Raw genomic sequence first — 72,089 nt, forward strand, 5'->3', positions numbered from 1 at the left:
TTTAGCCTACTGAAACAAATTTCAGACTCCTGGCTGCCAGAGCTTGAAGAGAACAAATATGTGTTATTTTAGAGTGCTAAGTGTATGGTAATTGGTTACAATAGGAATGGAAAACTAAGAAACCCAGAGTCAGTTATTTTTAATGTGTTGCCTCATGTACTTTTCTATTCTCTCATACTTTCTCCCATGTATTTTTTACACTACATATTTGTTGTTGTTTTTATTACTAGGAATCATTTGAAAGTAGTAAACTAGGACATTTTCTACTCTGAAAGAGGAAATAATGAGAAGTATTAACCAGGACTATTCTAGGGAAGCCAGAAGTTTTGTTATTCTAACAGAGCTACTGCTGTGGCCCGTGGAGACTTTGTCTCAGCTATGTGAACCTGTGCTCTCAGAAGTTCTGCTAGCCTTCTGCTTTACCCATCTTCTCGTGGACTCTGCACAATCATGAGTAGGTAGGTAGGTAGGTAGTCCATGAACACAGTCAGGAATTAGCCCAGCCCCCATCTCCAGCCTGATTCTGGGTCTCTGTCATTTTGGCATTCTAATTGCCTGCACAAACTAGCTCCTCACTGCAGACTTTCATGCACACCTTAATACCTGCCCCTCCACTTAACCTAGCCAACTTCTACTCACTCATCAAGCCCCTTAACCTATTCTCCATCCCCCTAGGGGAAGCCTCCTTCCTCTGTACCCCACAAGTTTTCACCATCACCATCACCCTCACACTAGAGTTCTGTTTTATGCATTGTGCACACACAACGCCTTGTGCTTGTATGTGCGTGTTTTATTTTAAACACTTACCGCAACTATAATTAATAATTTGTGTAGGAAGCACACTGGGAAAATAAAAAATTTAAAAATGTCTATCTCTACAAATCTGGAAGTGGAAAGCAGGTCACTGTGAAGTAGATTTTCCTAATTATGGGAAAACATCGTTGGATTTCCTCCTCTTAGCCATACAAAGGTGACACAAGTAACTCCAGATTAGATGAGGGGCAGCTGAATCAATGAATCACCTTTTCATATTTTTTCTATGTTAACAGGGCCATTCTTTCCTTTAGAACCTATAATGCTGGGAAAAGGCAGGGATTTTCCTAAGAAGCACAGAGTCTTTTGGGAGTGAAGGAACTCAGGCCCCTACAACAGTTCCTTCCCACACCATTGAAGTTCAAGACGCTGGAAGGACAGCAGAGTGTTCCAGTTGAGTTCTCCTGGCAGGAAAGAATCCAGACCCAGTGAGGATGGGACACACTGAACCAGCCTGATTTTAAAGATTCGCAGCAATCATTTTGTGTGAAGCTGGAGCCACACCCATGGCCATCTAACTGCATCTGGACTGGTGTTTTGGAGAACAATTAGTGGGCGAGAGTGGGAAATGAGACAGGTGTGCTGAATGCTGGAGTATAACACTCATCACCTGGGAAAGGTGACAATGCTGAATTTGGGATGCCTGTGTGTGTAATTGGAATTGAAAGCTCTGTAATGCAACTGTAGCCCCATCCAGGGAAAGTATTTCAATAGATTTGACCAGATACCTGTGACTATTGATTTTAATATCTGCTCCCCCACTGGACCACAGTATCTTGAGGGTTGTGGCCATACTTACTTATTAGAGGCACCTTCTAGTCCTAGCACTGCCTAGCATGCTGCCCTTGTTTTTTTAAATATATTTTATTGATTATGCTATTACGGTTGTCTCATTTTCCCCCCTCATTCCCCTCCACCCTGCATACCCTCTCTCACCCACCTTCCCCTTTTTATTTCATGTCCATGTGTTATAAGTTCTTTAGCTTCTACATTTTCCATACTATTCTTGCTTCCCCCTGCCTATTTTCCACTTAACAGCTATGCTACTTATTCCCTGTACCTTTTCCCCCTCTTCTCCTCCTCCCCCTTCATTGTTGCTAACCCTTCATGTGATCTCCATTTCTGTGGTTCTGTTTCTGTTCTAGTTGTTTGCTTAGTTTGTTTTTGTTTTTAGGTTCAGATGTTGATAGTTGTGCTTGTCGTCATTTTACTATTCATGGTTTTTGATCATCTTCAATTTCTTAGATAAGTCCCTTTAGCATTTCATATAATAAGGGCTTGGTGATGATGAACTCCTCTAACTTGACCTTATCTGGGAAGCACTTTATCTTCCCTTCCATTCTAAATGAAAGCTTTGCTGGATAGAGTAATCTTGGATGTAGGTCCTTGCCTTTCATGAGTTGGAATACTTCTTTCCAGCCCCTTCTTGCCTGCAAGGTCTCTTTTGAGAAATCATCTGACAGTCTGATGGGAACTCACTTGTAGGTGACTAGCCCCTTATCTCTTGCTGCTTCTAGGATTCTCTCCTTCATTTAAATCTTTTTTTTTAAACATTTTATTTATTTATCTTTAGAGGGGAAGGGAAGGAGCAAGGAAGGAAACATCAATGTATGGTTGCTTCTCGTGCATCCCCTGCAGGGAACTGGCCCCTGCCGGACACTGGCCTGCAACCCAAGCATGTACCCTGACTGGGAATTGAACCGCGATCGTCTGGTTCACAGGCCCGAGCTCATTCCACTGAGCTACACCAGCCAGGGCTTCCTTCATTTAAATCTTGGCTAATGTAATTATGATGTGCCTTGGTGTGTTCCTTATTGGGTTCACCTTCTTTGGGACTCTCTGAGCTTTCTGGATTTCCTGGAAGTCTATTTCCTTTGCCAGACTGGGCAAGTTCTCCTTTAGTATTTTTTCAAATAAGTTTTCCACTCGTGGCTGTTTCTTTTCCCCTTCTGGTACCCCTATAATTTGGATATTGGAACATTTGAAAATGTTCTGGAGGTTCCTAAGCCTCTCCTCATTTTTTTTGAATTCTTGTTTCTTCATTCTTTTCTGTTTGGTTGTTTCTTTCTTCCTTCTGGTCCACTCCCTTGATTTGAGTCCCAGTTTTCTTTCCATCACTATTGTTTCCCTGTTTTGCATTTTTCTTCATTTCACTTAGCATGGCCTTCATTCTTTTCATCTAATTTGTGATCAAATTTAACTAATTATGTGAGCATCCTGATCACCAGTGCTTTGAACTATGCATCTGATAGGTTGGCTATCTCTTTGTCACTTAGTTGTATTTGATGTGGAGCTTTGATCTGTTTTTCCATTTGGGCCATTTTTTGTCTTGTTGTGCTTGTTACATGGGGGGGGGGGGGTGGAACCTTAGGTGTTCACCAAGGTGGGGCAACCCAGTTGCTGGGTTGTGACACTGTATGTGTGGGTAGGGTCTGAGAGGGAACACTGGTGCTTGCTCCACATTCTGTCAAATTTCAGTCCCTTCCGCCACTTCCCCCAAGCAAACTGGGCCTTCTGGTGCTGATTTCCATGTGGGTGGGATTGTGTATGTTCTAGGACCCTGTGGTTTCTCCAGTGAACTCTCCCGTGAGGCTGGGAGTCTCTCCCAGCACCTCAATCCCCACAAGTATTTTCAATCGGTGTTTTGAGGCTTTATTTCCCTGCACTGGGGCCCTGGGTTGCACAGTCTGTCTTGATCCCAAGTTTTGCCTGGTTTATCTGCACGCAAATGTGGGACTACCCAGTTAGCCAGCCACCTTGCCCTGTGTCCTGCTTCCCAATCATTGCCTTGCTGGGTCTGCACATTGCTACCCTGCACACAGGGTCTGCCAGCTGCCTCCTGCACACCTGGGATTTGTCAGCTGCTGCCTTGTTTGTCTGTGCCCGGTGTCACTGCTTTCTTCACAGTGAGCTGACTCCGCCCCTCCTACCATTCTGGATGAATGCGTCTATTTTAACTCCTTGGTTGTCTGGACTTCCATACAGTTCAATTTTCTGTCATTTCTGGCCGTTATTTTGTTTCTAAATTGTTGTCCTTATTTTGATTGTGCAAGGAGGCACAGTGTGTCTACCTACACCTTCGTGTTGACTGGAAGTCATGATGCTTCTGTTTAGTGAATTGATGAAACAACACCAAATTAAACATATCCATACAAATCTCAACATCTAAACAACTAACATCACTAATGCCATTCCATTCAGTCAATATGCAGAAAATCCATCTATCTACCTATCTATTTATCTATCTATCATCTATGTATCATCTATCTATCTGACTTACCCTTCTATCTAGTCTATCTGTCTAACCATCCATCCATCCATCCATCATCTATCATCTGTATATATATGTGTGTGTATGTATGTATGGAAAAGTACATACATGTGTAATATATATTGGTATTTCTAGTATTATTTTGAAATTTAACATATTATATTCAACTGCTTTTCTTCTATCTACTTGACCTGCTCATTGTTTGGTAGGGCCATACTCTTTATTTTTATTTTTAAGTCATAGTACTTTATAACATTTTCAAGTAAGAAAACTTTTCTCTTCGTATAAAAGTGAAAACTCTCAGGCCTCCTCTCTGTTCCCCTCTGCATGACAGTAGCTTCATTCTCAGCGTTCTTTAAGAAAATAGATTCCACTGAGTTAGTTCATTGTTTGGGAACCACTGCTTTATCAGATTCCACAGAAAGGCCGTGTAAAATTCCCTGCCTTTAGACTATCCTCCGCATGAGAAGACTTGGCATCATCTTTCATGGTGTAATGTTGGGTGCTTGGGAAACTCTACCTGCACCCCTTTTGCTATATAATTAGTGAAAAAATCCTTAGCATGAATTCAGTCTCAGTGGTAAACAGCTGCTGTGCCGTTCTGGCATGATAGAGTTGGTAGAAGATGGGCACAGATTGACCTTCTTGCCATGACCCTCTTGCCATGCTTCTAGCAAAGCTCCTAGGAAAGAAGAAATGGGTTGAGAAAGGAAACCTGGGGGTGACAGAAATGGAGTTCCCCAAGTTCATGATTATGTCCAGGGTGAATGGTGTTCCTCCTGCTCTAAATGCTTTATAACTGGCCCACGGTGGAAATTTTCAACAGTAAAATTTCTGTTTAATAAATATATTTTTGGTAAACAACAAATTGAATTCACCAAAAGTTTTTTTTTAACTTTTATGCAGCTTTGCACAATAAGTTCCATTGGGATTTTCCAGGGGTGGGACTGAATTTCTTCTCTTTTATTCCCAAGAATATCTGTGAATTTCTCTAGTTCTTTTGATCAGAAAAATTAAACTTCATGAAGTGATGGGAAGCAAGGGGTTGCCTATGATGAATCTATAGAAGTTTTGGCATGTATATTTAATTTTTAATACTAGGGATTGACTTTTTAGCCAGAGTTTTTATTGGAAAGGACAGAACTCTGTGCTTATTAATTATCTAAGGTCCATGTTCTACCACGGACAGTAGCATTTCATTCTCCAGATGTATCTTTTGGAAACAACAGCTTTTGTCTGGGTGATAGGTTTCATTTTGTTCTAATAGAAAAAGAGGCACATCTATTAGGATGTGGGAAAGACCATGAGGATGTATTACCTCTTCCAGAGGGAAACCTCAAATCAAAAAGACATTCAAACACACAAAACTCAAAGTTGCAGGTGGAGCTGTGAAGACAAGATGCTGCCTTTATTCTGATTTGCACTGTGTACAGGTAGAGAGATTTCTTTGGGGTCTTGGTAATTCCAAGCAATTCTGTTAGACTTCATTTGGTTTCTTAATGACAGGAAAATATTCATGTCTACATCCAAACTCATAAATTAAATCCATAAGATTTTTGAAGCCTGAGAAAAATGCTCCATGAGAATAGTCATATCTCCAACTCTAGAAAAGTAAAAAAATCTCTTTAACTCATTAAAGACAAATGTTGTGCATTATTGGAGGCAAGAGTTTTGGTCCTCTTTACTCCTCTTGGTCTCTGTGAGTCACATACAGCATCCCTCAAATTATGGGGAATCTATATTAATATAGGAGCAAGCAGGGACCTTGGCACCAAACTGGAGTTCAGGCCTAGTGTACTCTTTTTAGCCTGAGAAAACCAAGAGGAATAAACAGGGGATAGCACAATCCCAGTTCTCCCGTGTCTGCCGGAGTAGCAGCAGTTATTTCCCAAATGGGGTGACCATGTGCCAGGCCAGCTTATCCTCAAGGACTCTTTTCTGATCCTAAGTCAGCAATCCCTAAGCTAACCAGTGGCTACAAGGTGCCTTGGCTTTAGAACTCTGACTCAGGGGTAACTGAACAACATGATCTTAGCTCAAGGATTACAAATGGAGACCCACTGAGAGGGACTGGGGAGTTGGGTAAGATGTGAGAAATACATAGAAACACAGAAAAGAACCTTGGGTACAAGAACTCCTGGTTTTGTGTCTGTGGGGTCACTTTTCTGAAAAAAACACTTATTTCTTTTTATTTTTTAAAATTTTATTTATTTACTTTTAGAGATGGAAAGGGAAGGAGAAAGAAGGAACAAAACATCAATGTGTGGTTGCCTCTTGCGTGCCCCCTGATGGGGACATACCCTGCAACCCAGGCATTTGCCCTGGGTGGGAGTTGAGCCAGAGACCCTTTGGTTCACAAGCCAGTGCTCAGTCCACTGAGCCATGCCAGCCAGGGCTCTGCAAACACATTAAAAAATATTTCAGTATGTTCTATTGATCTGTTGTTGCATTATCAATGTATTTCAAAGTTTAGTGTTTGAAATTGATGTGATTTCTGAAAATTCTGAGTCAAGAATTTTGGCAGAGCTCAGAAACTCTATCCCATGTGTAGTAGGCAGGGCTCATTTATTTCCGCATTAGTCTGACTGTTGGGGTGAGCTAGAAAGTCCAAACAGCTTTCACTCATGTATCTGCTACTTGGTGATTGTTTTTCTCCATGTGGCTAACTTGGGCTTCTCACTGCTTGTTGGTTTAGGTGTAGTCAGACCATCTTGCATGGAGATTGGCTTCTAAGCAGCAGGATGAAAAAGGGTTAAAGGCTAGGCTTAGAACTGGCACAACATCACTTCTGTCACATTTTGTTGCTCTAAAGCAAGGTGCAAGACCAGTCAAAATCCAAGGACGAGGAAAAAGGTCCTACCTTTTGGACATGGACTCACTTAGAGGTAAAGAAATTGATGGTGGCCTTGCTGGGAGACTGGCTACCTGCTATGAACTGAATGTTTGTGCCCCTCTGTGCCCCTAAATTTATATGTTAAATTCCTAAACCCCAATGTGGTGGCATTTGGAGATGGGGCTTTGGGAGGCAGTCAGGGTACGAGAGTGAGGTCCTTATAGAAAAAGAAGAGAATCAAGATCTCTCTCTGCAATGTGAGGTTACAGCAAGAGAGTGGCCGTCTGCAAACCAGAAAATGAATTCTCCAGACACTAAATTTGCTAGCACTTCTAGCCTTCAGAACTGAGAAAAAAATGTTTGTTTTCTGCGTCACCCAGTCTATGGTATTGTGTCATAGTAACCCAAATGGGCTAAGACACCGCTACCTCAGTGTATATTTTTACAGTAATAAATCTTACCACCCAAGTTATCCCAAACATATTCTTATTCTTTGAAAACTGACAGAGCCTATATAACCCATCAACTTTTTTAGGTGGTAATTCTTTCTTTATGACAAACCCCTATTAATACATGCAAGGATTTGGGGAAGGGAGTGAAATCCACAAAAAATAGAACATTAGAACATTACTGGCCAGAGGAAGGTCCTGTCCTAATTGGGGATGCTGAGTACAAAGACTTAAAAACCAGCAAGAACTAGTTTTCAAAACAAGGAAGCCTAAAAGTAGAGAAGGAAGCAAAAGGTGAGGGTACTTTAAGAAGAAATTAAACAGATAACTGGTGAAAGGTTTCCGAGAAAGCTGGGAGAATATGACAATGTTTCTTTTGTATGTATTAGGGAAAGCTCCTTTTGAACTTTTGAAGAGATCAAATTATTTAACAGTGGGGAAGTAGGACTGATTTCTTTTGAGGCTGACGGTACAAATTTCATAGACAAAGACAATGCGATGTGAAGGATTGAATGTGGGAGGTGAGGGTGGGTAGGGCAGGGGAGAGTAATGGGGAAATACGGGGACAACTATAATTAAACAACAATAAAAAATAAAAAAAATAAAATAAAGTTTTATAGTTTCAACCAGTCACTTAGTCATCCTTGCATGCCACTAAGGCATGAAGTACCCTCTGTGGCCAGACACTGTTCTTAGCAGAGGGGACTCAGGCTGAATACTATAAGACAGAGAAGAAGATTTACTCTTATAAAGGCTACCTTCAAAGTTCAGAAGGAGGGCACTTTCCTTCTGAGTTGTGGACCTGGCTCAATCAGTGAAAACGCCATGGGCTTCCTCTGCAACCTTCCCTCCCACTTCCTGCAACCTTCCTAGACAGACAACCCACAGGGCACACAGGGCCTGTACCAGGGACAGAGAAAAACAGCTCTGATAACACTTCCTAGCTCCTTCCCCTCTCACCCTGGAATCAGTTATCACCGGCTACCTCCAGGCTGCTTCCAGCTGAAATGCTTGGAGTTGCTCAGTAGGTAAGTTATTCTGGCTTTCCTGATGAGTTAGCTTTTGGTGCACTTTGTTTTTTGTTTGGAAGACCAGATCCTGTCTGGTGGCCATATGTAGCCACCCTGGCTTCCCATAAACCAGCATAATGATAAGGCAGGGCTGGTAATACCATTTTAGTTTTCCATAGACGAGTTAATTTGAATTTGACCTATGTTTTATTCATCTTGTTAAGAAGATGGGACCCTCAAGTCAGTTAATCTACTATTGCATTTTTCTGCCACTCTTATGTGCAGGGAGAGTCTTTTCTGCTCCTGAATCTTTCAACACCTCCCTCTATCCCTGAGGCCTTAATCTGGGGATAGGACTTCAGGCCCTCCACCCTTTCCAGCAATCATTTTTGCTCCTTATGCAAACACAGACACTTTTGTCATTCTAAATACAAACACTTTCAAGAAGGCTGGTAACCGGTTCATCTTGTTCTTTTCTATAGCTGTTTTTATGTGTAGCAGCAATAACAGGATGAACCCACTATATTTAATGCAGGAATATGGTTCTCTTTCTCATAAAAACAACTCAACTTTTGGCCTTGTAGTTTACTCACTGGGGAGCATGATTATTTTTTTATTGCCTTGTAAAATAGCTCGCCTGTCACATTACAGCTTAATTGGAAACACAAAATAATAAATAATTTAGAGTGGGAATATTCCATTTACACAGGGAGGTGAAGAAAACATGGCCCAGATGAGGCCCCTCTGGGGTCACCCAAGGGTTCTAGACCATAGTGCCTTAAATAGTATCTGGTGCCAAGGATGCCTTTGAAACTCTTCTGAGGTGGTTTCTTCCTCTAAGTCCTCAATAAAAACAAATCAATTGGCTTTGTTTTCCTACAAGCAGATTGAAAATTCCTTGTCATCAAACTTATTCAACAGAAAGGATCTTACTATCTTGGGACTTCCATCGTCTTATCTCTAAAATGGGTGATAATAACAGTTTCTACACCACAGGGATACAGAAAGTACTTACATAAGATCATGTGCGTAAAATGCTTATTATAGACCCTGGCACAGAGACAAGACTAAATAAACGACAAGAATAAAGAAAGTTCAGTGCTTTCTGACAAACAGAGCTTTTGAAGTAGAACGGATGCCCTTTTCTGAAAGGACGAGATTGGTCATTTAAAGGGCCAAGCGCTTGGGGAAATGATGCTGGCTCTGGCCTGCAGTGTCTCTGTCATTATGGATGGAATGAGACTTACACACAGACTACCGAGTCTGGTGGAGGAAAAGGGACAGTATGACTTTTTCTCTCAAGGGGGGAGCAAAAGCTTTCGCCCTTGCCCTGAACGGCCTTTATTGGGTTTCTCCGCAGGTTAGGTGAAAGTTCTCATTTTCTATGCACAGGTTCGCTTTAGGTGGTTATCTTTTACAGATGACAAAGGAGCCAATGTCGCTAATCACATCACAAAAAAAGGATATTTGCAAATGAAAAGGGAAAAATAGTTGAACCGGTTACACTCATCCTTGGAAGGTTTAGCATGGATTTTAGAAAGTGACTTTGCAGTAAATGTTTGCTTCAAATCAGGGTGAGGGAGTTTTTAGCAAAAAGCAAGACTCAAAGCGGACTAGGCACAGTGCAGGCCTGATTCCCCACGGGAGAACCTATCCATGGGTATGGGTTTTGTGCATCTCCGAGTGGGAGGTGGGCCCACGCCATGTAGAACGGTCTCCTACAGGAAAGGTAGAAATAAACCGTGGTGGGGTGGGACACCATTTGTGATGTGTCTGCTTGGCTAGGCTGTGGTGCCTAGTTTGCTCAAACGCAGGTCTGAAGGTGGCTGTGAAGCTATTTTTGCATGTGATTAACATTTACAATCAATTGACTTAAAGTGAAGCAGGTTAGCCTCTTAATCTTAAACTCATCTAATCAGCTGAAGAGTCAACATTGAGGTTTCTCAGAGAAGAAGGAATTTTGCTTTCTTCAGGTATGAGAATCCTGTTTGACTTGCCAGTCTACTGGCATGCCCTGTAGACTGTAGACTGGCCAGCAATCCTGATCACATCAGCTGATTTTTTAAAATAACTCTCTCTTTATATATAGACATTTGTCCCCTTGGTTCTGTTTTTCTGGAGAACTCTGAGTAATACACTACTCTTGCTTTACTTGAACTTATTTTTAACCATATCCCATGTAACATATTTATAAAAGAAGATATTGGATTTCAGGGTGTAAATGGATGTGAGGCAGACTTGAATGCTTCCTCTTTCAACCCCTGAGCTGTGTGGTCATGGAGACAGCCCCACACAGATACACTTTGGGAGTCTCTGGGTGTGTAAAGGTGTGGTATCACCTTGTGGCTTCTGGCCCAGCATGTGTTAACTAGACTCCAATTCCTAAAGTTGCAATTGGCTCCCAAGTAGTGTCAGTTTTCAAAATATAAAATTCTGTTTAGTTATAATCTGGACCTATTGTATCTCATCAGGAAATCATTAAGTTGTTGTAGTGGAATACGTGATTTTGTCTATACAAGCAGTTAATCTTTTGAAGTGTAGGGGTGGTTTGGGAGTATGTCAAGCAGCTATTTATATCTGATTAATGGAGGAAGATGAAATCTAGCCATAACTAACTATGTAACTCTAACTTTTCTGGGCCTTATTCTGTCTCGATAATCAGAAAGTTGGAAGTAAATAATCTTTTAAATTCATTCTCAATTTCCACAGAATGAAATATCCCCTGGGATACTGTACTGCCTGGTCCAGTTGCTGTCACATGCCCTTTGCAGCCAAGAGCAACCCCTTTCCCTGTGAGCTTTGATTTACATGGCTAGTTGTGCTGAGCATGGAGGGTGGTTCCAGCCTGGTCGATGTCTCTGCTTGGTCTGAGGAGCAGCAGATGAAGTGGTTTGGCTAGAAATGGTTAGTCTGTCAGAGATGAGGTGAGAAACCAGAAATAGTCCCAAGCCTGGGACTCAGGAAACTGACTCGAAGTTGGACATGGCAAAGCAGAAATTAGAATGACAGCCATGTGCAAGAGAACAATGATTTTTATACATGAGATATCAACATTAGACAAAATTTATGGGCTAGACCTTTATCTGATGCAAGCTGCTCACTGATGCTGTTGTGTTGGAATTCTGTGGCAAGGTACCCCTAGTGAGTGGCTGTTTTGTGCTGGGCACTTCACATATGTTATCTTGTTTAATGTTTACAGCACACCTATGATGTTGCTATTATTTTCCTAATTTTTATAAGAAATGATACTGGGACTCGGATGGTTAAAAAGCTTTCCCAGAATATTTAAACTGGGAAATGGTGGAGCTAAGAAGTGGTGTGGTCTTTCTGACTCCAAAATCCACAGACAATCCATTATATCCTTGTGTTTTGAATGACTGAGTAAAGAATGAATAAATAAATGCATATTGTGACTGGCTTGTTTAATAATTTATAGTAACAAATTATCCTATCCTTTGTATAATTTATTTAGAAATAATTTTCAAAACCATATGTTTAAGGATGGGGAGGAATATTTAACCAATGTGGGTCTTTGGTATTGCAGGCTATCTGAAGGGAGGTAGAATGTACAACAAAGTCTATCCTTTTCAATTTGAGAATTTGGATGAGTAGGTCTTGGAGAGCTGACAAAGAGTGGAAAGGTGGAGGTTTCTTAGACTTCACTGAGCCACCCATACATACTCTAAATTCTTTCCTTTTTTATTAGCCTGGTAATTGATGGCAAAAATCTCTCTCTTCAGCACTGAACTGACATGTTGAATAGATAAGTCCCATCAACTGCATCATTGACTTTATCTCATAGTTAGTCATGCATGTTTATTTTAAGAATAGTTTCTGAAGAACGAATTCATGACCACAGGGTCTGACTCAGGAGTAAGGAGTACAGACAGTGGCCCAGGTGTTGCAATCAGAGGAGTCACTTATCTGGGCCACTGGGAACAAGAAAGGCACTCCCTCCTCCCCACCTACCCCCCACATAAACACTCAAGCACACACACTCCTCTCCTATGGAGGAAGCCTCTTTCTGAGAAATAGAGGTGGGACATTATGTAGGAGAAAGTCATTGCCGAGTTACCCATTTTTACTCAAAACAACAGAATTGTGAGGAGTGATCTGGGTACCTTCCATTTCAGCCCTTATGCTAGCATGAATTGTCTGATCAAATTATATTTTTTAATCACATAGAGAAAGGCCCCAAAAAACTAGCTTCAATGCTGTGTGTAGGGCAGAAGGGCTGGGAGCTTGGAAGGTGGCAAAGACTGCATTGGCCTAGATTCAGTTGATGGGAAAAATCAAATCAGAGGATGAACAGATGTTTTGGTTTTTCCAAATAGGAAATGTGCACATTCAACACTTTGGATATTTGGGGGTGGTGCACAATCGGTCAACTATTTAAAAATTTGAACTTATTGTTGATTAGAAGCAGGAATCCATTGGCAATCTCAGTTTTGAAGAATTTCACTAAAATAATTTAGACTTCAACAAAGTTATAGAGAAACATTTTCTAAATGAAATATGGATCAGACATAGTGTAAAAAATGGCAAATGCATATCTCTTCTCTCCCCTTCTCTTTGATTTGTCTGTAGTGTGGTGTGGTCAGAGGAAGCCTGAGAAAGCAGTCTTGGGTCATGAATTTCCCCAATGCACTTGCTGTGTGGTCTCAAGCAAGTTGTTTCACTTCTCTGAGCCTCAATGCCCTCATCTATAATATGAGGAGACTGGATTGAATAAGCTTTTCATTTCTTTCCAGGACTAAAATTCTGTGATTCTTCCTTCCCTATCTTGTTTGTTATTTTTGCTTTTTCTCTGCTCTCATTTCAATCAGGAAAGGGGAAGAGAAAGAAAGAAAGAAAGAAAGAAAGAAAGAAAGAAAGAAAGAAAGAAAGAAAGAAAGAAAGAAAGAAAGAAAGAAAGAAAAAATGAGACAAATATTTAATAACCACTGACCAAACACCAAACTTTAAAGACTTAGTATTTCATTTAATCCTAATAATAAATTCATGAAACACATTGTATTGTTGTCACCTTTTTATAGGTGTGGACTCAGAGGTTAAAATTTGTCCAAGTTTACACAATTAGTGTGTGGTCAGGCTGATCATGCAAAGCCAAGTCTGGGAGATTTAGAAATGTATGCTTGTTTCCTACATATATTTTTCCCACCATGCTGTGCCATGTCTCAGGATGGGTAGAAAAAGAAAGGGATATTATGAGACTGGGGGGAGGGGAGAAGAGATGTGAGCAGCTAGCTGAAGGGTTAGAGGAGAGGTACATGATATAAATGAATTATATCATATCCAGGGATTGATACCTGGACACAGTGGTCTTAACCTCCTCACCTACTGCCCCAGAGGCCACAACATGTTCCTCATAGCCTCCTCCAGTGACGGTTCTTAACAGGGAGAGGAAAGCACTCTGGAACTAGTGGGATTCATGGGGAGACTGTGGAGCTCCCTAATGTCCTCTTAGTATTTCTGATATTCTCACTGGCAACAGTTCAGAGACATAGACCGAGCAATTGGAGTAGTAGGAGAGGAAAAAAGGCGGGTGTTTATTTCTCTAATCCTCTCTGTAATATGTCCCTGTAACAAGTTCTGATATAAAAGTTGTAAGAACTATTCTAAGAAGCCAAATATTTATGTTACAAAGTTTTAAATCCACCAAACTAGTCAAGTGCAAATTGCATTTTCATCATTTCATTCTATGATCTTTTGTGAAAATGTGCGCATTCAACACTTTGGATATTTTCGGGGGCAGGTTGCAAAATTGGCCAAATATTTTAAAAATTTGAACCAGATTCTGTCAGTTTAAGTAAATCAGTCCCTTGGCTGGGCATTTCTAGCAGGTCTGTAGAATATCTGCAGGAAATGGCATCAGTTGAATCAGGACTTGGCGCTCATCCCTCTGAGTCAATAAGAAGCTGATTTCCCAGGAGGTCAGGGAACAAGTGTTGGAGGTAGAATCTTTTAAATAAGTAGTAAACCTGACCACAAACTCTCAAGGCACCTTATTTTTGAGCAAGGAGGTTAATACCAATGTGTTTCCTCTGTCCCAATTTGGGTCATTATATTTTTAATTATCTCTCAATTATCATCATAGGTTCAACAAGATACACCATCACCCACTTCCTGTCTTAAACTGAAAAGCATTGGTGTGCAGTGTGGTCCTGCCACTAGGAAAAAAGTCTCTGGGTCCTCTCCAAATCTGTCCCTACCCTCTTCTTCATTCCAGGCTACAATCAATTACATTTTCACCTGATGGCGCTCACTTGACTCCTCAATGAAGAAAGACAAATATCAGGGTTTGATCTCCTTCATGAACCCATATGTGCCTTTTGCTGGTTCTTAAAGGGTAGATGACTGCATCTCTGATCAAATGTTCCTCCCCTGCTGAGATTCAGGTTTAAGTTGAGACAGTGCCCTTGGAGTCCCATTACATGCTTGAGGTCAGGCCTTCCTGCTCTTCATATATCCCTTTGAAATGCAGTTCCCCTGGAAAGGGGAGAACCTCTGCTGTCTGTTCACAGGACCAGTTATGGGCTACTGGGAGTAAGGAGAGATAGCTCAAGATCAGGCATTCTGGGAAGGAAAAAGAATGAAGAAGGGAGAGGAAAGACTCCAGGACAAATTTCACCCACATCATTCATTGTGTCCAAAGCCACTGGGCACACTTTCCTGCATGGGAATGTCAGATGTATGTCAGCTTAGAGGCCCTTGGGGAGGCCTGTAGTCAAAGAGATGAGCCTCTGAGCCAACTTTTTCTAACTCTTTGACAATCAGGCCTTCAGCACTATCAACCAGGGTCTCTCACTCTTGGTACTATTAACATTCTGGGTGGGTAATTCTTGGTGGTGGGGGCTGTCCTGGAGATTGTAGGATATTTAGTAGCATCCCTGGCTTCCATCCATGAGATGCCATAAGCACTCTCTTTTCTACTGTAACAACCAAAATTGTCTCCAGATATTGCCAAATGTCTTCTGGGGACCAAATTGCCCTTCTGAGAACCACTGCTCTGGACCTATTCCTTCCTCTCTATAACATGTGAGTGGACTTTTCTTCTTTAAGGGTTTCTGCAAAGCAACGTTAACCATCCAAACCATTTACCAGGGAAACATAAACTACTTGCAGACAAAAGCTATACCAAGACCATGGTGATTGCAGAGCTCTGAGGGGGACTTTTGGGGTTCCTGGAGCAGCCTCTCTTCTCTTATGGCAGAAAGGATCTGTCAAGAAGGACTCTTGAATGCAGGGCCCAGAGGAGCTGATTTTAGGACCTTGATGATGTTCATAAGGTGACTAATGGTCCTGGTTTGCTAAGACTTTCTTTGTGATTACACTGCAAGTCCTGTGTTTTGGGAAACTGCTGAGCATAGGATGAACCTAGATGGTTGGTTACCAGATTATTTCTTTGTTAGGCTATTGTTCAAAATGACTTTGGCAGCTTGGTGGTCATTTCGTGTTTGGGACACAGGCATTCTCCCAATTGCCAACAAGAGAGGAGGGGGCTTGGAGCCATTTTTCTCATTGGGCTTTAGGAAGAAGCAGACATTACAAGCTTGTGGCTATGATTGCTCCTATCCTTTGGCAAATTAGGGAGTTGCTAAGAGGTGAGATTAGGTGAGCTACTAAGTAAGAAAGTGTGGTGGGATGGTTCTTGAGCTTTTGCTGAAGCCAATGTTTGTCCATGTTGAGACCTAGTGTTGTTTCCATGAGCATCCAGGTCTGCCAGCTGCATGTGTGTCAATGTGTGGTCAGCAATGGAAATGTGCTTTGCTAGCTGTCATAGGTGAGGATGCCAGTCTTTGTTGTCATGAGTCTTGTTGAGGCTGTGATTGTAGAGTTCCCTTGGGGCATGTAAGCTGCTGCGAGCCCTTCAGATCTGGGCACCTGCCTGCTGTGTATGACTCAGAATGTTGCCTCTAGAGCCAGGGGTTTACATTCAGTCCCACTTGGAGCATATTTGCCTTTATGGCTTCCCTCCCCAGTTTGTGGTTTTTGTTTGTTTTAAATTTAAGCTTTTCTAAATTCCTTAAGTTTTAAAGGAAGAAGCATACTCATTTTTGAAGGAGAAGCAATTGATTTTTTCCTCCCTTAAATTATGTAGATGGAGATAATGTCTGCACTTGGTTAGTTTCATGTCTACCAAGATGTCATTACTTATAGAAGAGCCTGGGGTTTTCAAGAATAGTAACATGGTAATTTGTCTCTCAAATATTGTTTTACTTATAGCAGCAATAACAGGAAATGTGTACTATTTTTCAGTGTTATAATCTGATTCACCCTTTGATATAAACAGCTTTATCTCATCTCATTGTTTATATCATATTCCTATTCCTCTGGAAAGAACAATATTTTTTCCTCTGAAAAGTAATATATTCTTGTCTAAGAATGGCTTAAATAAGTAACAGATGGTCCTATCTGTGTGTATATCTCCTGCCCCTACTCATTCTCAGTATTTGATCAGATATGAAAATCAGCATTTTTTGAAACATTGCATGCGTCTAAACATACAGGTTGTTTCTAGCTTGGCTTCTACTATTTATGTGATGGTGGTGTTGCTTGAATAGTTCTAGAATATAATACAGGTAATTGAATAAATTTATTTGTGGTTATCAAATGGAATGTGCTTAAACAAATTTCTTTTCTGGTTTGTCACTGGGAATCATCATGAGAAAGAGACTAATTAGCACATTCAGTGTGCCACGTCATCTTGGCTATAAAACAGCTCACTGTACCCCCAGCCCTCACCATGCATCTTATTTATAACTTAGTTCTGATGCTAAAATTTGTTCTGCAACCATAACTGAATCTTCCTCATCAACATGAAGTTTCATTAATTAGTTTGGTGCAGGGAGAAGACGTAAGATTAGAAGCCAGGAGATTTCCACTGTTGCCTTGCTAGCTCAGTGAGTTAAGGCAAGTCAGGGGACCACCTCATGTCTGTTTTTCTATACACAAAATGCAGGTACCTGCCAACAAGGGTTGTATGATTATAACATGAAGTAACAATTATGAAGATATTTTAAAAAGTCAAAAATGCTTTAAACTAAGGTATCAGGTTTCTAGATAGTGAATTTTTATGTTGTAAAATAATAGACTCTTATCTGTAACTCTGTGGCTGACAGGTTAACCTTGTTGTCAAATGACTTTCTTCCAAAGCTATCTTTTCTTTGCAATGAGATCTTTCAGGATAGAAACACAAATATACCTAAGGTCATTTCTGCATACTTCTGTAAATTGTCACCCTGGAGCAGGGATTAGGGCTAATTCATTTATGTGCTTGTACTCCACAATCCTACAGCCTGGTAGGTGCTTAAATGTATATTGAACAAAAATATTAATATTGCTGTAGACAAGCTATTGTGACTTATTTTACAAAAACTTTTAAGTTTTAAAGGTGATACAATTTTGTATTTTCTCTTCATGCATCTTTTCACTATTACAATTCTTTATTTTTTCTTATTTGGATAGAAAGGTGAGGTTATGATACCTCATGTTAACATGTTTTTTGTCTGCTTGTTTTTGTGGTCTGAAAATAACACTTTTTCCATGTCATTACAAAGTTTATACATGATTATCTTTAAAAATTAAAAAAATAAAGACATACAAAAATAAATAAATAGCCACCCAGTACCCCACAGGTATCATAGGGATAGATCTCTAATATATATTAGTAGTATGTTACAAAGCAAGTCACTTAATACTAATTTATAATAGGAATTACATAAGGAAAATATATGTATGTATATATGTATATGGATGTATATATATCTATATATGTTTATATATATAAATAAAAATAAGGCTAGAAAGGACACAATTAAATGAACAGGTTATGTCTGTAGAGAAAGTGAACAGGAGAAATTCAGAGGGAGAAATCTCTGTGACACAAAAATCTTTGGAAATTTTATGAAGGAGGTTGGATTTGAGCTGAACCTTAAAGATAAAGTACAATGTTTTTTTGTGTGTGTGTGTTTTTATTTTTTTAATTGACTTTATTAGGGTGACATTGGTTTGCAAAACCATACAGATTTCAAGCGTACAACTCAATAAAACATCGCCACACTGCGTTGTACACCCACAGGGACACTGCAAAATATATTCTTGGTGAAGAACAGCGTGTGAATAAAGGTGTGGCATGAGCGTTACTGTGATGGTTTTAGGGTGTATGAGAAGTCTTATCTCTCTTTGCTTTGTAGAGAAGTGAGAGAAACACTTGGAAAGCTGGGTTGGAAAACACCAGCTTGGGAGACTGTGGAGGGATGTGAATGCCAGTTTGAGTCATTAAAAACTTTTTAAAGGGCAAATGAAGTAAAAAGTTAAGATTTCTTGAAGACTAGTCAAGTGGTGTTTGGGTGGAATGAATTGAAGGCAGAAGAGGTGAGATGAACTAGAAGACAGCACTGACAATCCAGGCAATGAATGACAGGGACAAAACCAGATGATGTTCTAAAGAACTCATAGAACTTTGTGCCTGATAAGATATGAACATATTGTAGAGGTGATAATAGCTATAAAAGTAAAGATAATAGTTGTAAAGTTTAAAAGCCTAAGTGATGGCATTGAATGATGATACTGTTGACAGAATCAGGGAAAACAAATACTGTATTGTATATTTTTTAAAAAACTTTATCACATTTTTACTGGAAAAAATCTAAATGTCAGAAGTTGGTACACGGCTTAGGTTGTCAAGATTTTAGACTGCTGGTTCTTGGAAGTGTGATATAAAATGCTGTAACGTGGTATGTTGCTGCAAATTAGGTTTATTGATTTGGTATTGTCAAGAGATAAAACACCTAAAAATAGTCAGACTAGTGAAACAGATACCCCACTGATAGGTGAAGGTGCCACTGTGTGACTTTCTAGTACTGAAATCCACAGAAAGATAGCCTTGTTGATACTGGTACAAATGATATCAAAAGCAACTTTTTTTCACCAAGCCTATTGGATAGGATATATATGTCCACTCACCATACCATCCCTGCCCTGCATATTTAAATGCATGTGATTATTCTTAATGACATATGGGGAAGAACGAATGACCCTCTCATTTTTTGTCAGTGGGGTTTCACAGGTATACACTAAGATCTTGATTTACTTTTGACTTAGGAAAAGGGGATAGTAACTTGAGGGCTCAGGACAACAGGGCAGCATCAGGAAGAGTGAATCAGGGATGACCAAGAAGAGCAATCTGGAAATGTATGTATTGGTTTTCTGGCATGCTCATGACTTTTATTGCTCACAGCCCAACATAGTCTTCAGACTAATATGGCTGTCCTTTCACGGCAGGAGTTGTGTTTGAGAAACTGGTTGGAGTTTGTGGTTTTTCATGGTATTTATGTTGCTGTTGCCTCATATTATTCTATCATTTACTTAGCTAGGATTGTGTTGAAAAATATTTTTTACTGATTCAATTAATGTATACTCTAAAAAAGATACAAATTTAATATATTTAACTACCAAGTTTAGCTGTAAAATATCAATAAAACCATATGTTAGCACAGTTATAATCACAATAAGAAGTACTATATTTTTATGATAAGAAGAACTAATGTATTTGTTGTTTTGTCATTTTTGCTTGAACATACTTCTTAGCCCTTTAAAATTATGCATGAAAATTATTAAGAGGCAGATTGATTTCCAACCTTTTGGTATTACAGTATTTCTGGCATCATAAGTAGGACTAGGTGAGGATATCTCCATTTTTTAAGTGAAATTTCTGTTTTTGTTTTTAAATTTTTTAAAAGATTTTATTTATGTTTAAAGAGGGCAAGGGAGGGAGAAAGAAGAGAGAAACATCAATGTGTGGTTGGGTCTCACATGCCCCCTACTGGGGACCTGGCCCACAACCCAGGCATGTGCCCTAGTCTGGGAATCAAACCGGCGACTCTTTGGTTTGCAGGTGGGTGCTCAATCCACTGAGCCACACCAGCCAGGGCTGAAATTGCTATTTGCTTAGTGTTTGTATTATTTTATGAGTCAACAGAAGTGTGTGGTTGTTATTAACCAGTTCTGATATTTCATTTATACGCAATGGTCATTTTCGGAAGTTTTACCTGAAAAAAAGCCATAACTATTAACTGAAAGACCATATTACAGACATTGGATAAGAAACAAAAATTGGCCTGAGCCATGAGCTCTCTGAGGTGCTCTGACAGACTGGCTGGGTCCCCTTTTCTCTCAGTCTGAGGAAAGGCAAATCTTCAGCTGCCTCTAGAGAGCTACTCTGCCTCAGCTAGTTCCTTTCAAAGTCCATCTTAGCAGATCTTCTGCCATCCTATTATTTTCCCATGAGCCAAAACTCTTCCTTTGTAGTTTTTTTGCATCTAAATCAAGTTCATTATCAATTGATGGCTTGAGGAAATACCCAGGTTCTCTTTCACTAAAACTGGGCTGTGAACACCATTTCTCCACATGGAGATGGGTATGGGGTGTGCATGGGTGTGGTGCAGCTATGAGAGCGAGCCACTGCTCCGATAGCATGGATGTGTACCCTGGGCATCTGAGAGTGTTGTCCCCTTTATCAGAAATTGCTGTCCATGTTACCCATTCCTCAGCAGCCTGGGAGAGGCCTGAAGGACTTACATGTGAAGGTGGCCCCTCAGCAGACCATGAGCTACATGGTTTGGAAGAGTGAAGAAGAGGTCTCTGAGTGACAGCTCTCACACACTCTCTCTTCTGAGGGCACAGAGTCCTATGCTATTAAGGTAAAGACTATAGACCCTTGTTATCTACTCAATGATATTCTACTGACCAGTTCATTTACTTGTCTGGCCAGAGACATTTAAAGTGTCATAAACACTGATACCTCAAAATTCAGACTACTGGCTAACATGCAAAAGACCTTCGTAAATAAAAACATCTCAAATGTAACAAGCACCAACAGTTACAGAAAAAAGAAAGTATTTCCCCCCCGCCCCATGTTTCAAGGTTGTCATCTACCATTTGAAAGATATTAGGTATTATGCTTTACATGCATTTCAATCTGTTATCACTGTTTATTTCTGGAGAAACATTTAGTCTAAGAGGATTAATAAACATTTTCTTTAATTGCCTATTAAATCATTTAAAAGTATACAGAATTAATATCTAGACTCTGATAGATATTCTTAAAGGATAAACTCAAATTAATCCAATTAATCCAAGATTCAAGCCCAGAGTTATCAGGGCTAATGGAATATGTGTTTGGTATTTATGGTAACCTATCAGTAGGTAGAACCACCATTCAATTCACTAATAGTTCTAGTTTTAAGCTGCAAATTAAATGTGTTCAACAAATTAGGTATACTGCCTTTTCTTTTATTCATATTTCTTTACTGTTGATTACTAAATTTTCATCCTAAGGATCAAAATAATAATATCACTCATTTGCAATGCTTCCTTCCTTTAAATAAACAATTTTCTAATATTACCTCAAACAACTTAAATTTCTTTGCTCTTAGCACTCTTTTCCAAATAAACGCAGGGAAGTCTCCTGCTTCCTTAAGCCCTGAGAAGTGACTGTGTAATCCCTTAGAATGTTCTTTTTGGCCATCACCATACTAGCATCTTACTGTTAATTTTTCCTAAGAAAAACAAGTCTTTCCTCCTGAAATCATGGGACTTTAAAAATAACAACTACAAAGTGTTTTTATGTGGTAAATGCTCATCATAAATTATTTTTTTTCCTGAGTCCTACTGTGTCTCTTCTTAAAGTATGGTGGTGAGGGAGCGTTTGTACTGTGACCCACCCATCCAGGACCCAATCATTTGCACTAAATCAAAACTTCCTGGGGAGATCTTACTAATTTTCTATGAAGTAACTCCTTACTGTGACTGTTCTTAAAAAAAAAAACAAAAAACAAGCCTCTTATGGGAAATACACCCCCGCTGTGCTGAAGCAGGAAGAAAAAGCTAAACTCTGTTTAAAATCTGGACCCTTTGACCCGTGAACTTTCAGTCCCTTTCCTGCAGGCTTCTCCAAAAGCCATAATGACCGAGATCCAACTCCCACTGCAACGCATGAACACAAGCAGATGGTGGCCGACTTTCAAGAAGCTAGACTATGATTATGCTATTACGGAGAAACAAAGAGAAATTCTATTACGATGGTGCCTAAGGAAGTTGTGTATGATGGTGGTCAGTGACTCAACTATTCCCATTTAAATTATTTAGTTCTTTGAAATAGGATGCCTTTAACAAGGATCTACTTGCAAAAAAAAAGCTAGAGAAGGGCTAATACACAAATCCACATATACACCTACACATATCATATAGCCATATGTAAACTGATGTTTTTTAAACTTATTTTCATTTATTGTTTCAGAGGCTATGAAATTCTATACTCAGTGATAAAATGGTCTCCACTGAGTAAAAAGATCTACTGAGTGGGTTTTCTAGAGCAGAGGGAAATGACATTTCTATGTCATTATACTTGACATAGAATACTAGGGCAACAAGTATGCCTTCCTTTAGAACAAGTTTTTGTTTACTTGGCCCATTAATATTATGTCTAATGGTTACCTCAGTTTAATTGGAAAAACATTCACTCTGTTATCTTGGCCTTATACTGAGCCAGAGTCCAGTCTAGGAGTTCCTGGGAGAAGCTGGAGCCTTTGTGGTACAATAACATCCAAACCAGCATTCTGAACAACAATAGTAAGCTAATCAATTTAATTTGCTTATTTTGTGATCCCGGTCCTGAAAACAGTTGTACCCACATCAGAGGACAGATAAGCTCATAACTAGATGGCACAAACCACTGAAATGGTCACTTGCAGTTGCTCTTGGAAACATAACTGGAGATATTATACGTATGATAGCAAACCTTGAAGGCATAAAAAACTGATTAATTTGACTCAATGGAAAATTAAAAGTTTGTGTCAAAAAACTACTACAAAGTCAAAATACAAAAGAAGACCTGGAAACAAATATTGAAACCTCATGGGGAACAATTACTATTTATGGCATACAAAGAAGTTTTAAATGCCTGCAATGAAACATGGCAAAGAAAAATGGACAAATGATATGAGCGGGTATTTCATAGAATAAAAATAAAAATAGCCAATATAAAGTATGCTAAACCTCAGGAAATCCAAAATCCATTCAAAAGAAATATTTTGAGTTGGAAAGACAAATATTAATATTTAAATTAGATTACTCTCTACTAGGAGTTTGGGAGAATAGTTACTCTCATATTATTGATAGATACACAAATTAGTATAAAACTTTTGTAGATCATTTGGAAATACTTATTGTAATTTAAAATGTTATTAACTGAACTATTCTGGCTATTACAATTCTAGTAATGATTATAGAAACTCTTGAATAACTTCATAAACAAGAATATATAAGTTGCATATTGTTTATAGTAAGAAAAAGTTAGAATCAACCCAAATATCTATTGCACAAAAAGTATATGTGTATATTGGTATACTACATAGTTATTGATAAAAGATACAGAGTTTGATATGCTGATATGAAGAGGATTTATGATGAAACAATAAAGATCCCATTTCTATCGAAAACAATAAAGATTCCCTTTTCATGTTGTATTTGTCAAACAGTCTTGGAAAAAAATGCCTGCAGTCTTGTTGTAGTGCTTATCTTGGAGGGGAGAGGAAGGTATAGGGTTGGGATTAAGGGATACTTTAACTTTCTGTTAAAATTATTTATTTTTTTGTTTACACCAAAACATATGACCCTTATAATCAGAAAAAAACAATAAAAAGTAAAAAGGTAAAAAGATGGATGCTTATGGCCAAATATGAATGATCACATTTCAAAGAACCGAATATCAGAAACTAGCTGACTTGAGCAACTGTTCTGGAGGCTGGAAGCCTAAACTCATGGTGTGGGTAGTATCAGTTCTGCTGAGAGTTGTGAGGGAAGAATCTGTTCCAGACCTTTCTCCTTGGCTTGAAGATGGCCATCTTCGTGTTGCCATGGCATTCTCCCTATGTGTACACCTGCATTCAAGTTTACCCTTTTTATAAGGACATCAGTAACATTAGGTCATGACCCACGCTAATGACCTCATCTTAATGAATAATATCTGCAATAACAATTTCTGAAACAGGTCACATTCTGAGGTACTGGAAGTTGGGACACAATATATGAATTTGGAAGGGGGATTTGAATTCGACCCACACACACGCTCACCCTCAGTTTCCCATGGTAAATTCACAAAGTAAACTTGAGAAGTTCTGTGCTGAAGAGACTCAATCACTTTTCCATGTATAGAAGATGGATGCTATTAGATGCTCAGGCAATAGCTATTCTACCTTTCTTCCTTTGGAAGAAAACCACACTTTGGTTCAAGTAGCTAATGTGATTATAAATCCACACTTTGTTTAGCTGGAGGTAACTGATATGATCTAGTTTTGGCCAATAAAATATACATGGGAGTTTTTAATAAAATTATCAGAAAAAATTATTTATAACTTTTGTTATACTAATTAAAGTGAAAGAATCAGCTAGCAAGAGCCATTTGTCCTCTACCTTTTGCTGGGAATGTATCCTGATGCCTGAAAGTGGAATAGCCATCTTTGCCCCTGAGGACAAGAGCTTCCCTGTGAGGATGAGAAGGGAAGGTGCCTGACTCAGTGGTAAGCAGCTGGGCCACCCTGGGGCTGCCTCTAGACTTGGTGTTATAGGAAGGAGCAACCTCCTTTTGCTTACACTCAGGTGGTCAGATCCTGTAGCAAGTTATTTCCCAGAACCTCAGTATCTGTATTTATAAAATATAGGGGAAAATCTACTGTAATTCCTCATAGGGTTAATGTGAGTATAACCCCCTGATGCACATGAAAAGTTAGTAATAATTTTATTTAATTTTTTTTCAATTTCAGTTTACATCCAATATTATTTTGTATTAGTTTGTGGTGTCCATCATAGTGGTTAGATAACCATATACTTTAAAAGATAATACAAATATAAGGGATTATATTCCTCATTTTATAGGCCTTTCAATAAGTAGAAAATCAATAAGTGTATGTGAGTTGAGTTAATATTACTTAGCCTGGTTGGACAAGAGAAAGTTTAGTAAAATATACTAGTTTTTCATTTAGACATATTGATGGAAATTTTATCATGTAGCAAAAATAATATAGAAAGAGGCCAATAAGACAGAAAAAGGCTCCTGCCCTCATGGGTGTTATAGCCCAGAGATGGAGACAGATGTAAATCAATACATTGAATAATAAAACATACATGAAACAATCACTTAACCATGATTATGTGAAATGAATTCTATTTTACAATATCATTTCCCGGAAGACACTCTGTGGAGCTGACTGGTATGCACAGGCCCACAGTCTCTCCAAAGGGCCCAGAGCTCTTTTTTGATAACGTCTTAGGAATACTGAAGACCCAGTGAAGAAGTGATCATAGGAAATCTGGGATGAACCATGAGAATTTATAAATCATGCTTCCCTCTTCAGAAAGGATTCGTATGCTCAGAGAAATTCCTTGAAAAGTAACATTTTTTTAAAACTTAGGTTTATTTTCAAATAGACATAAGCGTATTTGAAAAGCAGATACACCTAGGCCAACTTTTGTTTAACCTCGTGTTCTCCAGATTCTATAAATTTCTTTTTTTAATCTTTTGAGATGTAAGTCCTCGATAAAAACTCTCACATTTCTTCAGCTTGCTGGAAGTTAGTCTTTTTTCCTTGTGAAGGACTAGAATTGAAATGTACGTGATCAGGGATGATGGGATTAAAGAATTTAATGAATTATGGAAGTTTTCCATTAAGGAACAGAACTCACTCTTATAAACCATGAATTAATTTTTATGAGTTAGGTCCAAAGAACTTAAGTAAAACAGCTAATATTTCATGCATAATTTTGCCTCTTTGATAGTGCAGATCTCTGGTGTGTAATATTTAGGTAATGATTATCATAAAATAGATATCTTTTGAGGGCAATTATATGTTCTCAATACTTCTTTATGAGAGAGCTGGGAGGAGGATGTCATTACACTTGACAGTATACTTATCTCACCTAATATTCATGGTATTCTGGTAGTAAAGTGGTTATCTTGCTGTATTTAAGTGTATTTCTGGCAGCACTGAACATGATTCTATGCCACTGAACCTGTTCAGACATGAAAGGTGGTGTAACTCAGCACCTAAAGTATCAGCTGTTTCTAGGCATGTAGAGTTGGTGCTTTTGTTTATAAAAATGGTAGTACAACTTCAGGGTAAATTCTCCTGGGGTGGTGGACTTAGGTGGCTGGCTAGGAAGAAGAGAGCACTAAAGGAGATGCGTTGAAAAAGAAGCAACGATACTTGGGGCTGTGTCTAGGAAGTGACGAATGCATTTGAAGATAAAGGTGAGGATTTGAAGTCTGTTATTTAAAAGAAATAGGGATGAATTGAGAAAGGCCCCTAGGAGAGGCAGTAAGTTAAACAGGACCACAGGTGTTTTTTTTCTTACTTCTATTTTTAAGATGGAGGATATAATATGACTTTGCACTATCATAATGTTTTCAGCTTTTCACAGTCATTTTGGAATATTTTATTTGAACCTCCCAGTATTTTGATGAGAAAAGGAAGGGCTATTGTTCTTTATTTATAGGACTGAAAAGCAAGTGTGTGATCCAGTTAGTAGTACATCATGAAACTGGAACCCAGAACCCTGCAAATACCTCCAAAACCCCAAATCTGACATCCAATAGCAGCACTAGTCCTGGCACATCTCACAGACTCTCAGGATCAGCTCTCAAACTGAGCCCTGGGCTTTGTTGTTTCCAACTTAGCTACCCATGTCTCAAAGCCTCAGGGGTCCATACACAAAAGTTATTGGGTCATCTCATGGCTTGGAAATATTATGGTTTCTACTAATGACCTATCTAGTCAATTATCCAAACGTAAATAAATGAGGACAGAAAAAGAGAAATGAGGGAATTTGCCTTTTGTTTGTTTTGTCTTTTATTTTTTACAATTCAGAAAAGAAAATATGTAAAATGTGGAAGAATAAATACTTGATTATTTTTAGTTTCCCCCGTAGTTCTGGGACAGTGACGTGTAGGAGTACATCTCTGGGGAGAACCATCTTCCCTGATAAACAGTAGAAGCCCTAAGAAAAGAAAGCCCTTCATCCTTCAACATTCATCTTATTCAGCACTTCAACTTGATAGCTGGAGGTGCAGCAGCCATCTTGTGATCCTGAAGCAAGTTGGTAGGAAAAGTCAGAGAAGTTAGGGAGACAGTGCCCAAGCTGCTGAACCAGGGCACTTTGGCCATTGGTCACTGCATGTCTAAACCTGCTTACTGAGGTCACTGTTAATCTGGCATTCCATTCTTAACTGATACATGTGCACAAAGTTATTTCCTAGGCATCTATCATTTTGATAATAAAGTGATGTGCCAGATAAGAAGGAAGAAATATTCAATAAACTGCCTATTTTTCAAAAAGGCACTTTAAATATTTTTATTAGCTCTAAAAAGTTACCCAAACTTCACCTCTTTTTTTCTTCTGTTTTAGAGTCAAACAGATTTAATCATTTCATTAGTACTTGCTTCATGACTGCATTGCCATTAATTGGCGGTATTGTGTCTCATTAACATTTGAACCAAAAAAAGTTCACCTGCTCCCAGAAATTAAAGATGGAGTCTTTCTGTCCTACAGTCTCAGATTAAATCATACCTTTTACTATTCCTTCTGTATGTATGTGTGTATATTTATATATATTCTGTAACCTGAGTTCCTCAAAAGTCTCATGAGTGTGGGAATATTAATGAGATCCCATCAATGGAGAAGATTTGGTTTCATGAACTTGTGCCTCCAGAGGTGGCATAGTGTCCCAGACCCCTCATTCCCAAAGTTCCAACTCCCTGTTACTGGGAGCTTCTGGGAACATTTCACAGGAAATATAGTACAGTCCTTTGGCCCCTTACGCTTCACCTCCACTTGATCAGAATAATGAAAATGCCTGCAATATAATGAAGGTCTGCCTGCTACATGCTCCCAACCTGCAGGAGCCCCCAACATTGCTGGTAACATTACTGGCACAGGCCTGCCTTGGGTTAAAAGTCAACCTTCTGTAAACTTCCTCGGCTGTCTCCAGGTTCCTCATGTGTACTGTGCTCCCTGGGGTCTGGGAGCCACAATTAGGCTGGATTTCAGGCATAAGTTGGGAGATACCCTTGCCACTTGTACTACAACACCAAATCTAAACTTAGGTTGGAACCTACATGCCATTAAAAAAAACAACAAGTATGCAAGTATCAAATGGGAAATCAGGTAAAGACTTAGAATGATTTTTGAAGCAATGGTCCTACATGACCACAACAACACTGGTATTCTGCCCCAGGAGCTAACCCACTCTTCCTCCTTCTTTTGAGTACCCTCCTAGGCTGTGGGGGCAGCAGGTGAGGCCTCTTCTATCCTGAGGATGGGCCCTAGCAGCTTAGGCCCTGCTGGTGAACCATGACCCTTGCATGTGATGGATAATGGCTCAGCCTAATGTGGAAGTGCAGGACAGGGGACCCCAGGGAAGTCAGTTGAGAGCTCTGGGAATATTTCCCTTGCCATCTCAGGAACTTATTTCCTGAGGAAGAGATGGCACTTTCTCCTACAGCATCTTGTGGGGTATGGTTATTCTACCTGGAATAGGGAAGTTTTGGAGCCAGGTGTATTTGACACACGAAGCTGATTCGTTTTCAATATCTCCTCCCCTTTATAAATTTTTTTGCTATAATCATAATCAGTCATATTCAAGGTTTTCACACAGATGAACAGACTTAAAAGTGTTCTTCTCAAGTGTTGTTATTTATGCAATCTCTGAGCTCTCATGGTTTATTTTAAAGCCACTGTGTAAATTCTGGAGTACTTAGTATCTCAGGGACTGGGGACACAAGCTATATCTGAAGTAAGCTCAATTCCAAAGTCTTAGGAAGTCACTTTGAAACTCGTGTGTGGTACTGGTTTCAGGTGTAGCAGGGGCCAAATAAATCATGGAGGTCTCTGATACACTGTTTGCAAAAGAATATGGAGTGACATGTGCTAATTTGAAGCATACATGTATTACTAAAACACAGTTGCTACAGTAATTGTTTAGAGCTTGAGGAACAAAAGATTTTTTCTGGGAGGCATGTTCTCATCACTGACAGTGTGTAGCTTTGCCAGCACATGCTGATAACACAAAGCAGACTGTGAGTTGGTTTTACTATTGTTTTCACATTCTTTACAGACAAGGCTCTGTTTCCTGTGTTGGCTCTGCCCTTGGCCAGTCACTGCTTCAGGGCCTCCTCCCAGTCCCAAGGTCAAAGACAGGTATATCGGGTTTTCCAAGGATTGTGGTGAGCATCTGAAATAATCAGTCTTATCTGGGGCCTTGTCTATGAACGCATATTCTCCTTCTTGGTTCAGCATCACAAAGTCAAGTGTTTTCAGCCCAAATGGTTCTAACTGATGACACCAGGCGTGCTGGTGCTTCCACTTGCCCTTCTCTGCACACTCCGCACCTGTCTGTCCTGTTGGGTGCACAGAGAGATTATGCTTTAGGGACCAAACACCAGACTCTCTTGCCCTCTGGCTTCTGGTGGAGTTGACCCAAGAGAGCACCGGAGGGGTTTTGGATGGTGGGAGTGGGAGGGAGGCATGGCATTCATTCTGTTTGCCTCTCCTGTGCCTTGAAGGGTTCTAGCAGAGGCTGCATCTCTCCACTGCCGCAGCTCCTGCCCCCAGTGGCTCCCCACCCCCACTGCTGCTTTTGCTAAACGCTACTGACTCCCTCCCCCTGTCCCTTTGGGCCTGGGGTAGTGTCCTCCCTGAATTTCATAGTCCCTGGGTGTTTCAGCATCCCTGGATGTTATCCCGAACCCTGCCTATACCTTCCAAATAACCCGTTCATTAAATGTGCCTCAGTCAGACCTTTGTCACCTGTTGCTGGAACACTGCCTGATACTAGATCTTTTATTTCTGGTGTGTTTCAATTCTTTCTTTCTTTTTTAAAACAGAATTTATTTATTTATTTTTAGAGAGAGGGGAAGGGAGGGAGAGTGAGAGGGAGAGAAACATCAGTGTGTGGTTGCCTCCTGCGCCCTCCCAACTGGTGACCCAGCCCACAACCCAAGCATGTGCCCTGACTAGGAACTGAACTGGTGACCCGCCCATTCACAGGCCAGCCCTCAATCCACTGAGCCTCATCAGTCAGGGCCTGTTTAAATTATTTCTTTGTTAACACATCTTATCTCTAATTGTATTCAAAGCTCCTAATTAGAATACTTATAATTTTCTAAGTCTTTGTGAATTTTAACATGATGTCAAATTCCCTGAGAAGTTTAGCTCTTCTCTGGCTTCATTTTAAATTCCCTCTGATAATTTATTGTCCACCTCTACTGTAGGTCTTATGCTTAGGTCACTGTTTCTGAAATGACCCTCTTTTGCAGCCTGCTTCTGAGGTAATTTTGCCTTAGATTTCAGGTCTGTACCTCAATTTAGACAGTTCCCTTCTTGAATCTTAAAACCCTGAGGCCACCTTTGTTCATCCCTTTCTTCCAAGGCCTCAGGGATGGAATAGCCTATTTCTTCCCTTAGCTGCTTCCTTCCTATTCCAGGTCCTCTCTCCACATCTGCAGTGGAAAAGGAGACAGGTTCTCTCCTCCATCTCTGCTCAAAGGTCTTTCACACAAGCACACAAGCTTCTGCATTTGCACCTGATGCCTGCAGGAGAGCAGACAGGGATTAAAAGAAATAATAAACATGGAGGGGGTTAAAGAGACAAGACACCTAGAAACTATTAGTCATAGTTCTTTTGTCTTCTTCCAAATAAAAATAGCTTTGTTTGTCGCTGCTTTGCCTGACTGTGTAACTTGCAGACCTTCCCATGGGAGTACAAGTCTTGGCTGGGAAGGAGACTAAATGGTGAATCAAGCCGTTGAAGCTGTGGCAAGTGGGGTGTGCAAATGGCCAGAGCTGGGGCAATCTCAGCCTTTTTGAAACCATCTCCTTTGTCTTACTGTTAGCAGAATCCTCTGGCTCCACAACCCTGTCAGTGTGGAAAGTACCTCTCTTCTTGGTCTCTAAAATGTTTTTCTGGGGTTTAGCCCGTCTTGGCCTGATTCGGAATGATAGTCAGAACTACTGGCTGTTTGAAAGCTGTATCAGTTTGTTAGGGCAGCTATAGCAAAATACCATGGACTGAGTGGCTTAAGCAACAGAATGCCTTTTCTGGCAATTCTGAAGCACCTTAGCTCAGGCTGCTGTAACAGGAGGATTACACAGTTTAAAGAACAAACATGTTTTCTGATAATCTGCAGGCTGGAAGTGTGAGATCAGAGTGGCAGCATTGTCAGTTTCTTGTTTAGGGCTTTCTTCTTGGTTTAGAGAGATGATCATTTCTTGCTGTTTCCACATACAGAGGGGAGAAAAATTATCTTTTTTTAGTCTCCTTTTATAAGGACATAATCCCACTCAAGGAGGCTCCACCCACTTGACCTATAACCTCTCAAAGTCCCCACCTCCAAATACCATCCCATTGCGGGTTAGAGGCTTCAACATATAAATTACGAAGGGATCCAAATGTTCAGTCCATAACAGGGAGGCTGAAAGTCTGAGGTCAAGGTGCTGGTTGGGTTGTTTTTTATGAGGCCTCTCAAATTTACTCGTAGATGTCTGCCTTCTTCCTATGTGCTCACAGGCCTTTTCTTTGTGTGCATGTTTAGCTCTTGGTGTTATGTAAGATGCAGGCTTAAACCATTACGTTTGCTACCAGAAGACTGGAGGGTCTGAGGATCTGGGTGAGCAGTACGCCCAAGTTCAATAAAAATAACTGATATGAGTTCTACTAGGGGATAAAGATTGTAGTTCCTTCTAGCAAAATCTGTTTGCTGAGATAGATAAGTGTCTGTTACTAGCTTCCCTCTATCACTGTTTTCCCCTGCCTCTTGCTAATCTTAAATAACGAGGAAATCCTTCTTTTTTGTCAGTCTCTAGGTCCCCATTTGCCAGGCTTTTTCTAGGTCAGTGTCTACTGCCTTGCTCTGCTCCAATTCTGCCATTACATTTCTTGCTAGGTGGTAGCTACTAGGTACAATTTCACTTACCGGTGGATTTTGTTTTAAAGAGGCCATTTCCCTTACTAGCAGAATGAGCAGTTTCAACAGCAAATTAAAGGGAAATGCAATTAATTTCAATACAATAAGGCAGATAATATGGTCCATGTCAGTGGTTTTTCAGAAAAGCATTTGGCAGCACAGTGTTTTGTTTTTCTTTTTTCTTTTGCAAAAGAAATTTTACTTGGAACTTCAATATAGAAAACTGAAAGTCGGAGCACCTTTGTTGTTTCCTTTTCATGGGTGCTGGGGCCTGAAGGAGCAGCATACAAAGAGACAGGCCTTGGGGCAGCTCTGCTGAGCCCAAGCCCTCCTGTGAGAGCCACTCAAAGCCCCTGGTGCAAGGTGGTCTATCATGTTCTTGCAGCAGGTTGGCCAGTGCAGGAGATGTTGATGAAGCATAACAGCAGGTCAGTCAGTATTGGAGGAATGGCTAACAATTCATCATGGAATAAGATGATGGGGTTAAGAGCAAGGTTGTGTCTACAAAGTAATAAACTGTCAAAGTAAAACAGATTTAGTAGGGGCAAGAGGAGGGATTTCATTGTGCTGGGGTTATCTTGGTAAAGGAAGGGGGGGCTTTAAACTTTTTTTGTCTTTTACAGGTTATAACACAAAGACATTTTAGGGTCCAAATTATTGCTCTCCTGCTAGTAATTAAATAATTTATTGGTGAAAGATAAGAATTAGTAGTGACTCTAATCTCCAATATGAATCATATGTATTTAAAAATTCTAAGTTGTTAAAAGGCATATTTGTGGAGTGATACTCATAGACACTTTCAATGACATTTTGCATTATATTAGCGTATTAGAGCTGTTTATTTTTAGAGGAGTTTTAGGTTTACAAAGGAAAGTATAAAGAGTCCTTGTATGTCTTCTCATTCTTCCCTCCCCAACCAGTTTTCCCTGTTACAAACATCAAGCATTGGTGTTACAATCCATGGGTCAGTATTGATGTATGACTACTAATTAAAATATATAGTTTCCATAAAGTTCACTCTTTATGGTGTGCATTCTATAGGTTTTAACAAATGCATGATGCCATATATCCACCATTTCAGTGTAATACAGAGTAGTTTCAGTGCCTTAAAATCCTCTGTATTTCACTTATTCATCCTTCACCCCATATCCTTCACCCTGGAAAACACCCATTTTCTTATTATCTCCAAAGTTTCATTATTTCCAGAGAGGGCTATATTTTGAGTCATACAATATGTACACTTTCAGATTGGTTTCTTTTGTGTAGCAATATGCATTTAAGGTTTCTTTGTGTCTTTTCATGCATTGCTACCTCATTTCTTTTCTATTGCTGAATAATATTCCATTGTCTAGATGTACCACAGCTTGTTTATCCACTCACTTATTGAGGGACATTTTGGTTGCTTCCATTATTTTGGCAATTATGAATAAAGCTGCCATAAACACTCATATGTCCAAGCTTTTGTGGACATAAGTTTTTAAATAATTGAGGAAATATCAATGAAGCAACATGCTTGCTGGATTACATGGCAAGAATATGTTTATTTTTGTATGAAACTGCCAGACTGTCTTCTGAAGCTTTTTTTTTCATTTGTTTGACTTTTTGTTATGTTTTATCCTTACTTGCAGCTCTGGTCTCAGTCTTTTTTGTAGTCAGGTGGTTGTAACATTAATGAGTTACCAATTATTTCTTTTGCCTATATTTTGCTTTTTTAAAAGAGAGATCCAGGCCCTGGCCGGTGTAGCTCAGTGGATTCAGCACAGGCCTGCGAACCAGAGGATCAGGATTTGGTTCCCAGTCAGGGCACATGCCTGGGTTGCAGGCTGGTTCCCTGCAGGCCAACTTCCAGCAGGGGATGCACGAAAGGCAGCCATACATTGATGTTTCTCTCCCTCTCTCCTTCCCCCTCTAAAGATAAATAAATAAATAAAATCTTAAAAAAAAGAGAGAGAGAGATCCAAAACAATACTTATAATTTCATTATTATTTAAAAAATGAAATCCAATTTAAGATAATAAAAATCCAAATACAAGAAGTAAAGTTTTTTCATAAATACTAATTTCTTAGATGTATTAATAACCATTAGCTTAACATTTAATTGTTAGCACTGTGTTTCAAGAGTGCTTTTTAGGTTGCTTGTAAGCACCTCCTATTTGTAATTTTTTCCTTTTGTTTTACAAACATAGTTTAAGACAATGATAAGTAAAATTTTCCAGTTGTTGTGTTTATTACTCTTGTCAAAACTAAGCCTGTTGAGTTCCAATTTGGTGGCTGAAACTGAGTCTAGACTTCAGGACTCCAGCTTTGTATTTCAGTATTTTATCAACTAATATCACCCACTTTCCAAAAGGGAAGATATCAAGGTATGTATATATTCTGTTGCAATGCCCTTTTCCAGATCAGAGTAAAGTTCCACTACAGTCTGATAAAGCGTTATCGAAAAGAGGAAAACAGAGCAACCAGGAAATTTGAATGATGAGATTAGTGCATATCTGAGGCCATTTTTTCTGATTAGCTGAGCCTTTGAGAACTCTGTTTTAATGATGGAGGATCACCTCTCCTTGATCAGTGAAAGTGATTTCTGCTCTGCTGCGGAGAAGTACATGCACTGAATGGACCTGCAGGCACCAGGTCTAAGTAATTAATGGACTGGGATCTCAAAAAAAAAAAAAAGAAAACCCATTTACTTCTGGTGATGTGTTAGCTTTTGGAGGTTTTGGGGGACATAACACTGCTCTTTACTAGGGATAGTTAACATATCTAGGGGAGAAAATGAGAGATCTATTTTTCAATGGAAAGTCCAGCTATGCAATCCAGAAAAAATAATTTTTAAAAATCCAATTTATCATTACATCTAATGAGCTAATTTAGTGACTGGCCAGGAAATATGCAATAATAGAATTATGAAATTGGGACTTTTCAATGCCCGAGTTCAAATGACAAAGAAATACAACCATGAAATCCATGGTGAGCTGGAGAAAACAGTCACAGCATGACTTCAGCATCCAGTAAATGGAGCTGGATTAATTTCTTTATGTGTGTATGCATCTTTTGTTTTAAATATTTAGATATTACCTGTGTTTCATATTTTTTGGAATGTAAGTGGGAGAGAAGGCGGTAGTGAGGTTCTCAGGTGAGGTGTTCTTGCTAAAGGCTTGGGTCCATGGAAGGAAAGCCATCTCTTCTCATTTATTTGCCATGACTAAGCCAGTTTGCCAATGATGTGACAGAGTGTGGTAAAAATGGTTTCATGGACATGCTCAGAATTCTGTGTAAAAATCCACAATTATTTTCTAAAAAGTGTTTTTTGAAGAATGTTGGGGAATGGAATTGCATAATTGTTGCCTCAGAAAGCTGAGAAGGAAGTCCCCTGAAATCACTGGTTTACAGTGACAGCTTCTTGGTGAAATTTTTGTTTCAGGGAGGCAAATGCTGACACTTTGATCAAGTGTCTCCTGAGAAGCCCTCTTTTATGTACTTTTCAGACAGCCTGTGGGGTGGAGAGTGGAGGTGACCGAGCATTATGTGTTCAAAGTGGGCATCTCTCGCCTGAGCCCATTAAGTCGAGACTCACACACTCTCACACAAAGGGAAAAGCCTTGCAGGTTCCATCTCCTCTGATACAGATTTTGCCACCATTGTTCCAGGTATTGTCTGAGAGAACTTATTTCCATATGTATAGATCAACGATATGCTTTCTCCTGCCTGTTAAATTGTCACCTAATGTATTTTTAGAAATACATAAAGAAGACAGAAGATGAAGCAGGAAAGAGTGGTAACATTTGAACACTCTCTGACACTTGAGGAATGTTAATTAAAAGATAGCTCATTGCACTTATTTTAATTGCCAAGCAACAGTGGATTTTTTTTCCCTGACAAAAAATTTAATTTAAACTAACTGCTTTTGTGTATAACCTGTTTTCTCCTCCATGACATGTGTGTCTAATGAAGACTTCGGCTTCCTTTAGGTGTGGTCTGTGTAAGGAACGTCCCCTCTCACACAATAATATGCAGTGTCAGTATCTTTCTCTGTGCCTACTCACATCCGGGACGCTGAACATGTGGTTGTCAGAGAAACACAAGGAACATATTATTAGATCGTTGATAATTAGGCATTGCTGGTATGTGCTTAATCAGAAAGTTCTTATCACATGCGCTTCTGCTGGCTAGGAATTGGAAACCCAACAAAGGCAATCCTGATGCGATAACAAAGGAAAGACAAAGGCAGACCAATTCTGCCTTAGGTTTATGTGCAGGCTAATTTTTTTTTTTAATCATGCGATTCTGGCGGTAGGGCGGAATTAAAAAGCCCAGCTCTCCCATGAAGCCTGGAGCCCCTCCTTGATCCGATGGTTTTCCTTGTGTCTGAGTCACTTCACAGCCAGGTGCTGACTAAGGCTGAGGGCTGTGGGAACCTGATTTAATGTGTCTGGCACGGCCTTTTCAGGTAGAGCCCGGATGGCTCCCCCAGGAGCACTCCGGTTCCCTGCGTTTCACATCGACCCCGCCTCCCCAACGCGAAGATAAACCCGGCCCTGGACCTTGGCAGCGAGGCCCGGGCTGCAGGGAAAACGAGCAGGCAGCGTCCGTGGCTGTTTTGACAAACTGTTGTGTGTTTTTTCTGTCCGAGTATCTGGCAGCGCAGGTGAAACAATGTGCTGCTGGTATCTTGGCTCACCACCCGCTCTCAGGCTCTGCAGGGAGTGCCAGGCCAGCCCTGCAAATGTTCCGAGCAAAGCTGTGAAAACAAACGCGGCCGATTAGTTGGACAAGCTCACCAGCTTTTGAGTGCTAACTGCCCTGGCTGCCCTTGCTTCTCAGCCCTTTTCCATTCTTTTATTCAGCCGTGCACTTATCAATTAACACCATGGTGACTATGGTCTTCTTCTTGTGTTATGCTGCATTCAGCAGGATCTCTGCTCTTTGGCCCTGAAATGAACACAGATTGTGAGAATTTTGTCTCTAAACACAATATGTAATCTATTATTTCTTTTTTTTAAAGACAGCTTTCACTATTGTTATTTTTTAAAAATAATTCATGTCCACTCTAGAAATATTAGAGAATGAGGATAACAGAAATGATCTCTGAAATACATATATTTTGTGCCTGACTTAACGGTTCTTGCACATGCCAGTGAGAGTTGCACATTTTCTACATTATACTGTTTAAACTAAAGTTCTTCTGAAATTTTCCTGTGGCATAAGAAGCACCGATTTCTTTTTTTCCTTCTTTTTACAGTATAGATTAGCAAACAATGTCAATACCCTTGAAGTTCCAAATATTTAGGAAGAACTCTTCAAATTGGTTTCACTTTTTTGTGCCTTCTTTCTGGTTTGATGTGAGAGCCAACCTGGAATAAAGAGGACCTGGGTGTCCATTTTGAGGTGAAATCAGAGTGAATTAAAAAGAGTGATTACACCTTTCTTTAATCAAAGGCTCCAGAGATCATGTTTCTTTTAAAAAACATACATCAAGGAAAGGGCTTGGAAAATTACTTTCATATTTTCTTGAGCATTTCAGAGAGACAGCACATTTTGAGTTGTCATTTGCTCTTAAATATCAGACTCTAGTATCATTCTTTTGTCTGCGCCTGTCCTTCAGTGGATCAGAAAGTATGGAGCTTGTGCCCTTGCTTTGTTGTGAACAAGCAGAAGCTGTCAAGTGACTAATGCTCTCGGAATCTCACTGAGGCATTTATTCTGCCTCTGTTGCTATGAGCCCAGTGTTCTCTTTTGTGGCATGTAACAATATAGGTAATATATCTAAAGTGTGACCCTGACCAAAAGGGAGTTAGTCATAGCATCATGATTTTGCTAGAAATAATAGTGTAAAATGATTAAATACACCAATTAACAGGGCTGCCACGTATACTTGGGCTGTTGTGTGGTGCACAATGCCAGGAGATGCATTTTCATTCTGATCTACATGAACAACAACAGTGACTGTGTTTGTAATTAGCCACACGGACTAATTAACTTAAAATAGTGTTAAAACATTAAAAGAATAACACTCAAATTCCCACAGTAAGTGTTGATTCAAACATTTCACAATGAATAGGAGAAAATGCTACACCTTTATGGAACTTATAAAATAAGAGCTTGTTTGAAATTAATTAACTGACATTAACAGTACTTCATGTTGAGATCCTTCTTTACATAATTTAAAAATAATCTATTTTAAAAAGAAAGGCATAATCAGTGGTTCAAAATTTTAGATTTATAAACAGCTTTTAAAAATAAATATTTCCTCTCTGTTTCTAAGAACTTGATTGGCTGAACTCTTCACGGATGCTAGGTCTGGTGCTTTAATTTGGTGGATAATAGAGAAAGAAAGAAAATATATTTTTGTTGCAAATTAAATGTGTTTTTGTTGCTTAACCTGAGACATTTAAGAATTAGTGGAAGCCAGAATCAATTAGTAGTGCCAGATTTCTCTCATTTTTTGGCTTTTGTTTTATCTGTTTGTGCCGTTGTAATTAGAAAATTATACAATGGCAGTATTAGTTTTACCTGGCAAGCTCCATTACTTCTACAACATTGGCATTGTGGAAATGAGATGTTTTTCTCTAGAGAGGGTAAGAATTCTTCTGGTCTAAAAACTATACTACTCTTTTAACCTTTTTCTAACCATTGATTGTTAGAAAATACAGTTCTAGATAATTTTTGAATACTTGAGATTAAGACTAAAATTTCCTGTCTTAGGAAACTACAAAGATTTTGAAATTCAAGTAAGATATAATCCTTTTATTTCTATTTTATATTTGCCAATTTTAAAGAATTAGCTTTAAAGATATAAAGTTAAATATTTTCAATTTCATAATATTTCTTCAGAAATTGTGCAAATGGCTACAGATAATATTTTAAAGTCATTGCAATGCATTGAAAGATTTTTATGTTAGATTTGCTTAGATAAAGATACAAATTTTAAAAATATATGTGTAAGTTAAAAAGAAATCAGCATTATACTCAAACTTGGATTAAGTGCTACCATCAATATTGTTTCAGTGAGACTGACCTAATATATCAATTTTAATGAAGTGTTATTCTTTATAGTTCTGATTTCCTTCAGTCTATGCCTTTACAATTTCTGCAATCTAGACCAAAAGTTGTGTTAAAATAAAAGAAATAAAATCTCCTTTATTTCATTCTTTTAACATGAGATGTTCTATATATCTACTAAGTAATCATATATTGATGACACTAAGTTAATACTGTATGAATGAAAACAACACAGCAGAAGAACACACACATGGTACATGTTAACAAAGTGATTTTAACACCCACTGTTGAATTAGGTGTAGCTTATTATTATCATTATTAAGAATGTGAATATTTACTTATGCGTGTGATAAATGCATGAAACTTAAGTGTATTCAAAGAATAACAAATGGTATTCCATTTGTTAAAATAAATCTGAACATTTTCTTTGGCATAATTTCCTTTTAAGAGGCAAAAGATGTGAGGTTTAATTACATATAACCTCGTATGTGAGGTTTGATTATTCTCCAACAAAAGGGATGAAACACCAACTTTGATAATCTAGATATGAACTTTCCTAGGCCAATTTTTAGGTTATGCTTTCAAATGAATAAAGAATTTGTATCTGAACGTTTTTGATGATAGTCTTTTAATTACTCTCTCATTTTTATTTCTTAATGCTACAGTTTAGGTTAAAACAGAGAAGTAGAATGTGTGCAATCTTTTAATAATCTGTTTAATTAAACAAAAGACATTTTCAAAGAAGGAATGGGAATTAAGAATCCTGTACCATTTAATATTTTGAATGGTGATTCCTGTGTGCAACACCAGCTTGGTCTTTATACGAAAATGCAAAGCTTGTCTGGATTTAAGTGACTTTGATGGGAGGAGATATCATGCATATTTCTGTAGAATAGTCATAATCACCCGTTTTTCGTGGCACAAGTAAAACAGCTTTGGAATGTATTCCATCCTCAGATACTACTTTTGTATGTAAAATGTAATTCATTATTTTCAAATGTACTCATATATTTATTAATTTTACAAAGTAACTTCTTACTCTGGGGCTAGAACAAAATGTCTGGTTATCAATTAGACTAATTTTTACAATAAGAACACTGCATTCTACTACGTTTTACTTGTTTGTAGCATCCCCTGAAAGTCAGCTGTGTGCAAATTTTGTTGCCTTCATATAGTGCAAATAAGATTTAGAGTGTGTTCAAACTCATTGTTTTACCTGACAGTAATAACATGTTAAGGATTTGGGAACAGTTCAGACCTTTTTGCACTCTAAGTTGATTTTCCCTATGATTTAATGAAAATAGCAATGGTGTGGCAAAAATGACTAGATTGCTCCACTAAAAAAAGTGTTTCATTTAAAGTACTTTATTCTTTTAGCTACTAGTAAATTATTAAGCAAATCATGCAGAAATTTTTGTTTGGCTTGGTTTGTTTTGCTTTATTTTTAATAAAAATGAAATTTGTCAGTATAATAGTAAATGTTTTCTCAGATTTTTTCTTGTAGTCATGGCAGGTATTAACATATTTGTTGCAAATATGAACTTTACAAATGTTTCTCAAGTCAGGGTAAATTGAGATGTGTTCACAAATTTGTTTTAAGTGCTTGACATTCTTTAGTTTATTTTTAAATTTTGGATTTATATGTTTCTTCAAGAAACAAATATGCACTCACAGTGTCACTTCTAAGTTATCTGGCAATTATTTTACAGGTCAAAAAAAAAGAAAGAAATTTCCAAGCAGAATATACCATCAACTTTCGAAAAAAATTGTTTCACAAATAATTTTTTTCCCAAAAGTAGAGTTCCAGATTTCAGGAAGCAGTGAGCAATTACAGCTGCAAAAAAAAATTCATCCTGAAATTTCAATCATCTTTCTATGAACATGAACTCAAGAGTAATATGGAGGTCACAACCAGATTCATCGGGCGGTGTTTAGAAGATTGTCTTTGCTGATCAGGGGGCAGTAGTTCTTCATTAAGGTGGATTAATCTATACTCTTGGCTCTCTTCCTTTGTAGTATTAAAAGATTTCCTCCTCTGATTGGCTCAGTTTTAAAAAATACATTTTAATAAATGGTATTTGAATTTGTGTGGCCACATTACTTTCTCAGAAACCTCCCAGTGTCTTTAAGCTTCATCTCCCAAAGTCAGGGTTGGGCTGGTGGCGGGGCAAGGCTGACATAGCCTGTTACATCTCCAGGATGTTTTAGAACATCCAGCCTTTTGAAAAATAAAAGAAGCCTTATTTATAGTTCTGAAAGTGCTAGCTATTTCCTTGTCTCCGCGTGACAAATATTTTATAGGACTTTTCCATTTACAAGTCAAAAGCAGCATTTTTATTTGAGAAACCCAATAAACTCACAGCTGACTACATATTCTCTATGAGTCTGTTTCTCTTTATCCAGTGTTAAATTTTTATGGTCTTGGGTAGTAACTTTAAAGACCTATCATGAAATTGAATTTTGGTCTTTCTGATTTCCTTCTATTGAGAGGGAACTCAAGACATTTGCTTTTTAATGTAGATTTTTTAAAAAGATTCTACGTTTGTCGTAGGTCCTAGAAGTAAGCATGGTCCTACCTCCCTGGCTAGATTGGAGTGCCGTCTCAGATGAGGAAAACACCTATGCTCAGTTTTATGGGGCCTGTGATTTCTAACCTTACAGTTTGATGTTTTGATTTTGAGACTGAAAGGAGACTGGCATTAAAGCTGACTCAGTATAACAGCTCCTCTTTTCCCACTTTCTGAGTTTGTAACAGGCAACTTGTAGATACCTGCGACTCCCTAGCGACCACCCGGCAGAGTTCTGAAGGGGAGCCTTAGAGATGCCTCATTGCGGCTTCCTCAGAAGCTTATCTTCCCTCCCTGTCAGGAGAGCAGTGTCTGGCTTACACAGGGGGATCGCCTGGCCTCGGGCTTTATTTGCTGGTTCTGTCTTTATTTCTTGTACCTAGATATCAGATGCCTTTAAATTGGGTGGGGGTGGGGGGCGAGAAGGACGGGAAAGCTGCAATCTCCTTTGATAAAGGGATTTTGGACTTCAAGCTTTAGTATATATGAGCTAGATAGACATCTGTTAGTGGGAGTTGCCTTGGGGGAGGAGATAATGGGGAAACTCTACATTGAAAGCAAAAGGCCATGTTTGAAGTCAATAAGATAAGTGGAATTTAAGCAGGAAGCTCGGCATCTAAATCAATTTAGTCATATTACTATATTAAATGTCAGTAAGGGTACCGAGCTGCTGCCTCCCTGTGTGTACAGAACAGAACCTGGCTCTATGTATCATCTCTTAGAGATCAAAGCAGACTCCAATACCAACTTATCATGCAAGTACATTTATCATCCTCATGGCTCTGTGTTCCTTCTTGTCCTTCATAATTTTCCAACCTTCAAAGCTGTGTTAGATCTAAAATAGCACTGTAAAAATATTAAACCACTACTTCTCTGGTACCTAGAGTAGGCTTTAGTGGCTGAGATTTTGGGACATGTTGTTGGGCTCTGGAGATACTTGATAGTTTTGTGATCTTGGATAAGATATTTCTCGGAGCCTTTCTTCTCTCTAAAGAAGAGATAATGGTAGTACCTACCTCTTATTGTTGCTTGAGAAACTTACAAATGTTAATTTATGCAAATCACTTAGACCAACATCTGGAACATTGTAGGTACTTTATTACATAAATCATCTTATTTTATTCTTTATCCACCATGTGAGGTTAGAAGCATTCTTATCTTTTGCTTTAGCCCCCTCCCATTCCTTTGAAAGCAAAGCCTGTGGCCAATACATAACCCCAGGGAGCAGGAGTAAAGGAAGAGGGAATGAAACAGAAAAGGAGGGAAGGGCAATGCAAGCATGAATTTTGGTGTTGTCCACCAACAGAGTAGACCCTAGGAGACTCAGAGTGATTACAGGAAACTTTTGAAAAGGCTTAAGAAATGCATCCAAGCACTGTCTACCTGAAGTGTAAAAAAAGAAACTGTTTACACACCAGCTTCCATCCTCCATCAGTCAAGGTTGGTGAGTGAATAGTTAATTGTCCACCCATCCCACTTGTACCTGCTTCAGTGAGATCCCACGGGTACCACACACAGAGGTGTGTGAAGGACAGCCTGGTGAAGGCCTGAAATGAGATGTGACCCTGCTACACCTTCTCAAAGTTGAGAGAAGCTTGGCCCAGCTGTTCTCTTCAGCAGTGGTTGGAGTAAGAGAGGGGTAGAGAATATTTGGAGTCATATATACTTTTCTAATACCTCTCCATTTCACAGATAGGGAAACTGAGTCCTTGTCAGAGAGTAACCTAGTAAGCCAACTAGTTAGTTATTAACTCACAGACCAAACTTTGTGAATCCAGTTTGTCTTTTTCTATTCCACCATGCAATCTCTAATCATGGGCAAATCTCCCCCACTATCCTTACAGATGTATTTATTTCTGCTCAAAAGTGTGAATTTTAGCACACTTTCAGATGACTGAGAAAAATTTTTATATTGGGAAATAATTCAAAATGCAAAAGTTGTAGCATAACATGAACATCTCCAATTTTTGGTAATGAATTTTAATATCACTGTAAAAGTGATATTACATACTAACAGACATGAAAGGAAATTCAATAAAATATGGGAATGTTGCCATTGATAAATTTTTAGACTCAAACTATAATTACTAAAAAAGTTTTTTTTCCTGTTCTGTTTCTTTACTTTTTGCTCTAAATGAGGTGTGTGTTTTCCTGTGTACTAGGGGGTGTGAATATTTCCCAAGGTAACAATACAATTATGATGCTGTTTTCGAATGATTTGAACCAAACCAATTTTCTTTATTATTGAGTCATACTAATATATATAATTTATGATTTTATTTTAATTATATATGTAATGCATCTATGATTATATATGCAATTTTATTAATCTTTAAGAAAGGATATGACTAACAATTGATTAAGCATATTATTTTCCCCAGAAATTTACAAATGAGAAATTTCTATAATTATAAATATCAATGTCTGTAACATAAATCAAAATATAAATCTTGATCAAATTCACTCACTTATTTGTTCTAAAAGTGTATATGCCAAGCTTTGTGCCTGATGCTGAAGACAGAAAGATAAAAAGACATTTCTTGCCCTCCCGAGGTTCACTGAGCCATTCAGAAGCTAAACAATAATTGAGTAGTCATGAGGCTTATCATTTCTTGTTATTATAATAGTCTTTTCCCTGATCTTTCTACCACTCCATTCCTACTTGCCCTTCAACTTCTTCCCCTACCACCAGCTACTGCTACTTCCTTTTATCCTATTTCCCCATAGTATACCACACATCTGGTTGAACCTGCTGCCAGAAATGTATTTTTCTCTCCAAAATTTGTTCATGTTACTTCCTTGCACAGAATTCTTCAATAGCGACTCACTGGATTCAGGGTAAAAGATGTAGTTTTGTTGCAGGGCAGATGGCTGGCTACCTGTGCTGTCACAGGTCTAGCTGTTTGGCACTGAACCTTTTGTAGCTCTTTGTGCTTTCACATTTCTGCTTAAAAGCGTGCCTTAGATTGTGTGTGTATTTACTGACTTGCGGAATTAAGAATTCCTCTTTATCACTGATTTTGGGCAACTTGAATTTAATGTGCCTTTGTGTAGTTTTCTTCATGTTTCTTTTGTTTGGGGCTTATGGAGTTTCTTCAGTATATGAATTTATAGTTTTAATAATATATAGCATAACTTTTCAGAAGTCTCTAATTATTTCTTTTGGCTTTACCTGATGTTAACATAGCCATTCCAGTTTTATTTTGATAAGGTTACTGTGCTCTATCTTTTTCCATCCATTTGTTTTAACCTACCTGTGTTTAATATTTAAAGTTGTATTTGTTAAAGTCAGCATGTACTTGGATATTGTTTCTTAAAATATAGTTTGCCAATTATTGTATTTATTTGTCATGTTTAGATAGTTCTTATTAAACATATTGTTATGATTGGGTTTGAATATGCCCTCTTGCTTTTGTTTTGTATTTGTCTCATCTGCACTTTATTTTCCTTATCCTCATTTCCTGACTTCTTTTGGAACAGTTTAGTGGTTTTGGTGATTTTGTTACATCTCTTTTTTGTCTTATTAGTGATAACTCTTTGTTGTGTTTTTTTTGTGATTAATTTGTGATTTATAGTGTAATTTATCAGCATCTTCATGTACAGTATAAGAACTTTATCACCATATATTGCCATTTAATGCATCTGATTTTGTGCTAGTATAGTTCATTTCATTTCTACATTCATTATAAACCCCTAAATACATTGTTATTATTTTTGCTTTTAAAAGCTTTAAGTACTTTCTCATTTCCATTACAGTAGTCCCTCCTTATTCGAAATTTTACTCTCTACAGTTTCAGTTATCTGTTGTCAACCTTTGTCCAAAAATATTAAAGTAAGAATTCCAGAAATAAACAATTGATAAGTTTTAAATTGTGCACCATTCTGAGTGCCGTGAAATGCTGGGCTGTCTTGCTTTGGGCTGCTTGGGACATGAATCATCCCTTTGTCCTGTGCCTCCACGTTGTATACTCTCCCCACCAGTTGGTCACTTAGTAGCCGTCTTAGTTATCAGATTGACTGTAATAACATTGCAGTGGAGAATAATAACCCTTATTTTACTTAATAATGGCCCCAAAGTGCAAGAGTAGTGATCTGGCAACTTTGATATGTTGAACAGAAATGGTAAAGTGCTTTCTTTAAGTGAAAAGGTGAAAGTTTTCAACTTAATAAGGAAAGAGAAAAAATCAGATGCTGAGGTTGTTAAAATCAATGGTAAGAATGAATCTTTGTCTATGAAATTGTGAGGAAGAAAAAGGAATTCATGTTAGTTTTGTTTTTCCACAGCAAATTGCAAAAGTTATGATCACAGTGCATGATAAAGTACTTAGTTAAACTGGAAAAGGCTTTAAATTTGTGGGTGGTAAATCAGAACAGAAAACACACTCCAATTGATGGTGATAGATTGAGCCAGAAAACTTAGAGCCTAAACATTTTACCAAGATAGTCTCTCAAACAAGTGACACAAAGTCATTTACTGCAAGTAAAGTGTGGTTACACAGATTCAGGAGTAGATTTGGACTGAAAAATATAAAAATTACTGGATAGGTTGTGTTTGCTAATGAAGAAGCTGCTATCATATTTATAGCAGAATTGAATAAGTTGGTTAGAGTTTGGTAGGGTCTTGAAATGTATCTCCCATGGATAAGAAGGGTCTACTGTATTTTAAAGATGCCGCTCTGTTGTCTTACAACTGACATTATTTCCAATGAGAAATATACTATCATTGTTTATCATTGATAAATGATCTTTGTTTCTCATCTTTGTTTCTTTGTACACAATGTGTTTCTTTGGCTGTTTTTAAGAGTTCCTTTTTCTCTGCCTTTGGGCAGTTTGACTTTTTTAATTGTATTTTTTCTATTACCAGTTATCCCTCTTGTACTCTTTTCTACCTCCCTCATGCTCCCCTCATAATTACCACACTGTTGTTTGTGTCCATGAGTTCTTTCTCTTTTTTTTTGACCCCCAACCCCGCCTCCCAGAGCTATTAGCGTGCTCTCTATCTATGAGTCTGTCTCTATTTTGCTTGCTGGTTCAGTTTGTTCATTAAATTCCACATATGAGTGAAATCATATAGTAACTGTCTTTTTTGACTGGCCCATTTACATTGCAGAATTATTTATAATTGCAAAGATTTGGAAGCAGCATGGGTGTGCATCAGTAGATGAGGAAATAAAAACAACTATGGTATATTTACACAACGAAATACTACTCAGCCATAAAAAAGAAGAAAAGTTTACCCTTTGCAACAGCATGGATGGATCTGGAGAAATTTATGTTTGGGCAATTTGATTTTGACATGACCTTGTTTAGTTTTCACTTATGTTTATTTCGCTTGGGGCTTGCTGAATTTTTTCAATGCATGGGTTTATTATTTTCATCAAATTTGAAGAGTTTTTGGCTATTCTTTCCTGAAGTATTTTTTATTCTTCTCCTCTTCTCTTCTCATTATGGGAATTCCAATTACACTTACAATAAGACTTTTGAAAATGTCCTATAGCTCAGTAATGCCCTATCCTGAAGACTATATAGCATCCTTGGTATCCCCAGATATTTCTAGCTCTGTTATCTTAACTCACAGCCATTTCTAGACCCAGCCTGGGTTTTCCTATCTGGTGACTCTCTCTGGAAATTTTCCCTGGGAAGTTAGCTGGAGCAATCATAGGACTCACACCACATTGTATCTTCTGTCATCATTGTCCTTCATTGTCTAATGTCCAATGTCTTGACCATCACTATTTCATAGGTATACTTCTGATTTACTAGCTATTTCAGGTGAGAGGAAAAATTGGTCTCTCTTATTTCTGATTTGAATTTTGATTTTTCCTATACCTATCAAAGTTTTAGGCCATAGTCAGACTTCTAAAATTTTGACAGTTGTAAAGAAAAGCTCAAACCACAGGAGAACAAGTCTAAATTACAATCTTGAAACCAGTTAATAGTTTATATCATTTATTCTTTGGGATATTTTGGATGAGCCAAAGAGAATAATGAAAGCTATGGCTGTAAAATTAAGTAGACATAAGATCAAATTTCAGCCCCAAGATCTCAATTACAGATTTTTAAATGTTTCAATATTCAATGAGGATACAGAAAAAGTTTTTGACCAGAAAGTGATTGGATTGAAACTTTGCTGATGAATATAAAACTAATGCTGAGAGGCATCAGAGCATGATCTTTGGGAATATGGCTTTAGACTTAGTTTTCCTGAATTTGAATCTTTGATCCAGCTTCTAACAGCCATGTGACCTGAACAAAGTAATTTACCTTTTAGGTATCTAAATTTTTTTATGCGTAGAGTTGTTGTGAATATTAACTGGGTCCGTGTTTATAAAATAGTTAATACAAGTGCCTGGTATACAGCTAACAGATAGAGCTGTTGGTAGGGAGTTTTCAGTAAGACTTCCAGATGAGATGCTTAAGGGGGCAAGAGAAACAAGTCCATATCTCAGGAGAGAGAGCTTAGGGTGAGAAACATTGATCTCTGAGAAAACTGCATGAAAATGATGACTAGGAGGATGGGATAGAAAGAGGAGGGCCCAAATATGTGTTGTAGGGACTGAGGCAGAAGAGTTTGGAAGACATAAGGAAATACAACTTAAAGAAAGAGGAAAATCAAGACAGCACAATATTACACTATTCCTGGGAAAAGAGAGTTTTAAGAAGTATGGAGTCTATAGAATCAGGAATAAGAGAAGGCCACTGCATGTGGCTACTGAAGAATTATGGGTGACCTTCAAGAAAATTATTTCAGGCGAGTATTAAGTACCAAAACTGATTAAAATAAACATGTAAGCATGATGAAATTATGAATTTGTGTAGCCTCTTACTTAAAGGAAGATTTTGTAACATAACATAACACTGAAAGTGATTACATAACACTGGGGAAGTAGCTTGAAGAGTGATTTTGGTGACAGCAAAAATTCTCTCTCTGCCTTTCCCTGGCATTACAATTTTATTAGGATATATTGATGACAAAAAGTCCAACAAAACTAATTCAGACATTAGAGCAGGCTGGCAAGGGAAGTTCTTTTTGGCAGCGGTAGTTCTTCAGCATTCTTTGCGTTACCTGACAAGTAGGGCCTCTCAGACTGGGCCATCTGTGTTTTTATTTGCAGTACTTTTTTGCTTATTTACTTAGGCATGAGATTTGCTCAGTGAGCTTGTTAAGATGAAGATTCTGGGACCCTACTTTGGGGATTCTGTTTCAATCGGTCTATGGTGAGGTCCAGAAATTTGAGCATAAAAACATTTATTTAGTTTTTGAATAAGTAGTGGTTCAATGATTCAAAAGACATACAAAGATATAAGCTGAAAACTGCTTTCCTGCATGTGTTCCTGAGCCTCTTAATTCCCTCTTCCAAAGCATTGATTTTATCATGTTCCTTTATAAATTTCAGGGAACTTATAAAATGTGTCTGCCTTTTATTGCTTGTGCCTTTAATAAATGGGGAAACTTGAACTTAAATATAATCACAGGGTGGGAGAGGTAGGTGAAGGATAGACTGAACAATATATATAGAGAGGAGGTAATCATTGGAGGATTGTACTTACAGATCGCATTTATGGCTACTGTAAATATTAAGTAAAGCCTGTATTCTAGAGCTTTCAAAAATGCAGATAGCAATGGCATAGGCTTGGACAAAGTCTTCAAATACAGTATTTGGTCTTCAAATACTGGATCCTGTCTATGTCTGCTTCAATGGTAGAAATCTCCAACGTGTGTATAAATACCATGGTCAATTACATCTGTGTTTCTTTTTTATTACTGATTTTTTAATTTTTGAGATATAACAAATTTTTTGGACTAGAAAAGTGATTAAAAATTAGCTCTTCAGTTCTCTGAGAATGAGCCCTATGCATTTTTCATGTTTTAGGATCTCAGATAACATTGAAGGGATTCAAAAGATATGACCTCTTAGAACCAAAAACACTGAAAAAGTGAAGACAAGCACATGCTGCTGGATTTCCCTTTGTTCTGTCATGTTCTATTTGTTTACCTCACCCTCTGCATTTTATTTTATTTTATTCATTTTATTTTTATTTTATTTTATTTATGTATCTTTAGAGAGGAAGGGAAGGAGAGAAGGAGAGAAACATCAATGTATGGTTGCCTCTCGTGAGTCCCCTGCTGGCAACTGACCTGCAACCCAGGCAGGTGCCCTGACTGGGAATCAAAACACGATCCTGTGGTTCACAGGCCCGAACTCAATCCACTGAGCTACACCAGCCAGGGCACCCTCTGCATTTTAAGTAACTCTGTTATCATTGTGGACATTCAAGTTTCAGATACCATCAAAATGTAAGTGGACTTTTCACTGGTAAGATTTTCCAGTTCTTTACATATTTTTGGCAAATGATTGTGGAATACACATTGACAATAAAGAGTGAAGATTCTGAGAAGTTCTATGGAGTTCTGCCTTGGTTTATATAGTTATGTTCCTCCAAGAAATTTCTTATTTTATAAACTTATTTTTAAAAGAATAGTAATTATGGCAAATTCAACTCAAATTTATCAGTTTGGAGTGAACATTTCTCCAACTTCAATTTTAAGGTCATATGCAAAAGCTCATAATGCAGCTGTCTCAATTAAAAAATATTCCCACTGAGATTGGAATAAATTCACAGTATATGCAGAGCCTTGGTGTAGAATTACAGTTATTCCTTGAAATGAGCTGAGGATACAATTTCAGACAGAAGAGTATGCTTTAAACTCTCCACAGTGACTGGTAATTTCAGGGGGACAAAAAAGGGATTTGGTGAGAGATTATGGTAATACTGAATATGAATGGAAAAAATCAATTCAGTTAATTTCTTTTGAAAATATTTTATTTTGAATTATGTTGAAGACTGTTTGTTCACACTGTGGTTATGAATGTGGTTTTCTTCCCCCCAACTCCAACATTTAGATCCATTTATGTTTCAGGATCTGCAAATGCCCTTTAGGAGGTGGTCAATTTAAGTTAAAAGTAAGTAGAAGACATTATTTGAACTTAATTTAAGGAACATATAAAAATAGAATGATTCTTTTTAGAATTAGAATGTGAAAGTAATTTTGTGACTATCTTTGTATTTCTTTTGCCTTTGATATTTCTACTAAAAGTAGATATTATTCAGAAATAAAAAATTGAAATGGGCATGTGGTGGCTTTTTAAAGGATATTCAAAATATCCTAGCTTTAGGTAGGATATAAATACAACACTATTATATTTTATTACCTAAAATAGAGAAGTATAAGTATTATAGATTAATTTTCTATAAAATAATTTTAGAAAACTTTGAAGAAACAACTAGTAGATAAGTTGAAGTAACACTTTCCAATTATATTTAGGAAACAAATGCAAATTTGGGGCTACATTTATCTTCTGTTAAAATATGAGAGGCAAATATACATTATAAAAACATCTATAGCTCTAAAATTTAATTATACAATTATCATTGAGGCTGATGAAAAGTTTTAAAAAATAAACCAGTAGTGAAATTAGTGTATATACTTGGGAGGTAAGAAGAACAATAAGCCTGATCAGAATATGAGGTAATAACACCTCTCATTTTACCAACAAAAAAATTGCAGACCTCTAATATGAATAATATGTAAATATCAAAATGAGAATATGGAGGTGGCTTTCCACATTTTACCCAGAGCTCAGAAAAGTAATGTCAACACCTACAAAGTAGATAGTTGATAAGGAAAGTAATAATAATGTGTTAAATTTCAGTCCCATAGTAATAATTAAAAATGATATGAATAATTTATCTTAAATTATGATCAGTGGTGATATCCAGTATAACAATCTTCCCTGTTTTGAAAGGTGGTAGTTGCATCATTATACAGCCATTGTGGTGGGAAAAAATATCAGAGTAATGTAAAATAGAAAATTATTTGTAAGGTGAAATAATGATTTCTCTTAAAAGTTTTAATAATTATTCTTGAAGTTTAATTTTGAAGAAACCTGAAAAAGTGTTCATGTGAAAAATAAGTCTGTACTTTTTTCTTTAAAAAAATAGTTTTGCTGCAAATTCTTAGATGCCATTATATTCAAAAGGCCAAAGTATCACAACCTGAAAGAGATGGCATTTCAGGTCCCTCCAGGACCTTCCATGGAATTGGCTTTCCTGCTTTTGTGGCCTGTTTGATGGAAAAAATAATCCTTTCTGTACTGATGATAAGTCATTCAGGAGATTTATTTCATCCATTAAGAATCAAAAAGGAGAAAGGGGAAGAAGGGAATGCAGGGTAGAATTTTGAAGTTCAACACTAAAAAAAAATGTACTGCTTAAATTAACACATTTTTAACACCACTCAGGATGGCTTGTCTTCAGACTTATCTCAAAACACAGGAGTTGGGTCCTGGCACAGGAAAGGTGAGAAGAATGAGAATCACCTGATCCTTGCTTGGTCCAGATTGGAAATCTAAGGGAACTGGTGTAGGCTCACAGATCTCTCTGCCAGTTGGTAAAATTGAAATCACACCCAGCATTCTCTGTGGTTCTTTCCACTTTGAGGTCCTTGCATGCTGATGTGGGGTACCATTTCTAAAGTGGTGCTTCCTTTCAAAAATGCTCATTATTTTATCTGAATATGGGAGACAGCTCATAGTTGATTACATGGAGAAAAAAATTGCTATGAAAGAAAAATTCACCAATGAACCTAAGAATGTTTTTTGTCTGACTGTTTTAAAAACATAGGCAAGTTTCAAAACTTTATTATAGGATCAAGTACAGGTTTAGATATCACGATAAAATGTTTAAAAAAAACAATTTAATCTCAATATGTTCCTTTGCAATGACACAAATTTTATTGTTATAAACACTGGTCTAAAGGATCAATAATATTAATATTTTTGGATTTCTTTTATAATAAATAAAAGTGAAAAAGAAATTGTTTAGGAAATCACATTAATGAGTATTGGAAAAAATTTATCTTTTAAAAACACCTTTCTTTAAAAGAAAAATTAGAAATTTATTAGTTTATCTGTTTATGAACCTGTCACTTCTCACTGATGATTCTACAGTTCATCTGAAGTGATCTTTGTCATTGTTCAAGCAGGTGCAAAATAAAGTCATTCTGCACTTTTTTTTAATCTTAAAATAGATGTTCTTGAAATAATTTTTTAAAGAAAATATTTTAATAGCAATGGGTTATTGACATAAAGATGCTGTCAATCTTATTCTTCTGTTTTTAATGTGCAAGTTCTAAATTTATTTTTATGTATTTAAAAATAAATCTTGCTGAGAGATTAAGAAAATATTTTTATGTGGTTAAGTAATGATAATTCTATAAATGAGGTCTCTGCTTACTGGAGGAGTTTTCCCATTGTCTTGACTCCAGGAAAAGCTGTTTTTCCCAATATTCAATCCTTCCTCTCAGCTTACTCCTCTTGGAAATGTGCCTTCTAGTGTCTTTTAATGTAAAATAGACACTTTTAAAAGTTCTAAACTACACCACAAGTTTTTTCCCTTTTTCTTTCTGTTATTTTTTTACTCTGATTAAAGTAAATAAGACTAAAAAACAACTAAAAGATACCAAACAACTATTAACAACTCAACTTTTGCACTATTCAAGAAGTGTTCCATTGGTGAATGGATTGGAATGATCCATTTGCATCAGAATGATCTCTTGTTGGTTTTCTTGTATAATTTAAAAATCACAGCATTTCCTTAACAGAAGCCCAAACAGTGTATGAATTGTAAAATTACTGTGGTTTGTACAACTAAGTCTTTACTTCTGTGTGAATTGGTCTCTTAGAATAGCTTCTTAGACTAGGCAAAAAAAAAGGCTTTTTCCACCCACGGCTCACTGTGTGTGTGTGTGTGTGTGTGTGAGAGAGAGAGAGAGAGAGAGAGAGAGAGAGAGAGAGAGAGAGAGAGAGAAAGAAAGAGAGATTTTATTTTGTTAACAGGGAAGTAAAGGCAGTCTGCCTGCCACACAGTAGCCTTACTAGTGAACTTCCAAAATTTACCAGTGTGAACAGCGAATGCCTGGACCTGCTGTAACCTTCATTAATAGGGGATAGCAATTTAAAAAATGCTATGAAAGTGGGTACAGACCCTCTAACACAGGGAATCTTTCTTCTTGATGCAATTATATTAGGGAAAAATATTGGAGTAATATTGTATAAATATTGCTTGTAAGTGTAATTTATTGAAAAATAAGTGTTGATGCAAGTATTTTTTGTGTGGGCCAGTAGTTTATTTTTTATTGTGCTAAAATAGAAACAACATCATATTTATTATTTTAACTATTTGTAACTATATGATTCAGTGACATTAAATGCATTTATAAGGCTGTATAGCCATTACCACTATCTACAGCCAAAAATCTTTCATTGACTCAAATAGAAACTCTACTCATTAAATAATTAAAATCTTCCCCACCTCTCATGATCTCTATTCTATTTTCTGTATTTATGAATTTGCCTATTTAGGTACCTCATGTAATTACAATCATAAAATATTTTTCTGTATTTGATTTATTTCACTAAACATGTTTTAAAGATCTATTTATGTCATAGCATATATCAAAGTTTCACTTCCTTTATGGCTGAATATTTCATTGTGTGTACATACCACATTATTTTTCATTTATTCATCTGTTAATGAACACCTGAGTTGTTTCTACATATTGGCAATGGTGAACGGTGCTGCCATGGGCACGAGGGTACAGATATCTATTCGAGTATTGCTTTTAATTCCGTGGGATATACACCTGGGAGTGAAATTGCTGGGCCATGTCGTAGTTCTATGTTTAACCTTTTTCATAGCAGCTGCACCATTTTTGTAGAGTGGGAATGTGGATCCTGAGTCTAATCAAGTTCTAGAGTGCATTTTGTCACTTCTAAGTGCCATCATTTTATCTCCTCAAAATAAATATTCATTGTGCCAATGGTAATGGAAATGTTCTGATTGTAGCTGAATCTCTGCTGTTCTGGGAAATTCATTTAAATTGTTGCCCAGATGAAAATGATTTTAATCAGATTATTCTATGGCAAACATTAGAAAGAGAAATACAATGGTCCAAACCTTGGCACTTTCCCTAGACAGTTTCCTGTTTTCTCTGCCATTATTATTATTATTATTATTATTTCTTTTCTCCTTTTCTCTTTGTTTTGCTGGAATATTAGTTACTTTCAGTGATTCTGTTACAAACAGAGGTCCAAGGGGGGGGCAATATCTGGCCCACCCAGGGACACCAAAAACTGTTACAGAACAGACACACAAGGGCCCAGACTCCAGGAGATGGTATACTAATATTGTCCGGACCACCTGCTGGGCCTGATTGTGTCCGTTGCCAATTGGAAAGACATCTCTCAATGCCAGAGGTTTGTGAAAATGAAAGGAAATGTTTATTTAATGCTATACAGACCTAACGTCTTCATTAAAATATCAAAGTCCTATAGGATATCCACCTATGCACACAGGGCTCCCTTCTCCCCCCATCCTAACTCTGGGTAGCGTAAATCAGGAAAAGAGCACATATTGGTTTTTCCTGGCTGCTGGTACTGTTAGCTATGTTGCCGTCCAGGCAGGATCTCCAATGAATCCAAAGTCATGCAGCACCTTCTCACAGTCCACTGGCAAGAGTTCTTTGACCCATTTTTCCAGACAAAGTCTCTCCTGCTTCCCAGGCCATGCGGCCAAAGGGAGCACCCCAAGGTCGTGTGGGCCTCTTCTACCACAGCTGCAGGGGTCCACACTCCACCAAAAGCATGTGGCTTTCTTCTTCACCTGGCTGCAGGGGTCCCCACTCTGGCAAAGCTGCATGGTTCTCTCCTTCACCTTGCCAAGAGGGGGTCCTCACTCCACTAAAACCGCATGGCTCTCCTCAATGGCTGCCATGTTTGGGTTTAAATCCCGGAGCCAATCTTCCTCTGTACCCCATTTCCAACTCCTCCCACCACCAGTTACACCTGCCAGCATTCCTATATTATTCTAAGTTTACTGGGCTGCCATCATTAGTCTGGACAGGTATGACCCCATGTCCTAGAGCCAATCTTCTCCAAGCTCCCACACAGGCGCTGTAACTCAGGGGACCTGCCCCCTAGTTACATCTTGGTGGGGAGTGACTTCCATTCCTCTGGCTCCAAGCCTGGCCACAGCCATTTAACATATCCAAGTGACCCGCCAAAGACTGTAGATATGTTAAATGACCATGCCATGGATTAGGGGCAAGGCCGTGGCTATACAAAAAACAGCCCTGCATGTTCCTGCTCCTTGTGTCCCTTCCCCCAACTCACACCTGTGGGGGAAAGGTGAGGACATCTTATATGTCTCTCCAATATTCCTATACACCTTGAGTTCTGGACACCATTCCAACTTCCTTTTTTGTGCCCCCTCCCCAATGCACCCTGTATCAATTCTTTTTTTTAAATTTAATTCTTGTTCAAGTACAGTTTTCTGTCAATTCTTCATTTTCTTTGAAATTAAACTAAAACTCTGAGTACAGTATTTATTGCCCTGCTCCAATCCTCTTACCTATATTTTCTATTCTTATTTCTCTTTCTAACCCTCCATGTAGTAAAAGCTGGTGGCAAACATAACTCCTGTTCACACTGATCAACATTTGATCTTACTATGACTTCTACCTGCAAGGGCATACTTAATTTTTTTTATTCACTTTTGAAATCTCAGGTCTCAGGCCAACTTCTTCATCAGATCTTCTGTTCCAACTCTCCTGTTTTTTCTCCTGATTCAGATTTCTTTGTGTGTTAGGATGCCATGTGGGCTGTGTGACAGGTCACTAGGCCTGTGGCTTTTGGTGGGAGATGCCTGTGGGGGAACCTTAGAGGAAGGGCAGAGGAAGGATAGAAAGGTCAGGGAATTTCATTCTTGGCTCCTGCTGTGATGTCACTTCTGGCTGGTTTTCTCCTTTGACTAAAGCCTGATGCTTCTCTATCGGAGTCTACCTGTCTGGTGGGTTTTTGAGTGAACCTTTGAGAGAGCACGTTCCCTGTGAATTTAGGTGGTAACAGCTCCTGCTTCAGGCTACTGGGTTGTGGTTTCCCAACACCCACACCTCTAGTTACAGAGCTCCCTCTGTAAATAAACCCTTTCAAAATTCCCTAACTTTTGAGTGCAGGCTGTTTCCTACTGGGAGACTCACTGCCACATCTTCCTTCATCACACTGGACAGAAATTGATCTTTCCTCCAAGTCTTAGAGTGGGTTGACTTCTCTTATAGAACTTACAATGTAACATTTTAGTTATTTATGTATATATTTTTAACTCCCATTTTCAGATTATAAATTTCCTGGGAGAAGATACTGTGTTTTACTTGTTTGCACATTTCTTGGGATCCTTCTCTGAAACAATGATTTTAAAATGACTATTATAAGAGGCAGACTACCTTTAATGTATATTGGAGGATATACCTTAAAAGGTCAAACTAATTTCAAAGAAAGAACAAATTTAAATGTATTAAATTATTATTGAAATAGCTGTAATGACCTTAATTAAACAGAGAATTTGAAAATTAATAATTTATATTTGTATGAATTCATTAATTTGGAAAGAGCTTGAGGTTGTGCTGTTTTAGGGCTTACCGGTAATTAAATGCATAGCTCAGTATTTCTTTAATGCAATATATTGGGTATGCATACATTTCAGATGGAATTTTGTGAAGCAACATCTTGGAAACAACTGTTCAAATTGGGAATTTGACATTGTTTGCAAACCCATATCACTCCCACTGTATAATTCCTATCAGTACACAGACATGTGGTGATATCAATCAGACAAACAAACAACTCTTTCTTAACTTAATATCCCTTTACAGAGGCAGCTCTGTGGTATCTACTCACTGCCACCAATCCCCACCTCCAATTTTCCCCTTAATTTAGTCAGTCCAACTCAGTGCTGTCCCCACTCCATTCCTTAAGACAGCTCTTGTCAGAATTATCAATGAGCATCATGGGAAATTCAGCAATTAAGTTTCAGTCCTCCTCAATGCGTCTGACATAGTTTCACATGTCAGATATTGCATCTGATATTGCAGACTAGACTTTCATTCCTAAGATGTGCTCTTCACTTGAGCCCAGGGACACCTCTCTCTCTCTCTGTTGTCCCTGACATCATATTCACATCCCCTTCCTCTTCATGTAGGCCTCATTTGAGGTTGCCTCACAATTACTCTTCTTTTTCTACATTCTCTGTCTATTAGAGTTTATCTTGTTCCATAGCTTAAACCACCAGCTATGTGCTGATGCCTTATATTTCCACCCTGGAGCTTCTCACTGAGTGTAAGACTAGCACAGACCCCAACTTGTTCATCAGCCTCATCTGAAAGTCCAATAGGCAGCTCAAACGGTGGGTCAGGGTTCTCCAGAGTAACAAAAGCAATAGGCTTTAAGGATACAAGAGGAGATTTGTTACAGGAATTGGTTCACATGATTATAGAAGTTGAGAAGTCCCAGGACCTGTTGCCTGCAAAGTGGAGAACCAGGAACTCTGATGTATAATTCTGCTGGAGTCCAAAGATATGAGAACCAAGAGAGACAATGATTTAAGTTCTTGTCGAATTTCAAAGGCTCAAGGATTGGAGGATGGGGCGAAATGGTGTAAATCTCAGACAGAATCCGAAGTCCCCAGAATCAGGAACATCAGTGTCTGAGAGCAGGAAAGGATGGACAGCATTCCATTATATTGATGTTTTACCTTGTTTTTCTCAACATGTTTTCCCTTTCTCATTGTTTTCACTGTGTAAACTAGTCTACTCTATGAATAAACCACCATTTAATCTGTCTCCTGGAAACATACCCCGCACCTTGTCATCTTCCTTTCTCCTGAGTATGCTAGCCCAATCACTGCTTCTGGTAGCCTTAAGCATGCACTTCTCGGAACTCCTACAGGGAGTGTAATTACTCAGAATTACTACAGGGAATGTAATTAAACAAGGGTCCAAGCTGGGCTTTGAAATCTTTTCTGTGTTTGTGCCGAGACCAAGCCTCTCCAGGGCTATTCCATGCTAGGAAGTATGTGCAGCAGAACTACTAAAGCAGCCAAGCCTTGTCCAACTGCATCCCATTTTGATATCTGCTTCTGAAGATCCAGGTTAACATAGCTCCCCATTTCTGCCATAACCTTCCACTCAGGCTGCCCTCATCTCTCTTCTGGGATTTTGCAGCAGCATTATCGCCATGCTCTTTTATTTCCTTTGTCCTTGTGCTCTCACCTATTCCCGACCGTGGATTTTTCCCTGCAGAGCTCTGAACAATCTGCTTCTTTTTCACCATTCATATCACTCCTTGAATGTCACTTTCTTAGGAAAGCCTTTCTTGATAACTTGCTTAGCCCACCAGACATTCCATGTCCTCTGACCATATTTTAATTCCTTCATGAATAATACAACTCTCTGAATTTATATTATTGATTATTTATTTACTTGCTAACAACTCAGGTTTCCCTCCAGGAAGGTAGCTCTGTGTTCTGTATTGTAGCTCCATCACTTAGAACATTTCCTGGCACTTCATAGATGCTCAATAGTTATTTGTATAATGACTAGTAGATGTGTTTTAGGGGCTAATAAAAATGACAAATTTGATGTGTCTGGTGTATACTGAGTGAGTTTGGTGAGCATGTGACTATTATTTATACTGGCTGTGGTCCAAGATGAGAGCTCTGAGACCATGAGGCAACATTTCTATGTCCTGGGGGAGGCAATATTTCACAGAACTACTGAATATTAACTAAATATGCACATTCAAATCTGAGTGACTTGTGAATTTATGTGAAATTTCCTCCATGTCCTAAAATGTTATCATAGATTTGATTATGATCCTTCTGGTAGTAACAAATTGGTGGTATATCCACATCAGATGTGTAAGTAGACACTAAAAAATTGGGTTTCTTGGCTGGTGAACAAAGCAGTTATTGCTAGAATAATGCAGGAGACATCAGGGGTGGGGGCCAGTGTATAAAGAATAAAATATTTTAATAGAAATTTTTACACTTATCGAAGTATGTAGATAAAAATAAATCTTTATTCCCAGTGGCCATGATGGTATTATAAAATACTATATGCAAATACATGCCTGTTACATAATTTCCCCCCTTTTTAAAAGAAGAATCACAATGATCAACATGTCCTCGCAAATGTCAGTCCACATCTGCTGCAGAGCTGGGTGGGAACTCTTACTCCCACTGATGTAACCTCAAGGTGAATGAACTCACTCTCCCCAGTTCCTGTTCCCTGCTCTTTTTTGTTTTGTTTTTCTGAGCCAGCAGAGTAGAAGCCAGAGAAATGTTTGAGATTAAACAACTAACTGTGGCTTTTAGTTACATTTCCCCCCCCTGGGATTGAAGTCATTTATATTTGTTAGAAAATTTCTGACCAATTATAATATTTTATATTATTACTTCAAATTATGAAATTTTAATTTAGTATTTAGCAATTTTTACAGATGACTTATATTTAAATGTTCATTAAAATTTATAAGTTTATATTTTTCCTGAAAAATATTCATCTCTAAAAATATTACCAACTGCTAATTTGTCCCAAGGTTCCTTTTGGTTTGAGGATTGGAGCTTTTCTGGTTTTATAATAAGTTAATTGGATTAAATATAACATAGTTTATGTTTTTTTTCTAATGAATTAAGGCATCCCAATAACAATATAAAGAAAGTTATAATGAATTTGACTTTTTGAAGAATAATATAGCTTAAATCTATTCCCTCTTCATATGATTTAAAAATTCATTTGTTGCCTGTCTTTTAGAAATGGAATAAAATTTAATCCAAAAATAAATAAAAGCAGAAAAAATAGATCTAGGTATATCAAGTGTTCTCTTTGGAGGGCAGAAGCTTGAATATTTTAGCATTTCTTGCTCTTTAAAATGTATGAATAGTTTTGTTGTTTTCTTATGTCTCAGCACCCATGGTCATTGTATTATCTTGGAACCTAGAATTATGTGCAGGTACATGCTTACTCTATAATTGAACATATAAAAGAGATATAAAATTATTTTGAAAAATGAACAAGTCAAAATTAAAGAGTTAAGAAGACAGTTGTGCTATGGATGTAGAATGCATTACTTTTTGAACTCTTTCTGTGGTCAATTACCTTATGATGCCTCAGAGTCTAAGATGGCTTTGGCTGGGTTGAGTCAATGAAATATTTATGGATCAAAGAGTCCTGGAGATGCTTCCTATGGGAACGTGTATAATAATATAGTATTTATACAGCACCGTCTTTGATGTGCTCAAAGGCTTTTACAGACATTATATACTCCATCTGCACCACCCGTGAAGCAGGTTGGGGGTAAGAACGAATCTTGTTTACAAATGAATAAAAGGAATACAGAGCAGGACTCCACTGAGGTTCACAGTGGGGTAATGACAGAGCAGGAACTCCCTGTCTGTTCAAAGGTGCGAGGAAAGAGATTCATTTCATCGTGTCCGTAGGGATTTTTCCCACTAAACGTCTGATTTCTCTGGACACTCAATATCTGGTACTTGATGACCTTCTAGTTCTCAAATTCCACCCCCAAATCCAGAATCACAGTTTGCATGATTGAGAGGGAGAGGTCGGGGTGTGGAATGAGATAATCCTGGGTTTGAACCCTTCCTTTGCCACTTACTTAGAGTGGAAGATCTGAAAAAATAATTTATTTGAGCTTCAGTTTCTTCATTCATGAAATGAAAGTTTCATATCTGTCTCATGTGCTTGTATTGAGGACCAAGTGAGATGATATGACAATGAGGCTGTTATTGAAGAGACTGGCACTTGGGACTGGGACTTGTAGGTCCCAGTTAGGGTAACTTTTTAATAGTGGTGAAGATAGAAAGTGGAATCTTTCCTGCCTATCTTCCTTCACTGAAATAGAATGACCTAACCATTTGCTAAATTTCCAATACAAGCAAAGGGGTTGGAAATTCTGTCCTTTCTTATGTGATGTTAGATGTTCCAAATCAGGTTTCTTTTTTACCCATGTTATTGGAAGGATGGCTTAATTGAATATGATCATCTTGAATCCAGTGTGGGGAAAGGTAGGAGTGGCAATTTAGAAATAGTTTCCAAGGAACTGGTGGCTGGGATGAGCAACTACCCAGGCCAGACACTCTGAGCAGCTTCATCTCCCTTGCAGGAATGTGAGAGCTAGAAAGTCCATGAGAACAGGGTGGGAGTAGGTACTTACTATGATGAAGAGATAAGGAGGGAGTCTGGATCTAACAAAAACAAATAATAAAAACCTGAGCATAATAATGCTGAGGTTTTCTTTTCCAGTACCCTCCCAAACGACTTCCATTGTGAGATATATGTTATTCCTCTAGCAATGCACTTTTACCCTCAAAGAATGTCCGTGATCGTTCAGTGATATTTATTGATTTTATTAATAAGAAAATTAATGTATATGTTCAAAGGGCAGTCATTATATTTATTTGTGATATAAAATTTATGCTTAGAATTCTAACTGATATTGTTTTAGAATTATATTAAATAAAGTAACTTTACATTAAGTAAAGCTTATTAATTTCATTTGGGTTTTCCCATGTTTTTATACTATATGCTTATGTATTTTTATATAATGTACATTTTTCTATGAAAAACTTGTCACACCAATGAAGTTTTGGTTATTTTTTATATCATGTTATTATTAATAGCATTTGAAAATACACATTGTAACATTTGACAATCAGCACCGACTAACAGAGGAGATAAGAGAACAAATGATCTCTAAAGAGAAGAATAAAGTGGTCACAAAGTTCATACATTAAAATAAATACATTTTCATGATACAGATTCATCATAGGGATCTTCTTAGAGATCATATTTCTTTTGAGGATGCAGTGATATGCTGAAAACTGGTTATGAAAAAAAAACCTAATTTGTAATTTAGCAAAAACAAAAACAAAAAGCCTTGGTTTGTAGTGTTTGCCAATTTCCATTGTGTAACTATTCCTATCACGGCTCCTTTCAGGTTGTCAGTATGACATTACTGAAGGTGGGGAATGGAAGAGAGATACAAACATCAGCTTTCACAAGAACACAAGGCAGCTGCTCACACACTCTGGATAGTCTGCTGTATGAACAACAGCACAAATGGGAGAGCATTGAGGGAGGAGCCAGAAAAATAAAAAACACTGGCAAAAAGCTACAACAAGCCCAGCATTCTGGAGTTGTTGAATATGGGAGCAAATAGAGTTGTTATTCTCAACAAAGACACATCACAAGCATTTATAAACATGCTAATGCTGCGAAGAGGAAACAAAGTCAACACACCTCATGGTTTCAAAGCCTCATATCCAGAAGAGACTTCTAGCACTGCTGACTGTGGGTTAGTTGTGTGACATTTTGCTTGGTTTCCTCTTCTTTTCTGTAAGATGGGGGGGCTCACTGTGTTGGCCTCAAATGGTTGTTGAGATGTTAAATGAGTTCCTACATTCCTACATGTGAAATGTGTAGGAAGTGCTTCTCAGAGTGTTATGGCACTGTGTTCCCAAGGTCATGTGTTGAAGTCCCAACTCCCAGTAGCTCAACATGTAACCATATTTGGAGATAGGGTCTTTAACGAAGTGATCAAGTTAAAATAAGACCATGGGTCCTAATCCAGTTTGACTCGTGTCCTTGTTAGAAGAGAAGACATCAAGGGCACAGAAGGGTGGACGTACGAATAAGCAGCAAAGGCAAGTTGTCTGCAAGCCAAGGAGAGAGGCCACACAAGACACCATACCTGCCAACACCTTGATCTTGGACCTTCATCTTCCAGAACTGTGAGAAAATGTATTTCTGTTGTTTGAGCCACCCAGTCTGTGGTGTTTTGTTTATGGCAACTCTAGCAGACCACTGTATCTAGCAAAAGCAAGGGCTTGGTATTATTATTAGTAAATTGTGTTTTATTTAATTCAAGAATAAAAAGGAATAAAGAAAGCAAAAGCAAATAAAATAAAAACAAAGGGAGAGTAGTTTAGGATGTAAATGGGACTCAAAATGTGGTCATTGCAAATTACTTGTTTCCTGAAGAATTCTTATGAAAATGTTATGATTTTGTTGTTACCTTTTGGGAATAATTTAATTACCTTGTATCAGAGAAAAAAAGAGTGTCCCTTTGCAAAAAAAAAAAAGTCCTCTTAGTGGAAAGGGCATAGTATATTATTGTATCGGTAGTAGTACTGACACAGAGCATGTGTATATGCTGAAGAGGTGTGAAAGCTGGTGTGCTTTGTCAAAACATCGGTGTGTGTACCCAAGGGTGGTTTCCTCATGGTGTTTTAAGTATTCAACCCAACCTGTGCATTTAACATCCTGAGAGGCCCCATGGTGAAAATATACCCTCTAACCCTGTCTTGTTTTGCGCTGTGTATTCGTGATTGATTTTTCTTTTTTTGCCCCTATTTCCTTATTTCAGCATTAAGTAAACTATCACAGACTGAAAAGACTTATAACCCCTTAGGGGGTGAACTCCCAGGTCGGAAGGCCATTTCTTCAAAGACGAGATAAATACTTCTAGTAACTCACAGGGAGAAAAAAAAAGAAAATCAGTCTCTCTCTCAAGTCTGAATGGGTCTCACTGTGGTTCCCTGAAGCAAGTGCTGACAGTGTCTGTGATGAAGAATAGAATTTCTCCATTTTCGGTGTCCTTCTCTGCAGGACATCCTCCAAGGAAATCTGAAGTGTGAACTCTAAACGCAGACTGCAGAGAAACATACACATGCAATCAAATCCAGCTATATAAACACGACATGGCCCACACATAATACAATATTGGAATCACAGCACTTTGGGTACTTTTTATGGTAGTCATTAAAAAGTGTCCATGAACTCTGACAAATAATGTGAACTTAAGGTGAAACATTTGTGGGACAACTTTGTTACCTTTAAAAAAACCTTCAAAATAGGAAGAGACTTATGTAGATAGAGAGCACTAGCTACAGAGTTGTGTAGGTGCTTCACAGATCTCCAGAAAAATACCTCATTAAAATGTAAACAATAGAAACACATTTCTTTAGAGAAGTGAAATATTCAGTTCAGCTAAGGTTAAGACTTCTCAGTATTTAAGGTGCCAAAGAATCACTTGGTGGTCTTGTTAAAATGTGGCTTCTGATCCAGCAAGTCTAGGGTCTGAGCAGACCTAAAGCTATATTTCCATTAAGAAATGAAGACCACATTTTCAGTGGCAGGGGGCTAGGCTGGTGAGCTTCTTGAGACTCATTTTTGTCTATCCAGTCTTTAGTCTGGTGAGTATCACTGATGACCTGGTGAAGATATGTTTGCAAACTGGGTGGTGGATATATTTAAAAGCAACATGCAAAGCTGAGATAAATGCGTTTTGTTTTTGCTTTATTCCTTGGGTTTCCTGGTAGGAGGCAAAAAGGAATATTCTATTAGAAATAAGGAGGCACTTTCTAAGAATAACAGCTTTCAAACTATAAATGGTGTGAGGTCATAAATTTTCTGTCACCAGAAGTGTTTAGGCATAGGCAGGGCAACCGTTTTGGAGTTTGTTATAATGCAGGTCCACGTGACTGGCCTACAGAACAAGAGAACATTTAATATTTCTTATAATCTTGAAGTAAAGAGTGAAGCAGATGGAGGTTAGTGAGGTAAAAAGGACAGCTAGTTATGACTTTATAACCCTTCTGGCAGTAGTTTTAAGTTCTGGCAAGTACCTTCTGTGAGAAAACTCTTCCTCTGAAAAAAAAAATAGATGGTAAGTACGCCTGTTTTTTTACAGTGTTTATGTGAGAATCAAATATAATTTTTTAAAATGAAAGTGGCACATGCTATAGTAGATACAATGAACTGCTGTTTCCAACATAGTGGTGTGCTGGTGAATGTTTAACAACTGGCTCTCGTTCCCTCTCCCAAGCCATGATTATAGTGCTTGCTGACTTCCATGGGGAAAATACTCTAAATGTTCTCATCATGGCCCATTTCAAGCTAGCAATGGTTTAACAGTCTGCTTGCAAAATTCCTGAAAGTTTACCAACTGGTTCTGTGAGTCACTGAAATGAGTCAGCTTCAGATGCGACTGCTTTGAGGCCTCTCCGCTTCCACCTTAGCTATAACCCTTTGTGGTACTGATGTGTAAAGGAGCATTCCTTGTCACCTACTCATGTCCTTTTATATGAAACAGACTCAGCGTTTTAATAACCTCAGTCCTGAGTATTGGATGAGTAAGAAAGCACAAGGAAGCAGAAGCACTGGTATTGGAGAAATGCTTACCTACAGGCTGACCTCATACAGGAGAAATTGGCCTGAGGTGGATGAAACAAAGGTCCTGAAGTAAACTCAGAAGCTGAACAGTTTTCTTCCTAAGAAAAAAGGATTGAAAGATACTGTGAAACAGCAGGAAAACTGGGATTGAAGCCAACCAATTAGTGGGCAGGTGTATTAAAACAGATGGCTTTTTTTGAGTGTGTGCTCCTAAAATCTTCAATGTTTAAAATTCTCATGTGTTTCTCAGATTAAAATTGCTGTATTCATGACATATTCAATAGTTCTTTGTTAAATAAAATTTAAATTTTAAACCTTATTCTTCCAGATTAGTTATTAAGTATATGAGCATTTCTATTTGAATTTAATTCTATTACCTGATGTGTTAGTTCTACATAATAATGACAAAAGTATGATTAGATCATTAACTTCAATGCATCAGAACAATTTTCAAATGATATGCTATTCATGCATTTGTATTAAGTTATGGCCTGATGCAAGACCAGCAATCAAATACATTTTAATCTTTGCCAAAACAGTGACATTTTCTGGCCATGGTGATATAAAGTGAAATGAATAGTTTCATTATTTTAATTATAAAATCAGACAGTAGTAGTTAATGAGATTATTGGACAAGTTCACTGTTTAACACAGAACAAAATTTCTGTAGTGAAAAACTGCACTCACCTGGCCTTAACATTTCAGCACCAGTTTTTTCTGATTAGTGATTTCATTTTTACATTAAATAAGCATGTACAATTATCAAGTCCCTCAAACTGATTTATTCAGAAGTTGCTTAAGAGCAAATGTTTTGCCTAATTTCTAATCATACACAAATGATAATATAACTGTGAATTATATTTCAGTTTTCTCCATTTTGGCATTATTATGAATCAGAACTTTTTGAAGGTAATAGCTGAGATTAAGTAGATAAAAGAATTAATGACTGGCTGGTGGCATTAATGTTCTAGATATTAATCAAAGTCTTTAAAAAACATATACATAAGTTTGATTGAGTTTCTTCTTCCTTGAAATTCTATGTGCTGGTAAAAAAGGTGACATACACAAATAAGGACAGTTCCAAATTAAACCGCATTCTCTAAGGCCTGGGTCCTACTTTGTCATTTTAATCTGGACAATAGAATGGTGTTAGGAGTTGAAGTGGCCTTTTTATTGTGCAATGCAACTAGGTTCTTTTAACTTGGGGTTTATAAGAAAAACAAAAGGATTTAGTTGAGAAGAACTGAATTTATGTTTTGGGATGAACCTCACAGGCCTACAGAAGGGTTTTTAAGAGCTAAATCATGTACACATACTTGAAGAAAATTATACATAATTAATGGCATAATTGCCTCTTGAATCTTGTATTAAGTAAAAACTTGTCCTCTCATCCTATGGGTATCAATGCAACTGTTAGAACTGGCTGATATAGTATCTTGTGGTGCCTTTCTTCTTTTGTCTTCTTGCATATGTCTTTAGTTTGCATTGTCCACTTTTGAGATATCTCTGTGGGTACCACACTGTCAAGGGAGCACTAAATATACTCAGTATTTGAGAAAATCTTTCCTTCTCTACTATGTGGTTTTGTTTTGTTTTGCATCTTAGGAATTTTCCTGAAAGCCATGGTGGTGGTCTCAACTCAAAGGTCGAGAGAGGATAGTAAGAAGCTAGGAAAATTCCTTGGCAAGTGGAATGGGGAAACTGAGACAGAAAGCGGAACACAATGGCTGAGCAATTTAAGCCAGGTGCAGCTTGTCACCAGAGCTGGAAGACCCCAAGTGCCTGCTAGGGAGCACAGATGAGAAAACAAGGACCTTACCCAAGGTAAACTTCCCTCCCTGGAGAGAGTTTAACCATCTAAGCTAGTTGTTCTAGCTTAGAACATCTAGGCCTCAGTTGTATTTCAGCTCTGGGCCCAGAAAAACAGCAAAACAAGGTGGGCGATGTGAGAACCAATGGCAGTGACTAAAGATCTGTCACTGACCAATCACTGGAGACCATGACCTTAATAGTGCACACCTGAAAAACTGATGAATATTCTGCTAGACCCTCCCCGGAGACCTCCCCTAAGATTCCCATCTGCCTGTAAGAAAGAAATAAAATCCTCAAGACAAAGCCTGCCTGTGCTTTCCCTCTGGGGAGCAGCCCCAGTCATTTCCTTTCCTCTCTTCTCCTTCCTGTCCCCATCTTTCTTCACAGGCATGTGTTTCCTAACCACTGAGGCAATGGGTAGCTGGGGTCTTGTCCCAGGCTAATCCCCTGAACCTATCCCTAAAACCCCCTTTTCTTTGACTCCCCACTGGGCTAAGGTAGCCCAGTATAAGCTCTTCTGTTGCTTTCTCTATGCTAAGCACTTCCTTGTCCCCAGCTTTAACAAATGTATTCTCATAAGCACCTGCACTTGGGCTCCGAAATCTTTCCTACATGAAGGTAAGAACCCCACACACTACAGCTGTTCCTAGGCAGACCTACTCAGTGCCAGGCCCCTGTCTGGTAACAGGGTGAATGAGTTCTCTGAAATGCCACCTGCCATGAGGTAGAGACTAGGACTCCTGTCCTTAAATTGGAATGGGCCTTTGGTATGCCTCCAGGGCAGAGTTCTGTGGCAGCAATGCTGCACAACTTCCAGAGTGAGGTTAGCCAAAATCATACAGCTCCTGCCACTTTGTTTCAGGACCCTCAGTCTAGGAGGGTCAGGTGCTTCTGAGTCCCTCCTGTGAATAGTACACATAGCTTAAGAGGGAGTGACACTCAAGGAGCCCCAGCTGCCCCAGCTCCTAGATGTTAGAGTTTCTCCCTCAGCCATGCGAGTAAAGAAAACTTTGAGGTGACTCAAACCCTCAGTACCTTCCTAGTGAGCTGGATGGGAGACCTTGAGTAAGAACTGCCTTGCTGAGCCCAGTCAGCCTCCAGAGAGAACAAAATAAAAGCTGTCCTTGTTTCAACCAACTGATTTTGAGTGGTTTGTCATACTGCAATAGACAACCAGGGAAGTCTGGGTCTTATGTGAGATGACATGTCCACATCAGTATCCATCCATGAAGAATCATTGGGAAACCTATGTTTTGACATTGAGTTTACTTACAGCACCTGAGTCCCTGACCCTAGTCATCCACACGATCCCATATTTGAGGCTGCTTTATTGTATTTGCAGACCTGTAAGGCCATCTCTCATCTCGAACTTGTCAAAAGTCCATTAATCGTTCACCTTGATAACCTGCGTTGGTGTCTAGAGTTTGGGACGATCACATATTGATGGCATTTTGGACTGGAGGAGGTTTCTGGAATTGAATATTGCCACTTGACCCCTGTTTGGCATCAAGGGGACATAGGCGTCAAGATTATAGAAATTTTCAGAGTTCAGACAAGTAGTATCCCTGATTAACACTTATCTTCTGGCTTTACACAGATTTCTTCTTTGTGTCAAAGCAAACACTATTTTCTGCCTTGTTTTCAATGATTAAATTTCATCTAAAGATTCAGAAACTCTGTGCCACAACTATAAAACTTAATAAACTTAATTTCTATTGCTTCGTTATTATATTCTTATTCCCTGTTGCATAACTATAAAGCCTTAACATAGAGAATGTGAATCTTGTGCTCCCTTTGAATGCAAAAACTTCCAGAGAGAGATTGTGAATATGCTCTGCAAGTTGCCTCTGAGGCTGGGTGTTTAAAGGCCACAAACTATCTCATTTTTAAGCTTCCTGAAGTGCCTTGTGATATGATGCTGGGTCTGGGTTGGGGCAGGATTGTTGTGAAACTGTTCTGTATATTTGAGGTGTAGGTAATCTTGTTAGTTTATGGATGCTGTGTCAATACAAAACCATCACACAAACCTTAGATGAGGTAGTTCTGTAAATGTAAATAATAACTATGTAAACAGTATTATAATTGTGTTGTGTATTAGTCTTGCACCTTCTTATGAGGTCTTAATTGGTTAAAACAAAAGGTGTATTTTGTCACATGTGAGGATGAACTTCTTGCATCTTTCATCTTACGGTGATTGAGGTGTTTTTGTATATTCATATTAGGGTTGTAGCTAGCAAGTTCTTAACTCAGAGGCTATGCTTTGCTTGGATATATAATGACCACAATATTTAAGAATTATTTAGTAAGCTTCTCTTTCACTGTAGTAAAAAAAATGCCAGAGTTTAGATCACTAAAGTCATCCTCTGCTTTCTAGGATCTAGTGATTTTTTCTTAAAGAAATGCAGAGAAAAACAACTATCATGTATCATGTATCACATATCATGATTCATGTATCAAAACTTCATGTACCAAGAAGACACATGATTCTTGATGTATCAAATGAGTGTTTCATAAAATAGCCATGTAAGTCAGGCTATTATCTTGAGAACAACTTTCTGAATGTATTTCTGCATTTGCCCTTCTAACAACTGGGTTTGAGGATCTAAGCTAATAGAGTTTTTGCTTTTTAGAAGTTATGAAGGCTTTTGTGGAAACGAGAAGGGAGGCATGATGCAAAGCAAGGAAAAGAAAAGCCTTTTCCCTCTTGCTGATGTAGGGGACGGAGAAGGAAGGAGGCAAGTTAAGCAAGCAGATTTAGTATCGATTTCTCTCTTCCTTCAGCCTTGACCTTGGGAATGCATTCATCAACAAGAACCTGTCATCTTTAAGGGACCGTGAAGGCCCCCACCCTATTTATTCACTTACTTTTATAATCCTAATTGTTAATGCCTTTCATAATCATGTTGTGATCAGGAGATTTTAGTGAGTTCTCCAGGTTAAATCTCTTGTCTATATTGGCACTGCAATTTCTGCCTTATTTATCTGTAACCTGCCACCCTATCCAAAAAAACACTTTAGGTCCAAAGATGGAGAGCAGTGTCAACTTTGTAAGCAGTTGTTACAAATCACCAGGCCACAGAGGACATATGATTAAACCCAGAACAAGTGATGAGACCTTCATGAGGGACTGTTACAGAGGGAGTTAAGGGAACTGAGAGTAATATGGAGGTGCCCAGAGACCAGCAATTGTGGGAAGCCTCCCAATCTTTAGAAATGAGAAGGTGAGCTGAGGAAGTGACTAAAGCCCTTGTGAACTGCCGCTGTGGAGGAGGCCCTTCAAGAGAGCTTTGGTTGCAGATGCAGGAGCTGCTAGGGAACCCACAGTCTTGAACTTTACCCAGGCACTGGGATTCTGGGAAACAGCCAAGGTTAAGAGACATACTACACTTCGTGTTCTGGGAAAGTTTTCTGTGGGGAACTAATCTCCTCCCTGTGACCTAGATAAGACTAATATGCCTCCTTTGTCTACCTATAACAAGGCTTGACACAGACCCTCCAATTCTCATTCTTGGCCTCATACATGATTAGCTGAACTGCTTGTCTCCATTGATCATGAGAATAAAATGCTTGTTAGTCAAACTTTGGTTAAATTTCTCTCCTGCCCCAAGATGCCTGAACTTTCGCCCACCCACAGCCTGAGTCAGTAGATGGCACTCCTGAGAACAGGCTAGCCTCAGAGTAAAACATTCTCTGATCTATGCCTGATTATTCTCCCTTTTCACTCAACTCCCACACACTGGGGTCTTTCTAGCCTTGTTTACTCCTCTCTAAAAAAAAGAAAATCCATTTGTTGCCTAACTCTGTAGACACCAAGTTTTATCACCATATTGCAATTTTGCCTTCACCATCCATTATAGTAATTATTTAAAATAAAATCTCTTCTTATTATCTGATTTTCCTTTTCTTTTAAAAATAGACTTTATTGATTATGCTATTAGAGTTGTCCCATTTTTTTAAACCCTTATTTCCCTCTACCCCATACCCCCCTCACCATTTATGCTTCTTATTCCTCATACCTTTTCTCCCATTTTCCTCCATCCCTTCCCACTGATAACCCTCCATGTGATCTCCATTTCTGTGAATCTCTTCCTGTTCTAGTTGTTTGCTTAGTTTATTTTTGTTTAGGTTTGCTTATTGCTAGTTGTGAGTTTGTTGTCATTTTAATGT

Source organism: Sturnira hondurensis, unplaced genomic scaffold (assembly GCF_014824575.4).
Source record: "Sturnira hondurensis isolate 20B ecotype Veracruz unplaced genomic scaffold, ASM1482457v3 Scaffold0017394, whole genome shotgun sequence".
In the NCBI taxonomy this organism is placed as follows: domain Eukaryota; kingdom Metazoa; phylum Chordata; class Mammalia; order Chiroptera; family Phyllostomidae; genus Sturnira; species Sturnira hondurensis.